General features: G+C 41.9%; 1 protein-coding gene across 3 annotated transcripts; it reads left to right on the forward strand.

The window, feature by feature from the left end:
- Nucleotides 1-1,530: 1,530 nt before the first annotated feature.
- On the forward strand, nt 1,531-44,239 carry LOC114641383 (butyrophilin-like protein 8). Of its 3 annotated transcripts, XM_051926004.1 has the most exons (8): nt 1,541-1,582; nt 1,736-1,867; nt 10,084-10,181; nt 10,361-10,430; nt 23,024-23,371; nt 33,243-33,374; nt 33,872-33,951; nt 42,739-44,239. In XM_051926004.1, the coding sequence occupies exons 4-8, from the start codon at nt 10,367-10,369 to the stop codon at nt 42,781-42,783; spliced, it is 669 nt and encodes a 222-aa protein (XP_051781964.1). In that variant the 5' UTR covers nt 1,541-1,582; nt 1,736-1,867; nt 10,084-10,181; nt 10,361-10,366; the 3' UTR covers nt 42,784-44,239. The 3 variants fall into 3 exon arrangements, with proteins under 3 accessions (XP_028646273.1, XP_051781964.1, XP_051781963.1); XM_028790440.2 differs by lacking the exon at nt 1,736-1,867 and having other exon boundaries at nt 1,531-1,582; nt 10,077-10,181; XM_051926003.1 differs by lacking the exons at nt 1,541-1,582; nt 1,736-1,867 and having other exon boundaries at nt 8,999-10,181.
- Nucleotides 44,240-72,089: the final 27,850 nt, after the last annotated feature.

Genomic DNA, 72,089 nt, shown 5'->3' on the forward strand with positions numbered 1-72,089 from the left:
CTTCTGCTTGGCCAGAGATACCTTGACAACCTTTTTACATTTTTGACAAAGAGATCACAGCTACATTCTCGCTCCTGATAGCAAAACCAAAAATATTATAAATCAAGAGGCCCTAGGATACGAAAGCTATTATTCTCAATAGAAATTATTGTACTGTTTCACATCTGCGGTGGACAGCTAGTAATAAATAAAGAGAAGAGAGGGCAGCAGATACTGACAAGTTCTGGATTTTAAAGGACCCTCGATGCGTAGAGCGACTTGGGCTCAGTTCAGGTTTTCTTGATCTGTTCGTATCCTTCTAAGAAGGCCTTCTATATATTAAAGATTTATGTTCTGTCCTCATATTAGAAACCTTTTCAAAGTACAAACAAACCAACTTCCCATCCAAAGAACTGTTCCTAGAATAGAGTGGAGCTCAGAGGCTAGTGAAGTGCCATTGCAGAGCCAGGCACCCTCATCACACTCACCTGCACCCTGCTACTCTCATTTTGTTTAACACAGCAAGAACACACAAACACACACACACGGGCCATTCACAGACCTCTTTAATAAAGATGAGTGCCACTGAGTGCCAGGGTCAATGTGGAGAATAACAGGTACAATGCAGGACTGCACAGGAGTTCAGTGAGGTGCCAGCTCTCCTCAGAGCCCACTCACACACACAGCGTCGTGGGGCCAATTAGCCTAATGTGAGTGTCTGAGAAGTGGGAAGAGAGCTGAAGTACCTGAGATAAATCACATCCGGACTTGAGGAGAACAAACAGACTCCACACAGATACACGGAGATAAAGCGGAGATTTGAACCTCTGGAGCTGAGAGGCAGCAGTGTTAGCCATCACACAGCCCACATTTCAGTACAGCCATCTATTCTTGTAGCTACACTTATTACTTGAAATTTAACGCTTCTATATCGTGTTTTCTGGTGTGCCGCTTTGATTTTGTTTGTTTGCTGATGATATCGATATCTAAAGCTTTAAACCATGTAACCAACAAAACTGCATGTTTGTGTGGAATCTCGTTTGCTTTGTTTCTTTTAAAAGCCAATAGAGTCGTTAAACAAGTCCAAATCATATTATGTGGCATCATCTCTCTAATGTTAAATTTTGCTCCATACCTGTAATTTTTCTGTTTTTATACTGTATTGAGGATGACTTGTGTTCTGTTCTGTTCTGTGTATTACAGTGTATTGACCACCTTGTCATTTTGACACCCACTGCACGCCCACCCTACCTGGAAAGGGGTCTCTCTCTGAACTGCCTTTCCGGAGGTTTCTTCCATTTTTTCCCTACAAGGGTTTTTTTTTTGGGGAGTTTTTTCTTGTCTTCATAGAGTGTCAAGGCTGGGGGGCTGTCAAGAGGCAGGGCCTGTTAAAGCCCATTGCAGCACTTCTTGTGCATACAAGAATATCACGTTACAACTTTGTCACATTCCACTGTTGATGTCATCGCTCTTTTCTGTATTTAATGCCTCATTGGCTCTCACGGCTGATAAATTGTTTTTTTTTTATAAGTGCTGGCACATTAAAGACATCAACATAAGGAGCTGCTGAGGGTGAACTGGCGGGATCGAATTTCAGAAGCAGGTAAGGAGTTGAGATCTGAGTTTCTGTTTTAAATCAAGTTTTGCAGCAACGATTATTTGAAAGAGACAACTGCAATGAGATATTTTATGCTGCTGCACACAGTACTGCAGTGGAGTTGGCTGTTAGTTTGATGGTGGATTTGTAAATTTACAGAATAAAGAGTGTGCTGGTGTTACTGGTAATCATGTAGGCATTGTGACCAACAAGTGCTGATGGCAGGTCATCTGGTGACCAAGAGGTGCGCGTGTGCAAACTTTACAAAGACAAGAAGAGCAAAGGGAAGTGGTGCTTTTGATTTTAGTCTGTTCAAAAGTGTTTCTGTTCTGTTTTTTTATTATTATTATTATTATCCATCCATCCATTTTCCAACCCGCTGAATCCAAACACAGGGTCACGGGGGTCTGCTGGAGCCAATCCCAGCCAACACAGGGCACAAGGCAGGAACCAATCCTGGGCAGGGTGCCAACCCACCGCAGGACAATTATTATTATTATTATTATCATTATTATTATTATTATTATTATTAATTTCTTTAGCATTTTAGCTCCGAGGTGGCAGGGCTCCTGGGGTGGACGAGGTTCACCCTGGGTTCCTCAAGGCTCTGGATGTTGTGGGGCTGTCCTGGTTGGCACGGCTCTGCAACATCACATGGAATTCGGGGGCAGTGCCTCTGGATTGGCAAACCGGGGTGGTGGTCCCCCTTTTTAAGAAGGGTGACCAGAGGATGTGCTCCAACTATAGGGGGAATCACACTCCTCAGCCTCCCCGGCAAGGTCTATGCAGGGATGCTGGAGAACAGAGTTCAGTCAATGGTCGAATCTCGGATTCAAGAGAAACAATGCGGATTCCGTCCCGGCCATGGAACACTGGACCAGCTCTACACCCTGGCCAGGATCCTGGAGGGGGCATGGGAGTTTGCCCAACCAGTCCACATGTGATTTGTGGATTTTGAGAAGGCATTCGACCGTGTCCCTCGAAGCATCCTGTGGGGTGTGCTCCAAGAGTACGGGGTACAAGGCTCGTTGTTACGAGCCATCCAGTCCCTGTACAAGAGAAGCAGGAGCTTGGTCCGCATTGCTGGTAATAAGTCGGACTCGTTTCCTGTTGAGGTTGGACTCCGCCAGGGCTGCCCTTTGTCACCAATTCTGTTCATAAGTTATATGGACAGAATTTCTAGGCACAGCCAAGGAGTGGAGGGGGTCTGGTTTGGTGACCTCAGAATCTCATCTCTGCTATTTGTGGATGACGTGGTTCTGTTGGCTTCATCGGACAGTGACATCCATCTCTCACTGGAGCGGTTCACAACCGAGTGTGAAGCGGATGAGAGTCAGCACCTCTAAGTCCGAGGCCATAGTTCTCAGCTGGAAAAGGGTGGAATGCTCTCTCCGGGTTGGGAGTTCAAGTATCTCAGGGTCTTGTTCACGAGTGAGGGAAGAATGGAAGAATGGAGCGGGAGGTCGGCAGACGGATCGGTACAACATCCGCAGTAATGTGGGCTCTGCATCTGTCTGTCGTGGTGAAGAGAGAGCTGAGCCAAAAGGTGAGGCTGTTGATTTACCAGTCGATCTACGTTCCTACCCTCACCTATAGCCACGAGCTTTGGGTAGTGACCAAAAGAGCAAGATCGCAGATACAAGCTGCTGAAATGAGTTTGTTCTGCAGGGTGGCTGGACTTTCCCTTAGAGATAGGGCGAGGAGATCAGTTATCAGGGAGAGACTCGGAGTAGAGTCGCTGTTCCTCTGCATTGAGAGGAGCCAGCTGAGGTGGTTGGGGCATCTGGTCAGGATGCTCCCTGGATGCCTCCCTGGGTGGGGTGCTCCAGGCATGCCCCACTGGGAGAAGGCCACGGGGCAGACCCAGGACATGCTGGAAGGATTATATCTCCTGTATGGTCAAGATCTTTGGATAAGATGACTGTCCACAAAAGTCTTTTGAAGTTTGTAATGAGTTTGTCAAAACAATGTGGGTCTGTAGTCGGGTTGTCTGTCATTCTGAGAGATGTAAACAATCCTCATACCTGGCCATAAAACTCTTGTCTTTATTCAAGTCATGTTGTAATGTATTCAGTTTTAGCATGAGTTTAACTTCCCATTCTTTTCTCTCTTGCTGTGTTTTGAAGCTGCCCATAAGCCCTGTAACTTTAAAGTCCTTCTCACAGTGTCCATGGCTGTTGAAGTGGGCCACTACAGGAACATCTGTGTTGCCATGTTTAATGTGGCACCTGTGTAAATTCATTCTCTGGCGGAGTGTTTGTCCAGTTTCTCCCACATAGAGTGCAGTGTCAGGACATTTCATGCAGAGAATTAGGTAGACTACATTAGATGATCTGCAGAAAAATGATCCCTTTATGTGATGTTCAAGTCAGCAGTGTGGTATAACTATACGGTCTGGATCATAAATGTGAGCACATGTTTTGCATCTTTTCTGTAGACATGGAGATGTGCCATTTTCTGTTGGTTCACTTATGGAGCTTCGGACAATTAGTTGCTGAAGGTTTAGTGGTTGTCTGTATGCCAGGAGGGGAGGTTCAGGAAATACATTTTTCAGGGTTTGGTCATTGCTTAGTATTGGCTGAAGTTCTTTTATAATTTTTCGAAGTGTTTCAAGATGTGAGTTGTAGGTGACAACAAGGGGGATACAGTTCCTGTTGTCTTTGCTTTTATATTCCAGAAGGTGTCTCTGGGTATGGCAGTAGCTCTTCTTATTTGAGGGTGTGTTGTTTTGGGGGTGTAACCTTGTCTGATGAAATCTTGTCTGAGCTCCTGCAGTTGTTGATCACGGTCTGTCGGGTCTGAGCAAATACGATTGTACCGTATTGCTTGGCTGAAAATAATGGAGCGCCTTATATGCTTGGGGTGGAAGCTATCACTTTTCAGGTAGGTCTGTCTGTCTGTCGGTTTGTGAATAACAGAAGTTACAAGGGCGTTGTCTTTCCGTTGAACAGTGGTGTCAAGGAAGCTGACTTCTGTTTTTGAGTAATTCAGCTTCAGCTTTATGTTGGGGTGAAAAGAATTCTATTCATTATGAAAATGGAGAGAGGTCCTTCTCACTGGCAGTCCAGATTATGAAGATGTCATCTATGTAACGGAGATACAACATTGGTTTTAAGATGCACATTGACATGCCTCCAATTTTGCCATAAATAGGTTTGCATAGTGAGGTGCAAACCGACATCCCATTGCAGTCCCCATTTGTTGCAAGTAGCAATCCTGTCCAAAAGAGAATAGATTATGTGTCAGAGTGAATTTTATCATTTCTATTACTGACTTTGTGGGTAAATCATGTTGTTTGAGGTACATTTCACATGCCAATATGCCATCATCATGGGGGATGTTAGTGTAAAGGGCCTCAACATCCATTGTGGCCAGTAAGGTTCCCTCAGGTAAGGGGCCTAAAGCAGAAGTCAGTGGTGTCCTGGATGTCACTGGTTGTATTACAGGAGAGGGGTTTAAGGACGTGCTCCAGTCAACCTGAAATATTTTCTGTAAAGGAGCCAGTTTCTGAGATTATAGGCCTTCCCGGGTTCCCTTCTTTGTGAATTTTAGGAAGCATGTAGAAGTAACCCATTTTGGGGTTCTCGGGAATTAAACTGTTTACATAAACAACTGCAGGAGCTCAGACAAGATTTCATCAGACAACGTTACACCCCCAAAACAACAGACACTCAAATAAGAAGAGCTACTGCCATACCCAGAGACACCTTCTGGAATATAAAAACAAAGACAACAAGAACCACATCCCCCTTGTTGTCTCCTACAACCCACATCTTGAAACACTTCGAAAAATTATAAAAGAACTTCAGCCAATACTAAACAATGAGCAAACACTGAAAAATGTATTTCCTGAACCTCCCCTCCTGGCATACAGACAACCACTAAACCTTCAGCAACTAATTGTCCGAAGCTCCATAAGTGAACCAACAGAAAATGGCACATCTCCATGTCTACAGAAAAGATGCAAAACATGTGCTTACATTTATGATCCAGACCGTATAGTTATACCACACTGCCGACTTGAACATCACATAAAGGGATCATTTTCCTGCAGATCATCTAATGTAGTCTACCTAATTCTCTGCATGAAATGTCCTGACACTGCACTCTATGTGGGAGAAACTGGACAAACACTCCGCCAGAGAATGAATTTACACAGGTGCCACATTAAACATGGCAACACAGATGTTCCTGTAGCGGCCCACTTCAACAGCCATGGACACTGTGAGAAGGACTTTAAAGTCACAGGGCTTATGGGCAACTTCAAAACACAGCAAGAGAGAAAAGAATGGGAAGTTAAACTCATGCTAAAATTGAATACATTACAACATGGCTTGAATAAAGACAAGAGTTTAATGGCCAGGTATGAGGATTGTTTACATCTCTCAGAATGACAGACAACCCGACTACAGACCCACATTGTTTTGACAAACTCATTACAAACTTCAAAAGACTTTGGTGGACAGTCATCTTATCCAAAGATCTTGACCATACATTGTTCTTCTCTCTCTGGTTAAATTAACCCTAGCCTGAATGAATCTATTAATTTTTTACATTTCTAATTTCTCATTTAAAGATTTACCAATGTTATTTAATGTCCTAGAGTGTGTATATAAACACAGGGAACTCCAGTTTCTGTGTAACATCTCGCCTGAAGAAGGGGCCTGAGTTGCCTCGAAAGCTTGCATATTGTAATCTTTTTAGTTAGCCAATAAAAGGGGTCATTTTGCTTGGCTTTTCTCTACATTCATAATGGCTAACATGGTACAACACCCAAGTACTACAAGAATCATTAGAAAGTGCAAACATCAAAAGCAATAGAGATGATAAAAACCAAGCAAGAGAGAGTCGCCCTACTACTACAACCATATAATTATACCTGCAACTAGACAACTAGATTGAGACACGCACTTCAGTTTCCTGAATTCGTTGTCAGTACAAGAGCAGCTGTCCCATAGAAGGGAAAGTAAGCCGTGTGATGGTCGCCAGGAATGGGCTGGCGTCCTGCCGGGATGGTTTAAAGTTCCTTACCTGGCCAGGAGGCAAGTATAATGGAAGGACAGTTGGAGACCACTTGCATGGACTATTTGCTCCCCTAACACAATAGGTGTCTGCATGGATACCTGCAGGGCATGCTGGGAATTGTAGCCTAATAACACAGCCCTGTGGTGTTTCATGGGTGCCACCAGGGGGGGCTGCAGGGACAAATCATCCCCTTTTCAAGTGTAGCAATGGTACCATTGGAAGGACTCCATTTCCCAGCAGCCCCAAAGGGGATTGCCCTCATTGGATGTCTGAAACGGGCACAGGGGCTGCTGGGGACAAGAAGGGCCAGCAGAAAACTTGAAAAGGGGCAGGTGAAGCAGCAAGAAGAAGGTCTGTGCTTCTGTGTGTCCTGTGTGTCCCATTCCACGTAACCACTGTGAAGTCATTTGTACCCAGGATCGTGTCTTGCTAGGATGAACAGACTGTCTCATGCCTGCCTGTCGTGTGTATTGTGGTGGAACAGTCGTTGTGTGTCCGCAACTCTCACCCCTCACTGCTCAGAACTACTGGTAGGACTGTTTAATTCATTTATTATGGAAGCTGTTCCCGGGATTATCATGTAACAGTGATAAGGATGTTGCTGTGAGTGTTTATTGTCAGGGTTGATTGTTGTGTGTAATATTTGTATCGCCGAAGGGGAAGGGGAGGTTGTCTGATTTTTATTCTTAATATTTGATTTTACAATTAATATAGTTCAGACATTTGTTTAGTTTGTGTCTCTGTCTGTGAGTGTGTGTGAGTCGGGCCAAGGCTGAGTGCACTCCTGATATCCCCACCGAAAAAATAAATAAATCAGCGTCCTATTGTCGGTGTGAACCTGAGCGGCACCGGACTGCTACACAAGGAACCTTCGCCTGTCCCGGAGGTCCCTCCTACCTGTAGTAGGGTCACACAGGAAGTGCTCCCGGGTCTGGCATCAATGACACCACCCAGCCTCATCCAGGTGAGTGAGAGTCATGTGAGTGTGGATGGAGGAGGAAAAAGAAAGGAAGAAAAGTCGAGAAAGTAAGAGGGATTGTGCCTGCGTGGTAGTAGGACATCACCCATACCTGCAGGTATCTGTTAAAGTCAGTCATTAAGTGAACTGACACTTGGGTTCATGTTGGTCAGTTGAAGGGTTTGGGGGCTTCCTGGCACCCCCTACATCTAAATATGAGAAAATGGGACTCAGTTGAATTAGCCAAAGGGAGCTCCTTCCACAGTTTAAGAGTGAGAAACTATGTCCAGTCGCCTTTTAATTTTAGTAAAGCCATAGAAATCAATGCTGCTGTTGTTTAATGTATTTGTATAGATTTGAAGCCACTAAAGGTTAATCATGAACGTGTGTTGAACAGTCAGAAGTGAACGACTTATTAAAGTGGAGTAAAATCCTCAAAATGAGCGACAACACCAAGTCGTGGCCCTCAGTTTGCATTAAATGGTGGTGATGAGTGTGACGAGGCTGCCTTCATCGTATTTAGTGAAAGTGAGCGTTTGTCTGTTTGCGAGGCGGAGTGCCTGAGGCCTTTAGTTCTAATCACACAGAATCTTCTTTGTGCCCTTTGCTTTGAGTTCACTCTTTTGTCTTTTTATGCCCTAAATTGTTAAGACGACTCTCCCTTAATTGTTTCATTTGCAATCTGCAGTAACGGCTGACTTGTTGCTAATCCTGTTGAAGCTGAAATTGCAAAACAAAGTTGTAGATGTGGCTCCTTTTTATGTTTTGCTTTCAGATTCCCCTCAAGCCACATTTATAGCATTTACTATTACTTGTTTTCTTTTTTGGAAAAAGGATGAAAAGAAAAATTAAACACTGGAAGTAACTGAACTTGAACAGCATGACAGTAACATGTTAGAGCAGGCTGCTTGTTTGACAAAACATGGAAACACGGTGACTGGTTGTCTAAAGGGTTTTGAAGATTCTACTGGTGATCCGCGTGAATTCATCCAACCTCAAATTTAAAGTCTGTTGAGTTGAGTCTTCAGCAGTGCGTAACGCATACAGAACTGCCAACCAATTATATAACTTCTGATTTTTATCCATCCATCCATCCATTATCCAACCCGCTGAATCCGAACACAGGGTCACGGGGGTCTGCTGGAGCCAATCCCAGCCAACACAGGGCACAAGGCAGGAACCAATCACAGGCAGGGTGCCAACCTACTGCAGGACACACACAAACACACCAAGCACACACTAGGGCCAATTTAGAATCACCAATCCACCTAAAATGCATGTCTTTGGACTGTGGGAGGAAACCGGAGCGCCCGGAGGAAACCCACGCAGACATGGGGAGAACATGCAAACTCCACGCAGGGAGGACCCGGGAAGCGAACCTGGGTCTCCTAACTGCGAGGCAGCAGCGCTACCCACTGCACCACTGTGCCGCCCTTCTGATTTTTAATTAAATTTAAATTAAGATAATTGTCACTTATCTATTGCTACCTAAAGTAAAGCAGTTAGTCGATGGTGTAACTGAAGGAGTATCATTTGGCTTAATTCATAAATGTGCCCGAGTGTCATCATCAAACAAGTGGACGTTAATGTTGTGTTTATGAGTCACGTCACATAATGGTGACAATGAAGATAATGAAGTAAAAGATCTGCTCTTAAATAAGTACAAGTATAACTACTGGTGCTGTAGTGCAATCTGTGCTTTGTATTCACTTGAAGTCGCTGCATGTTAGCATTAAACGTGGTCAAGTGCTGCGTGCGGGCGATACAGAAGTGAATTGAAGTGACCTGAGTAAGGGGCCTCCTGAACACTGAAGTGCTGTCGGAGGGGCGCCCTCTTCTTCATCATCTACGTCTTTATCACGTCCACTCTGTTAGCAGACAAAGCTTTGTGTGCCATCAGGAGGGCAGTGGCCACCGTATCCTACAAGTAACACGTGGTGTGGTGGCACTGCGGTACATCCGCTCCATCTGTAGTCTAGGTCATTACTAAAGACATTCATGCAGTATTGACTGCCAGTACTACAGTAGGTGGAATTGTGTCTGCCATTTCAGATTTCTTATCTTTCTTCATAAAACTGATTTTTTATTTGTATCTTCACCTGTTAATCTACAGCTGTCATCAGAATGTGTCTTGTTCTTTTATAAATGTTGGCTCTTTCCATGTAAAGTTGCAGCCATTAACCCTAATGTCCTACTTTACGACTTTGTCATTTGAGACAGACATATGTGATCATTTCCTCGTGACTCTGATTCCTTGGGTTTTGAGAGCAGCAGCTCAGTGCTTGAAGTTTGCTCTTTGGTTGAATTGTCGTGTATCAGATGCTTCATATCACCCCTCGCTCGACTAATATGTCATTGAAAAGTAATAATGTCAGGCAAAGAGGAGAAAGATGCTGACTAAACAGCAATCTGGATGCACTTCCACCACTGGAGAAGCTTAAGCTGAAGGAGTTTTTTCACATGTAATGTATAGTTCTCTACTGTCTCATAAATATTAATATATTTTTCCATGCTCAGGTTTCAGGTTCTATGAATGTCAAATCCTGGAAAGCTGTCCTTTAGGAGCCTGCAGCTTTGGTTCTGAAGTCAGCAATTATCTTATCGTGAAGGAACACATGAACGGTAAATGACTGATCAATATTAAAGTGTGACGTCTGGACAGATACCTGTGACAGTGTCCTCCCTGTACTCTTCCCTGCTCCCCTGCACATGCTCAGTCAGTCTTTTCAGCTGCTTTGGTTTGTCTTCATGTTTTCTAAGCTACTTACATGGCACTTAGTCTTTTCTTTTCTTTTTTTAAGGTACACATGGCGCACATTTGGAGAACACTCTCTTTTTTTGTCTTTTTATTACCAGCAGTTCATGTCCAAGGTGAGTGATGAATGTAATTATATTAAAACGAATCTGCTAAGTGGCTATGGGTATCTGGCGCCTGAGGAGCTCCATAAGCTGCTAACCCAATTCAGGTATTGCAGGTGACCTCAAAACACACGGTAGCGCTGATGATGAATCACAACCTGGACGGCCATTTATGTCATTCCTGACGGTGTCCGCTCTTGTAGGAAGTGGTCATCATATACGGTGTCTGAATGGTCTGCTGGTGATAGACTGGGCTTTATAACCATTGACTGCCATAGATCAGTTTCCAATATCCCAAATTCACATTCAATGTTGAAAAAAGTGTTGCACCATACAGAAATTCTTAAATGTCAGTTGATAAGGCTGATAAGGCATCATGGTAGTCCTTATCATTTATGTCAATGAACCTCTGAGATTAGGAGTGACACTAAGTGGCAGTCACCTTGGCCACGTCCATCTTCAGTAGCCTGGAGCTTGAGCTTCCCCTGTAGGACAGAAGCAGGTCCAGATCTCCTTGTCATTGACTCTTACCTCAAGTGAGATCAGTCGTCATCCATCAGGAAATAACAAATCACAACGTGCCCACGAGTTAATGTTTTTATGAGACGGAAAAATCATCAGCTTTGACAAATGCACTCTTATAAAAATGAAAAGATAAATGTTTAGAAGAGTTGTGAAAAATAATTAATCTGTGTGAACTCTGAAATCTGGAAAAAGTGATCTCACATTACAATTAAAGTGCTAACCTGTTCAACTGGTCCGACTCTGGCACGTTGCTCATTTCCTTGAACTTGTTTAATTCCCAGTCTTTCTCCTTTAGTTGCCTCCTGTCATGTTGTTTTGTCGAATCCACATTGTAGGTTTTAGTTAAGTGAATGTGAAACCAGGTGACAACTTTTAACAGGGTGACACCTGCTGTTGGATAATTTTGTTCATTTAATGACATAAATGTATTTATTCAGGTGCCCTAATGTTAGATTTTTGCTTCAGACCTGAACATCCTTGATATCAAATGTTTGCAATAATAGAAGAAATCTGGAAATGAAACGAATTAATGGCAAGGTCTACTTTACAGTCATAGACTTAGGAGAAGCATTTGATCGAGAGTCAACGTACATCTGGGCAAATTCAGCGGTACAAAGAGAAAGTGGAGAAATGGAGAGTTTGAATTAAATGATGATTGGCATCATCACGCAGAACATGAGATTCTGTACTGGTGATGGAGATACTAAGAAAGAAGCATCAGAAATCAATAGATAAGGATTAGGGTTAGAACAGTTAGCCAATGATTTAACCATAAAGGCAAATTTGGATAATGAACTACAGAGAAGAGTGTAACATTTCCAAAAAGTCTTGAAACCCAAAAGGTTAAAAGTAAATTATGATAGGCTGTGAAGAAGGGGATGAAAGAATAAGAGTCACAAGCAGAAGAAACGTAGACGTAAAAACAAGTGAAACACGACAAATATCTGGACTCAGTGTTCAAGGCTAAAGGGTTTTGTGAGAGTTAGCGTAAAATAGATAAAATAACAGGAAGTGGGAGGAGATAAAAAATAACCAGATATTGTCAGGAACACTCAAGTGTGAGTTGTGAAAGTGAGAAGCCCAACCAGTGTGGCTGTATGACTGAGAAATTTGGGCCACCTAAAAGCAGAAAGACGAGCTCCTCATTCAGCAGAAATACATAGGTGAGATGGCTGCTAGGGGTCTCCTTAAGAAAAAGAAAAGCAAATAAGGAAAGCCACACCATGGCAAGGGTCATGTGTGTTATGGAGAAAGTTATGGAAAGTTATGGCAGGGAGAACAACTCATCTGGAAAAGCAGAATAGCTGTCAGTAGAAATAAAGGGGGTCAAGAGGAAGGCAGAGGCTTAGGTGGCGAGACATTGGTGGCAAAAGATTGGGAGGTGAAGGATCTGAGGGCAGAGGTCTCTGCAGGGAGGGTTAATTGGAGACAAAGAATCTGGATGATCTGTCAGTAACAGAAGGGAAAGTGGCATCAAGTGAGGAGGAAATACTTTCTGCACATCAGGGTGTAAACTCAACAATTAACTGAAATGGAGCCACGTTGGACATCTGCATTTAATTCTTCCATATTATATTGTTGGATAAGTTGCAGATAATACAGTTGTGGCCAAAAGTTTTGAGAATGACACAAGTATTGGTTTGCTGCTTCAGTGTTTTTAGATCTTTGTGTCAGATATTTCTGTGGTCTACTGAAGTAGAATTACAAGCAGTTCAGAAGTTTCAAAGGCTTTTATTGACAATGACATGAAGTTTATGCACAGAGTCCATATTTGCAGTGTTGGCCCTTCTTTCTTGTTCAAGACCTCTTCATTTCGCCCTGGCAAGCTGTCCATCAACTTCTGGCCCAAATCCCGACTGATGGCAGCCGCCCCTTCTTCCATAATCAGAATTGGTGGGTTGTTGTTTGTCCACCTGCCTCTTGAGGAATGACCACAACTTCTAAATGGGATGAAGGACTGGGGAGTTTCCTGGCCATGGACCCCAAATTTTTTGTTCTCTGAGCCACTTAGTTCTCACTTTTGCCTTATGGCCCAGTGCTCCATCATGTTCACCACCAAACTATTCTTGGATGGTTGGCAGAAGTTGTTCTCAGAGGATGTTTTGGTCCCATTCTTTATTCATAGCTGAGTTCTTAGGCCAAATTGTGAGTGAGCCCTGCACTCCCTTGGCTGAGAAGCAACACCTCATGACATGAATGGTCTCAGGATGCTTTACTGTTGGCACAGTGACACAGAACTGATGATAGTGCTGCTCACCTTTTCTTTTTTTCGGATGCCCCAAACAATCAGAAAGGGGATTCATCAGAGAAAAAGACTTTAGCCCAGCAGTCCTCAGCAGTCCAATCCCAGAATATCAGTCTCCCTGATGTTTTTCTTGCTGGCTTCTTTGCTGCCCTTCTTGACACCCACCAGGCCGTCCTCCAAAAGTCTTCGCCTCACTCACACCTGCCTGCTGCCCTGCCATTCCTGAGCAAGCTCTGCCCTGGTGGTGCCCACAGCTGAGTCCACTTTAGGAGATGGTCCTGGTGCTTGCTGGACTTTCTTGGGCGCCCTGAAGCCTTCTTCACAACAATTGCACCTCTCTATTCTAACTCTATTAGCATAATAGAATGATTATCTTGCATTGTCCCATTTGACACTCTCACATGTGTTAACGAGAGGATCACTGAAATGATGTCAGCAGGTCCTTTACTAGCACGACTGATATGCAGTGGAAATGGTTTTTTTGGGATGAAGTTCATTTTCATGGCAAAGAAGGACTTTGAAATGAATTGCCATTCATCTGATGACTCCTCAGAACATTCTGGAGTAGATGCCAATTACCATCATAAAAACTGAGGCAGCAAACTTTGTGAAAATTAATATTTGTGTCATTCTCAAAACTTTTGGCCACGGCTGTATATACAAAATGCTAACTGACATAATTTAAATGTTTAGTTCAGATGTCATAGACCCTAATGTGTCGGCCCTGACAAGAACAAAATCCCAGCTGCTTTACCCAGTTAAATGAAAGAAACCTGCACTTAACAGACAGGACGACTATCGGTCAACATTTGTGCTTGAAAAATATAAAACTAAAGGGCAGAGTGGCATATTAATATTAATTTAGCAGAAATTATGATCACAGAACTGGTAAACATATTAGGAGTAACATATCAAGGCTTGTTGTGTTTATTAGAAAATGCTTCTGTCTTTTGGCTTTATATATATTGAAAACATAACTCCACATACACCCACACACATGTGTTTATATAATATATATAAATATATATATATATATAGTCACAGATGGCTGGGGTTCTGACCTGGCCGGGACACCTAGAAGGACCGGAAGGTGACCTTTATGTATTCCGGGTCATGAGGGTGCAACCGCCCTGGACTATGAAAAGACCACGGGAGAAGCGTAAAAAAGTTTTAACTCATTGGGACCCGTGGCCACCACCAGGGGGCGCCTTAAGCCTCATTGAACCTGGAAATAGCTACTTCCGCCACACTCGGCAAGATGGCAGAAGAGCCCTCCAGAGACGCCTGGAGTGCTTCTGGTGCAAAGGGCAGCATTTCCGCCACACCAGGAAGTGCTGCCGGAAGGATGTCATCAGACACCTGGAGCACATTCGGGTGGGAATAAAAGGGGTCTCCTTCCTACAATCGAACAGCTTGAGTCGGAAGTTGGAGCAGGACAAAGCTCCCGGGAGGAGATGAAAGGTGGCCAAGGACTGGGAGAGAGAAGTCTGAGCAAGGGGTGATTAGTGCTGAGTGCATTGTGTTTGTGTTTGGAACTGTATTCCTCTGTTTATTTATATTTAATAGACGTGTGTGATTTATAAAGATGTGGTTTCCGACTGGTGGTGTCCGGGCAAGTCTCACTATATATATATATATATATATATATATATATATATATATATATATATAGTGGCCACCAGAGGGCACCCCAGCCGCCCAGCCCCGACACAGACAGATGCAGACACAAGCCTTTCCACACAACACACCTTTATTATAATGGGGAAGTGCTTTTCTTTCGCTCAAACACCAAAGTACAATGTAACACAGTCCTTTCTTTTCTTCCTTTTCTCTTCCTCATTCCACTTCCACTCCTCCTCTGGCAAGCTTCGTCCTCCTCCTCCCGACTCTGGGTCTCATTACTCCTCCAGGTGGCTCATTAGCTGGCTCTGGACTCATTGCCTGGTGTGGTGAAAGTTTACTGTAGCACAGCTCCCTCTGGTGGCATCCATGGGACCCAGCAGGGCTGCAGTGAACTCCCATGAAACCCTGCGGGAATCTGAGGTGCCAATGCAACCCAGGGGGACTGCCATCTAGCGTTCCAGGGGAAGTAGTGTCTTGGGCATATCTGCTCCCCAGGGCCTTCCAATGTATCGGCCTCCTGGCCTGCAAAGGGTCACGCCTGTCTGTCACAATCTATATATATATATATACTTAGTCTTGTAGTTAGCATGCGGGTAGACTTTGCATTAAAGTTTACTTTTAATTCAATAATTTGTTTGTCTTCTATGGGAAGGTCTGTTTTAATGAGCCACTCTTGTAGCTTTGCCTTTTGAAGAAGCCTTCACTGTTTCAGCATTTCTTTGAGACTGATGTTTCAATTTCAAATCTTAGAAGTAAAGAAGTAAACAAGAAAAGCCATCTACGGGATGGTTAAATCCATTGTCCTCTGACTCGTGTTGTTTTTCAGGACTGATGGTTGCACTGATTTATTCCGGTTTGTGATTTATGTCGTCTATTGCATTAAACTTATTTCAGCAGCTCCCTCTTTTAGATCCCATGGCTCCACTTGCAAGCTGTGAACCCCTAACTGTTGTCCCTTCCTGGAATACTCTGCCTTCCCTTTGAGCATAGGCGGCCCTAAAAAATCTGACTTTGACCAGCTAGACTTCAAATACTTGACAATATGTGTAGGTAGTAAATAATGAGAATTACAAATACAATCCAGTCTTGATGACTGATGTACATTAGACTTGTGTTAATCTCACACATCACCACAGATTTGCTTTTTGGGTAAGAGGTGACTCTGAACTGACATGGAGTGAGTGAGTGAGTGGTCCTACATTGGTCCGTGCCCCATCCTTTTATCTGATGCTAATTCGGCTGATGTTGTCGGCTTGGTACCCTAAATCATTTTAATTGGGTCTGATAACATTTGAATTTATTTATTGCACCTGTCATGCACCTCACAACACACATTTGAGGGACTTTGACTTACCTGAACAATTCACTGTGTAAAATAAACATAGGGACACTGTCAAAGGGTTGGGGGAATTCCCCATACAGTGGAACCTCGGTTCATGACCATAATTCGTTCCAAAACTCGTTTTAAGCAGAGGGAAAAAATGAACATTTGCAAAATCCGTAACGCTGCTTTCAGTAAGTACAATGCACACGCGTTTAATTTGTCAGCCACTTTTTGCCAGCCGTCTTTTCTGGTTTGGGCTGCTTTTGCAGTGTTACCGCTTGTGCATATTAAATCTTGAAATCCTTTGAGTAACTAATTAACTAACTAACACCCACCCAGCTTGTGAGAAAAAAATGTGCCCGTTCTGTCATCATTTTGTTGCAGCCTATCAAAGACTTGCTGATCATGTTTTCTAGACTCAATATACAGTGGAACCTCGGTTCACAACCATAATTCGTTCCAAACCTCTGGTCGTAAACCGATTTGGTCGTGAACCGAAGTAATTTCCCCCATAGGATTGTATGTCAATACAATTAATCCGTTCCAGACTGTACGAACTGTATGTAAATATATATTTTTTTAGTTTTTAAGCACAAATATAGTTAATTAGACCATAGAATGCACAGCGTAATAGTAAACTAAATGTAAAAACATTGAATAACACTGAGAAAACCTTGAACAACAGAGAAAACTAACACTGCAATAGTTCGCGCTATAGTGCTATGAACTCCATCCATCCATTTTCCAACCCGCTGAATCCGAACACAGGGTCATGGGGGTCTGCTGGAGCCAATCCCAGCCAACACAGGGCACAAGGCAGGGAACCAATCCCGGGCAGGGTGCCAACCCACCGCAGGACACACACAAACACACCCATACACCAAGCACACACTAGGACCAATTTAGAATCGCCAATCCACCTAACCTGCATGTCTCTGGACTGTGGGAGGAAACCGGAGCGCCCGGAGGAAACCCACGCAGACACGGGGAGAACATGCAAACTCCACGCAGGGAGGACCCGGGAAGCGAACCCAGGTCCCCTGGTCTCCCAACGCTACCCACTGTGCCACCGTGCCGCCCAGTGCTATGAACTGCTCGCTAAAAACACTTTTTTTTTTAATGAGTTTTAAGCACAGGGAAAAAATGAACATTTGAAAAATCCGTAATTTAATAAACCACCAAGAAAAATAGCATTGCAACAATCGCTGTAAACAGAACTGAAAACAAAAACAAGCCTTCTCTACCTTATTGGTCCAGCCCTCCCTCTCTCCCTCGCTCGCTCGCTCTTTTATGTGTGTGTGTGTCTCTCTCGCGCGCCTGTGTGTGTGTGTGTGGAGCCTGGAGTGCCTGTGTGTGTGTGTGTGCGTGTGTCTCTCTCTCTCGCTCGCCTGTGTGTGTCGCACTCTCTCTCTCGCTCGCTCGCTGCACAGGAAATGCACATGAAGACACTGTACACGTACAAACCAAAAGGGAAACTGGCTTGTTCGTATACCGAGTGTGTGGTCGTGAACCGAGGCAAAAGTTTGGCGAACTTTTTGGTCGTAAACCGATTTGTACGTGTACTGAGAAGTTCGTGAACCGAGGTTCCACTGTATACTGTTGCACACAAAAAACAATGACGTCTTTACAGACAGAGTTCAAGAAAAAAACGAACCGTCACAGAAAGAACTGAGGGTAGTATATAGAGGTGGGTCTGCAGGAAGTGATGTGCAGGAAGAGGCGTGATCTTGAGGGTTGGAACCAGAAGTCATGTTATTGGGTGGTTTCTTCAATGCTGCCGGGAGAAAGGAAAGAAGAGTTAGAGGGCAGTGCCAGCACCCGGTTCAGCGGGTAACTGCATCTCTTTGAGCCTGTAAACCGTCTCCCAAGCGCACGTGTGTGACAACTGTCATATCAACATCTGCGACAAAATTCTGAGCTGGCAAAAATTATGATAGGTGTTAATTTCCATTTTTGTTATCCACAATTACATATTTTACCTTTCCAAATCCTATTTAGATATACCTCTAAGTTCGTCATTTATAGTACACTGTATATTTAATTCAAACAGATCAACGCTCTTTGCAATTCAAATTTTGATAGTAAAACTGTAACTAAAAATTCTTTAACTGAAGACTACGACGTTTCACTGGTCAGAATACACAATTTTAAAATGAAAACAGTAATTAGCATGAATACAACAAGAATGAGGGGTGTTTTTTCATGTGTGCCATGTGGCCTTCATTTTTTGATGTTAATTTATTGAGCTGAATAGTCTTCTCGTAATACAAGCTGTGTCTTAATTTAGGACTTCATGTTTCAGTACACTGAGCTTGAATGTCAAATGAAAACAAATTGTAGAGATATTCATGCAAGCAGCTCCAAAATTCCGGCACCACAGTGCTGCTGGTCATCTGCTGTGGAATGCACATTGAAGAGCATGTGAACATGGACTTGGCCGACCTGTCCACTGGTACTGTGAGTGCTGTGCAGAGTGGAGGCAGGACCTCTGTGTTTTTCCCAGTTGATTCTGGGGTTCGTCAGGGGTGTGTTCTTGTTCCTATTCTGTTCAATGCTTGTATGGACTGGGTGTTCGGCAAGGTCATGGGGTCCAGTGGATGTGTGGCATCTGTTGGTGAAGAAAGATTCACGGATCTTGACTTTGCTGACGATGCTGTGATCTTCGTGGAGTCAATGGAGGCTCTGATTGGGTCGCTCGAGAGACTAAGTGAGGAGTCCGAGTGTCTGGGCTTGCGAGTGTCCTGATAAAAACCAACATCCAGGCCTTTAATGACCTCTTGGGCACGGCCATCAGCAGTGTGTCTGTTTTGCGGAGAGAGTTTACTTACCTTGGCAGTGACATTCATGTCTCTGGTGACTCTTCCTATGAAGTCAGTAGATGGACTGTCAGAGCATGGGGGGTCATGAGGTCCCTGGAAAGGGGTGTGTGGCGCTCCCGATATCTATGCAAAAGGACGAAGGTCCAAATCTTTAGAGTCCTGGTGCTTCCAGTTTGTGAGACATGGACACTATCCATTGACCTGAAACTGGAGACTGGACTCCTTTGGTACTGTGTCTCTTCGGAGAATCCTTGGGTACCATTGGTTTGACTTTGTGTTGCTCATGGAGTCCTGAATGAGGCACATGACCTGCATTGTGAGGGAGCGTCAGTTACGGCACTACGGCCATGTGGTGCAATTTCCAGAGGGTGACCCCAGCTTGCAGGACCTTCATTGTTGAGGACCCAAGCAGCTGGTAAAGGCCAAGGGGGCACCCACATAAAGCCTAGATAGAGGTCATTTTCGGAGGTTAGGACTGGACCACGTGTTTGCTTGGGGGGCTGCCAACCGGGATCCTGAGCTGTTTCATTGTATGGTGGGTGCGGCAACGTGCTGTACCAGTGCAGGCTCCCCAACTTGACCTGACCTGACCTGAACATGGACTTGAACATCTCATTCAAGTCCCATAATCCTCCAATGACCAGGCATGTTATGCTATGCTTGGCAACTGATGGTCAGAGGTCACATGGAAAAACAATGAGAATTTCTACCTATGTGAAAAGCCAGCACTTTACTTCATCAGCATCCACCATTAGCACAGCAGTCAACTGGAAAGGCAAATCAGAAATTAATTTTAAAAACTAGGGGGCTCCCCCCCCCGTTTGCTTTGCTCGCCCACCCCCAGGTTTGGTTTACCGGATATACAATTTAAAGAGATTGTTATTTTCATGGGAATTGTTACATATGCATTATTTTCATCTTTTACTTTTGTAAAAACAATACTTCTCCTTTATTTCCGGCCCCACGCGTGGTTTCATCTTTCTTGCAGGACGTATAACGCTGCTCGTGTTGTAAGGGATGGGCAGCTGAACACACGCTAAGGAGAAGCAGTTGGATCATCTTCTGTTTTGCTGCTGCTGGTGAGCTGTGTGTTCTGCTTGTCGCATCTCGTTGTTTTAAGAACCCGGAGCACAAGATGTCTGTCTGCAAAAAGCATTTCCAGCAACTGCTTGGTTAGATGTCTGTGAAGTTGTTTTAAATGTTGTCTCACTGCCTTGTCTTGTGTGATGTTAAATTGAGAAGATCACGTCTCATCTCCCTAGTCTCCCTCCCAGGGTTTTTTTTATAATAGAGAGATACAAACAACTAAGTGGCACAAAAAACATAACAACATGCCAACTTCACACAAAGTGTTACCAAATCAGAGTTCTTTGATGTGACTCTGGTTCAAAGTGAACGGAGTCTGCAGAAACATCACGTCAGCTTGACACAGAGGAGAATGAATGGGACCAGGGAGTCAGGTCAGTCGTGTCCAGCAAGTCCAGCAGGGCTGCACTGACACTTGGTTAAACTCTGAAGGTCAGCAGTGATGAGGACAGCAGCAGAGGGAGAGATCAGCCATCAGTGGTATGGAGGAGGTCATTCACAGAAGAACTGGGTCATCACTCACAAAAGCCCTGCAACCTCTGTAATCTGCGGTCAACTTTCATCCCCAGTTGCTGTTGGTGTGGGGTCTGCATGTTTTTTCATGTGAGTGGCCTGTAGGACGGATTGACACTGCATCTTGGGTTGCTATGGGCCTTCCCCCATATAATACTGTTATAGCTTTCCACAACCTCTTAATTGGATCTGACAGGTTTATGTCGTGTTAGTTTGATGGGCCACTTGTGCAGGAATGTCCAGCTGGCATGAGGTTACCTGGACCAAGGGTACAACCAGCTTGACAAAAGGCAAAGCATGGTCCTCAGAAAAAGACAGACCTACACTTGTGGCAGAAGAAGTCCGACATATGCATATGTGGAAAAACTGTGGCCAATAGGGGGGATGAGAGACACAAGTGTGCTGAGAGTTCTGGAAGGTCTAAAGATGGGGGGGCACCAAAGTATGTGGGACGGAAAAGGAGCCCGGATGAAGGATGGAAGTGTTAATGAAGATGTTAGATAGATAGATAGATAGATAGATAGATAGATAGATAGATAGATAGATAGATAGATAGATAGATAGATAGATAGATAGATAGATAGATAGATAGATAGATAGATAGATGTGAAAGGCACTATATGATAGATAGATAGATAGATAGATAGATAGATAGATAGATAGATAGATAGATAGATAGATAGATAGATAGATAGATAGATAGATAGATAGATAGATAGATGTGAAAGGCACTATATGATAGATAGATAGATAGATAGATAGATAGATAGATAGATAGATAGATAGATAGATAGATAGATAGATAGATAGATAGATAAGGCACTATATAATAGATAGATAGATAGATAGATAGATAGATAGATAGATAGATAGATAGATAGATAGATAGATAGATAGATAGATAGATAAGGCACTATATAATAGATAGATAGATAGATAGATAGATAGATAGATAGATAGATAGATAGATAGATAGATAGATAGATAGATAGATAGATAGATAGATAGATAGATAGATAGATGTGAAAGGCACTATATGATAGATAGATAGATAGATAGATAGATAGATAGATAGATAGATAGATAGATAGATAGATAGATAGATAGATAGATAGATAGATAGATAGATGTGAAAGGCACTATATGATAGATAGATAGATAGATAGATAGATAGATAGATAGATAGATAGATAGATAGATAGATAGATAGATAGATAGATAGATAGATAGATAGATAGATAGATAGATAGATAGATAGATAGATAGATAGATAGATAGATAGATAGATCTTTGGTCTTTCCATCTGAGATGAGGTACAGCAGGCGGTGGTGATCGCAGTGCTGCACGCTGAGTACAGGATCGTTTCATGTTCCCTCTTTACATTCTCAGAGTCTCTTCTCTTCTCTGATGTTGTACTTGACGGTAGGCATAGAGTTAGCAGATGTATTCTTCTGATTGTCTTCACTCATCCTACGACAGCCTTCAAGTTCCCAGCTCATTCAGACGGCAGTTGAAACAGGTTGATCAATTAGATCTGGTTCTGCAATGAGTGCAGCATATCTTTGATTTAAAAATTAATTCAAAATTAAGAGTGACAAACCAGAGGCTACATTTTAATATTAATGTCAGTAATACTTAAATTAATTGGTTAATACTTATAAAAATACAAAAATTAAAGGAAGAGTGAAGGAGCATCTGTAGAAGGCACCTGGAAGTGGTGACCTGTCAGTTTACAGGGTTTTCTGATTTTTGGCCAAGAAAGCCTGCAAGGCCAAGAAAGGAATGGTGGAGGCAAAAACATCACCTTGCCACTAGAGGGCACACCGTGCAAGAAGTGATCATAATAAGACTACAACAGAGCAGACCGCGGGGGAGCCATGAGACCTCTGTTTATGAGAGGAAACTGAAGATGAGCATTTCAGCGAGACAAAGGGGGCATTGAAGTTTACAACATGTCTAGAAGAGACCCCTGGATGGGTTTTAAACTTGTCTCAGTAGAATAGGCGAGAAGAGCCAGGAGGTCAGAATGACAAATAGTCAACTAGCTGGACATAAAGAAAAAGAGACGAGCAGACTTGGAGGGGAGGGCTGAGCTACCTTATAGATAGACACGGGTTCAAATCTGTAAAGCTGGATCCAGAGCAGCAGTACACTTTTTTTATTCTAGCTTCATTTACATTTCGAGTTCTGCTCACCAACCCCTTGAATATTTTCAGTTAACAAAATTTACTCTTTTTTTCAATTTTGGTGTATTTAAGGGTTCAATGATACTATGAGAGCGCTCTCTGTCATTTCCACTATGTAAGAATGTCTGTAGTGTATTTGGAATTCGTGCCACACACCGTCCATTTTTTTTTATTTGGTTTGCCCGTCATATGGTTGCCTTCAAATGCAGTTTTTATATCAATTGTTTTCAATCTAAGACGCTTCATCTCCTATCGCTGACTTGAGTTTCTTTCTTTAATTTCAGCTAACGACTGCCCTCCTTTAACAGCCATCATTGGGGAAACGGTGCAGATTCCCTGCTCTTTGAACACTGAAGTGTCCTTAAAGACAGAAGACATTTCAGTTGAGTGGACAGCAAATGAAAGTCTCATGGTTTATGCCTTTGTCAAAGGGAAGGATAAACTGATAAATCAGGAACCCCAGTTCAAAGGCCGAACACAGCTCTTCACATCTGAACTGTTACGTGGTAACTTCTCACTGAGGTTGTCAAACGTGTCAGTCCGTGATGATAAAGGGGAGTTTAAGTGCATTTACAGCGGAGCTGGGGATACAAACAGGACTGATCTGTCTAAGCACTGCCTTCTAGTCACAGGTGAGCAGACTGAGCATTTAAACACATCCTGTGTGCTGCAAGGTTTGTGAACTTTGATGGAGCACCACATATCTGTGTGCAATACTTAAAGGTTAAAATGGTCTTAAGAGGGAGGATTTATGGAGTGGAAGGTGAGATAAAAGAACAAGATGAGCTCCTGTGTAGTGATGTTGCACAGTAGGTCTCTATTAAAAAAAGGCCATGTCAAAGGTTTCAAAGAGTGCCACACAAGAATTATACAAATGTAGTTAATGTCACTACATGAACATGTGACTTGATTTGCTTTCCGCTGCTCTTATTGAATGAAGGTAAGTGCTGTGTCTTTAACAAAGTCATGCAAGGCGTGGAGCTGCGGCTGACTCCATCGATGCAAAAAAGCAAACAATGTGAGATGAGCGGTGAGTTCATTCCGTGTCTACAAAGAGCCAATAAGACTCGTCGTTGCAGTTTGTCAATAAGCAGTACAGTCGAAGTGAGATATGATTATAATTTCCTTATGAGGCAAATACAAAAGGGTGAACCGGATCAGATTCGAGCTCCTGTTAGCAAACAGCTCGTCTCACCACACATGGAGTCCTGCCAGTCTGATCCCTCTGCTCATCCCTGTGTCTTCTAGGAGTTGAGAACTTGACAGGCGTGAATTGAGATTTACAGTAAAAACGAGATGAGCTCAGATGAAAGCATGTTGTGCAGCTCACATTTCCCCACACACTCATTGGATGAGATGTTCACCTCTTTAAGTTTGTTCCGCTGACCCAAGAGCTAAGTAAATCCAACAATAATATTTAATAGAACATCGAGATTTGAGTTGAGGAAACATAGACATGGAATATTCATCTGTTTAATTAAGTAACTTCTATTTGAAAGTTTTACTCTTTAAAGCTGAAACATTTTTTTATGCAAATATTCATAAATGGTTTACGTTTCGAGTGCAATCAATTGACATATTTTTCCAGTTAGCATAATTTGATATTCTTATGTGTTCAAACATAAAAGTTGCACAAGTGGAAAAAAACACAATTAGCACAACATTATTGGTTTTTTCATATTATTTTTAATGTACAGTATAAAACATTATCACAACCTCTTTCTGCATGAATAACAGTAATACAAGTGTACCTTGTTATTTTAACTTTATTTTCCCTTCAGAAGAGTCTTTCACAGTTCACTGACCCTGCACTTTATTTCTCCAGGGTTATTTTTTGTATTCTTATTGCCTACTGCTGCAAAGACCTCCTTTCTATTGTTGTGAGCTTCTAAAACATCAAGCAGTTGTCAACATTAACTCCTGTAAGATCAAAAGCTACGAATTTCACCTTATAAATGTGCCCTTTTATACTTCAGCTATTCCAACAAGCACAATAGAAATATTTCAATACAAATTAAAATCTATTTGGCTATAAGAAATGTCAGCACTGGCAAAAAAAGAACAACTATAAGTCTATACAGTGGACGCTTTCAGTTGACATTTCCATAAATATTAAAGATATCAAAATGTAAGTAAAGATAGTCTCGTTAGTGATGGTGAAATGTTTCTGATGTCCTGTAACACAACATCATTTAAATGTCTGCACGTTACAGTATTTCATCGCAATTAGCTTAACAAAATCATTTCTAAAATATTTTTATTAACACTTGGCTGAATGGCTGAAATAAAAACATAAGCAAAAAAAAACAGTAAGCAATACTTTTTTGAAAGATTTATCACACACACACAAAACAAGACACTCTTCTGATATTTCAGTTAATAAAAGAGTGGATGAACAAAATTCACTACTTTTCATTGGCACATTAACCAGTTTGAAAAAGAAAGAACTTCTCAGCTGCAAAAGTTTGAGACCATCATCCACCTCCAAAAACATTTTCTGGAATTCTTCAAAATTATACGAGGGTTCTTTGGGACACCTTTGATTCGATGGTAACGCGGCATATTCTCTTCTAAGTTACCGAGATCATCTACAGCTTCAACTCCCTCACCCACATCTACCACACATATTTTAAGAGCAAACCGATGCCAATCAGCACCCTAACCTGTACAAGTTTGGGTCTGAAGGCTGTGGCAGTGTCATTGTGACTTTTTAAAATTATTTATTAAAGAATTTGAAAGTTTTTGGTAACATTAAACATAAGACAGATCTAACTATTATAAAAAGAAATCCTGTCCCCTGTCCTGATAGTCTACAATACGTGATCTTTCGGAAGATAATTTAAAGACCCGTGAGACAAAAGAGACCTGCCACGGTGCGTCTCACGGGAACAAAGAACGAGAGTCTTGCAAGACACACCCTACTCATAAGCAATATCAAAAAAAAAAAACAAATCAGTAGTGTAAAGGCAGTCACGCAGCACACACAGCTCCAGGGCTGTCAGTGCATAGAAAGTGTATAAGGTCAATACGGTAGAAATGAATAGGGTAGAAATGAAACGTCAATGATTAAACGAAGGAAAAGAACGGAGAAAAGAGACTCAAATGCATTGGACAGAAAAAAGAGCAAAAAAGAATAATCAAGGTGCAAATTCAGAAAATAAGAAAAGTAATTATCAGCCCGGAACAAATGGAATTGAAAAGAAAGCAGGTCCAATCCGGCTCAGAATTCAAAGACAAAGTAGAACTTCATAAAGACGTTTACAAATGTTGGCACTAAACACATGCAGAGCAGGTTAGAGACGATGAAACCAGGGAAATTAGAAAGGCTCAAAAAAAAAAAAAAGTTGGCGGTATACACATGTAGAGAAAGTTAAAGGATATGAAAGTAGGACAATTAGAAAATATAAAAAAAGAAAGTAAAGATTGCAGTAGCGCAAACAAACAAACTGCCTCATTTAACTCTGCACCAGTCTAACTTTGGTTTTGCACAATAATTACTACACTATTGCACCTTAACACTTAATTCTACTTTATTCACATAATTTTACTTATTTATTATGTTCTACTATACTGTTATCTTTCAATCTATGACTTTTTGTTAATCTAACTGATATTCTTCTAACTTTGTACAGTTTTTGATAAGCGGATCAGGGTGCATTTCACTGTGTGTTGTCCTGTATAACTATACATGTGACAAATAAAGAATCTTGAGAATTTCAAAAACGGAGTTTACCGCACATGCATTTATTGGTTACTTTGTTAATGTATATATATTTATCTGTCTGCTTATTTAAAAACATAAATTTACCCCTTGAGTCAAAAACGTTCTGTCTAGCCCTTGTACAAAAACCTAGACAAAAGCTGGGTATCACCTCAGTAAACCCATGTACTTTTGGAACTGTGAGAGGAAAATAGCAGGACTTTACAGACAGGAGTCCAATGCAGAACTCTACTTACTTTGTTACTTTGTAAAAAAAAATTATTAACTGCTGATGATGTCGATCGTTTTGTCTGTGCTGAAATTCCAAACAGAGAAACCTGTCCTGACCTCATTAAAAAGATTCAGCATATTGGGACTTGCAGGATTACAAATATTGTTTTTACAGAAGTTCTGAAATAAAAGTGAAACTAATGAAATAGCAACAATTCAAAGAAAAAAAAATCTTAAAAGTGTGTATCAGGAAAACCAAACACGGGGGTTGGCGAGCGAGGCGAGCAGGGGGCAAAGCCCCCTAGTCTTACAAAATTAAAAAAGAGACTCTATTCTTATCAAAAGGCCAAAAGAAAAAGTAGTGAATCAGTATTTGAGCTGCTTGACTGATAATCTAATGTAATTGAAATGAATTTGAAAGAGGTTGTATTTAACAGCAAAAGCTGATGTTTGATGGTACAATAATGGATGTTGGTTTTAGCTCTCACTGATTTTGCCATTGTGCTACTCCAGACACGCTGTGGTATTTTGCAGATCTGGTTTTGCACATCAGACTTTTTGTTATTTTAAACTGTTAGCTTGCTGTCTCTTAGTAGTAAAACTTACAATTTACATGAGGCTCCACAGTGCAGTTTAATTAACAGAGAAGTTTTTGTAAACATGCCTTCTGTACCTTAAAAGTATCATTTTGTTTCTTATCCTGTTCAGATTTACCCTTAAACCTGCGGTCCCTGACTTATATTTAATGCTAACACATTCTAATTAATGCAAATTAAACATAACAGCCATAATTGTGTTTTTCCTTTCATTATTATGACAATTGAAAAACTTCACTGTAATGTGGAACTACCTCCACCAACAGGCATGTTTCTGTTTTGTTTGGCTGCTGGCTTGACATATAGCGCCTAAAACAATTCAATTGTCACTAACAATATTCAGTCTGCCTTTATTATGGTCTTACTGAATCTGTAAAGGAGAAAAAAAGACCCCATTTAATTTAAGCCCACCTATTAATCACTGAACGCTGGCTTCTGTTTACAGCACTCATCTGGTGTTCAATGCTAACAGTAATAATAATAATAAGATATTGTATTTATATAGCGCCTTTCCCATGCTCAAGGCGCTTCTCATAAAGAAACAGCAGGGTGTAGGTAACATTGCTTACAGACGTTTCCTGAACAGAGCACTAGGATATACAAAGACATTAAACAGAATAAAAGACGATAAACCAGAGTAAAATGATAAATTCAATATTAAAAGAGAGCCTGAACAATCACATCATTAGTGATATAACACACACACACACACACACACACACACACACAAGTTATCCTGAGCATCCGGACAGAGAGGTCACCTGAAAGAGAAGGCAGAATGTCGGGTTGAGTTCAAAGCCTTCCTGAACAGTCGAGTTTTCAGTTGTCTTTTAATGGAGTCAGCTGATCTCCTTAATTTCAGGAAGTCATTCCCAAGTCAGGGCACTATACAGCTGAAGGCCCTGCTGTCACCCACAGAGTGCAGGTTAGTGTGGGGCACAACAAGATGGCCAGAATCAGAGGACCTTAGTGGGTGAACAGGAGCAGAGTGATGGAGAAGGTCACTGATGTAGTCCGATGTGAGGCCATTCAACGCTTTGTAGATTATAAATAAAATTTTATATTCAGTCCTGTAAGACACAGGGAGCCAGTGAAGGCGAAGCAGGATGGTGTGATGTGCTCGCTGTTGCTGGTTCATGTCAGGTCTCTTGCAGCCGAGTTTTGAATCAGCTGGAGCTGTGATGTCAGATTAGAAGGGACACCTGCCAGTAGGGAATTACAATAATCAATGTGTGAGACTTTGAGATTGCTAAAATATAAAGTGCAATACAAATAAAATTTATTATTATTATTATTATTATTATTATTATTATTATTACATGATCAAAGCAGGGACCAGTGTCTCAGCATTAGAAAAGGAGAGGAATGAGCAAACACAGAAAATGTGACAGAGGTGAAGTTTCTTAATGTGGTTAAGTCGGGGTCCACTGTCAAACAAATTTACCGACACTCCTACCGGGTGTCCTGTTCTCCCCGTATAACTATGGCAATGAATGCAGGCAGGAGAAAGCATCAGTCGGTCTTCTTTATTTTCTAAGTCTCGCAAGACGTAACCCTTACAAGAAGTGCAAGCACCTCATTAGCAAGTGTTACAAAGAAGGAGTCAGCACTGCGCTTTTATTTACACACTTCATTGAGAAGCTCACAATTCCAAGGAATTTGTTACATAAATCGGAAATCCTTTAACACAGGAGTTCTCAAGGTCAGTCCTGGGGGCCCACTGTGGCTTCAGGTTTTTGCTTCAACCGGATATAAAATTAGAGACAACTAATAACACTGATCTCAATTAATTAGCTGGTATGTTTTCTCTTATCTTATTCTACATTATGAAAGCACAGCAGCATCCATCCATTTTCCAACCCACTGAATCCAAACACAGGGTCACGGGGGTCTGCTGGAGCCAGTCCCAGCCAACACAGGGCATAAGGCAGGAATCAATCCCGGGCAGGGTGCCAACCCACCGCAGGACACACACAAACACACCCACACACCAAGCACACACTAGGGCCAATTTAGAATCGCCAATCCACCTAACCTGCATGTCTTTGGATTGTGGGAGGAAACCCACGCAGACACGGGGAGAACATGCAAACTCCACGCAGGGAGGACCCGGGAAGCAAACCCAGGTCCCCAGGTCTACCAAATGCGAGTCAGCAGCGCTACCCACTGCGCCACCGTGCTGCCCGCACAGCAGCATGATTTTTTTATTTATAAGACATTTAGAAATATTTCTGCTTTTGCTATAGATTTAAATGCTTAATTCCCTTTTGTTGTTTTCATTATATTTTGCTCCCTTCATTGTGTCTTAATAATGACAATTAAAAACGAGCAGAGCAGACACCCAGGCAAACAACCCTGAATCGTGAAAGGCTGCAACTACTTTATCATTAGAGCCACTAATTAGAAAACAATGGATTCATTAAACAATTAGAACACCCAGAAAAACAATGAACATCAAGATGAAAATACTGTTAAAAAGAAAAAAAAAATACATCATTCCTATATAACTGCTTAGTACATTTTAATTTTTTTTTTTCATTTTAGCAAACTTAGTTTTCTAATTTCTATATTGTTCCCAAAACACAGAATCTGGGAAATAACCATTCACTTAATTAGCCCAGGATTCCCATTAAAAACAGAAGCTGGTTGGAACAAAAACCCGCAGCCACAGTGGGCCCCAGGACCGAGGTTGAGAACCCCTGCTTTAACATCACCGGTCACATCCCGTTGTTAACAGGACATGGCAGAACCGTAAATGGTCACAACTGACCCTGTCCACTAGGCTGACTGACAGTCCGTTAGCTCAGGAGATCGTGAATTTTTAGATGTTTAAGAGTTCACTGCTGCATGGCATCTCAACCCATCCACCCCATCTTGAACCCTTAATGTGACCAAATGTTTCCTCTTTTTGTCCAGCCAGTCTAGCAACAGGAAACAGCCTAAGTATAGCAATAGAAGCAACAAGCGTGCTTTAATAGATGACTTTTTTCTTAACCAAAGGCTTGTTTTTTCTTTATTCTACTTTAGATAATAAAGTCATTTAAATGGCTTTTCTTAATAACTCAAACCTTTGTCACAGTGAATACCAAAATGACACCTCAGCCTTCAAGCATAAGCTCAGAAGAGGAGACTGTGGAAGATTGTGGGTTCACTTCCCGGTTCCTCCCTGTGTGGATAGCACTTTGAGTACTGAGAAAAGCGCTATATAAATGTAATGAATTATTATTATTATTAAAAGTCGCTGGCTGATTTCCTTCAGTAGTTCACCTACATCACATGCTGGGTGCATCCTTAACCAGATTCAAATTCAACTTTCACGCCATACACTCAACTTTACACCATCAGCATTTTATTATTTTTAACTACAGTAACTACTGTAAAAGCAAGGGTGCCAGAGAGCCCCAAACTCCAACATGAACACACCAAGGCAGTCCAAGACAGTCCCAGGTTCAAATAAATGGGTGTTTATTATAAAAAATACCTCCCAAAATGTACCTGTCCTACAGTTGAGTGTTGCCCGTCCTCCTCCCAGCTCTGACTCTCCTGGACAAGGGAGTGCAGTGGACCTGAGAGTACTTCCGACACCAGGGCTGTTGCCGTTTGTAAGTACTTCCAGGTCACACAGAAGTCCCACATAACATGGAGTACATCTCCATGCACCCACGGACCCCAGCAGGGCTGTGCTGCCAGACTACAACTTCAGGCATTCCCTGATTGATCCAAAATGGGCGCAGATATCGAAGGTCGTTGCCATCTAGCAACCAAGGAGAATAAATGCCCCCCAGAGACAGTCCTTCCCTGTCCTCTTTTATCCTAACCAGGGAAGGTGCTATGCACATGTCCAGTTTGGATACCTGCCCATTTCTCTAGGGCTTTCCACCCAGGCAAGGAACCACCTTCATCTCTGGTTAGGATGTCCATCTATCAATTAGTGAAGCCTTGTCCAGGTGTGACATCCTCCCCTCTCTCGGCTGGGATGCCTTTCTGTCCACTCAGGCAGCCCGTCTGGGTAAGGTATCTTCCCGACTCCTTGCTGGGGTGCCCCTCCATGCCATGTGCCGCCTACACTACATCACACATGTGTTTTGATTTTCTTCAAAAATTTTCTGTAAATTATTTGTTAATGTAATAGTCTCCCATTAAATATTCAAACTCACTTTATATACTTAAAGTTTCTTTGAAAATGCCTGCTAAATAAAAAATACGAGATTAAGCACTAAAGTATCATTATGGTGCAACATTTAATACATTCAGCTACTTCTTTTGTGAGACACCAATAGAGTAACAATGCTTCTGTTTATCCAAAAGAGAGAACCAATGAGTCACTTAGCCAGGCAAAGATTGAATAACGACCGTGCTTAGCGTGTTTAAGAAGTTATGTGTGATTTTGTGTGGACATCAGATGAGTAGCCCAGGCAGTGCTGGTGTGTGCAGCTCTATTCTCTTCTTAAATCACAACACTTTGTACACACTGGCAATCTCCTTTTGGGGAAAGGCTGTGTTTTCAGACATTCTTTCATGCTGAAGTTTCCATCCATCCATCCATTATCCAACCCGCCGTATCCTAACAGGGGTCATGGGAGTCTACTGGAGCCAATCCCAGACAACACAGGGTGCAAGGCAGGAAACAAACCCCTAGCAGGACGCCAGCCCACTGCAGCATTTTGAAGATTTCATGTTTATATTCTTAATTCGCTGTGGCAACTCCTAATGGGAGTAGCCGAAAGAAAAGAAGAAGATTCTGTGTGTATGTAGATTGTATATAATAACCTAGCAAAGCCTGGTGATAGTGTGTGCGGCCAGTAAGGATTTAAACTTCTTTTTGTGGCTGATTCTATGGCTCTCCATTGTAACAAGTCACTCCTAGAATGAAGAGAAGATCTCTTTAATTGGTTGCACCAGTGTGGGTGCGTTCTCTCATTTATTTTCTTATTTTTTTATGATGCTCTTCACTCAGCCTCGTCCTACTATAACATTTCACCACTGCAATTAATGTTTTTGTAAAAAAGCTGTTGTGAAGTGTGATCTTTCAGTACATTACCTTTGGCAAGGTGAGTGCTGTAGGTTTACCCAGGCATTGATTTTTTGATAGGCTTCTTCACTTTCATGACCGCAGGACTTCTTTTCTGTTGCTAAATGCTGCTGTACTCACACAAGAGGCGACTGAACGTTGAGGACCCTCATATCTCCACCTGTTGATTTTTGGAAAGCGTAGGTGAACAGGGATAAGTGAACTATGGAGGCCTGTTTTTGGTAAAACATTTTCTTTCTGTTTTGGTTTGTACAGTTGCTTCATGAAATGCTCACGCTATGAAATTAACAAAACCCACCCTAGTGAGGGGAAAACCCTTGGCAGCCAAGTGGTTGAGTTAAACTTGAGGCCTCCTTATCCCATGTCCTGTTGCCCAGTCTGGTGTGTTTAATGAGGTAAATTGTGGTCACGGACTGTAAGGGGATATAGCAGCAGATAACGGATGTGTCTCATTATACATTCAGTTCTTGTTAATGTGTTTCTGTCTCTGCAACTTCCCGGTTCCTCCCTGTGTGGATAGCGCTTTGAGTACTGAGAAAAGCGCTATATAAATGTAATGAATTATTATTATTATTATTAAGTCAAATTCATCTGTATGTCTGATGGAGGATATCCCGAGCCAAAGGTCCACTGGGCAGTGAACGAGGTGCCAGTGGTGGACTCGAGCCGAGTAAACACAACGCTGAGCAAAGACAGCAGGGGACGCTACAGTGTGACCAGCGTCCTGACTGTGAATGTGACAGTAAATGAGTCTGTGACCTGCACCATCGAGAATGAGAAACTCGGGGAAAATAAGAGCATAAATGTTATGTTCTTAAAAGGTTTACGGACACAAGTTGAGCAAAAAAGATATCTTTAAGCCACTGATTTGGCTGATTATATATTTCAAATGTTCAAGTATTCATCTTTTCACTAAATGTGTATTTCCTGTGTTTGATTTACAGGCCAGAATACAAGTAATGAAGAAGTAGTCCTGGAGATAGTGATGTCAGTGCTGGGGACTGTGGTGCTTATTGCACTGATTATAACATTTGTGAAGATTCAGAGAAACAAAAGGAACAAGGACACACAAGCTGGTAGGTAAAACCTAACACAAGTCAGCAGATAGCCTACCGTTTTCAACGTATTCATTAGACATCCATCATGTGTTTGCCAAAGGTGCCCTGAATCATAAAAATTCCTCTTTTGTGAGATGAAGTTAACACACGTCTGTGGTGTCAGTCCATTTATGGGCCTTTCTCCCAGATTTATCCACAATGCTTACTGGCAATACAGTCCACAAGTGCCTTGACCATGGGAAAGGCACTATATAAATAAAATGTATTATTATTGTTATTATTGTTGAACAGTTTATTATTAAGTTACGCATTCACCTGCAGCCCCTAGAGGGCGTTACAGAGTCTGTAATGAGGCTGTTTTGCTGACGTTCTAAATGTTCTCAGTAATCCTGCACTCAGTCTTAGGTCTGCTGCAGCACCTCAACGTTACACCATACTGTTAAAATATCCTTAACTCATCACATTGCAACAGTTTCCCACCTATTTACAATGCATTTCCATTCCTTTTCTTTTAGTTGCAAGAGAAGACAATGATATTCAAGTGCCACTGCAACAAAGCCCAGCAATGTGTGTGTCAGAAACTCTTCTGGAACAGGTAAAAGATGAAGGTCACGCTAAAGCAATTGTTCTGAGGCAAACTTTCTGTCATTACAGATTCACAGTTGTTGGAGTTTTCATCATATTCTATCAAATTTGTCTTTATTGGTGTTGCACATTTGATACTCCTCTCTACTGTCTCATTTCTAGCAAAAGCTGAGTGGTAATTGAATCCATTAATATTCATAAATACTATTGAAATATTCATTATGTTGGATTTTGTTGTATTTGTTTTAGCTAGCAATAATGTACTGTGATAGTGGACATTAATCAGCTGAGGGGAGTTGTCGTCCTCTTTTTGACTTCCGACACACTTTATTCCAATGAGGTTTTAGACGTTTTAGCAGTGATGTTGTGTACACGAGTGATCAGCTCTTAGCCCTGTCACAGTGCACTTCGTTTGCCCTGCAGAATTCAATGCAGATACTGTGGCAACAGAGCTGTCGTTAAAAGAAGAAACAAGAAATGGTGATAGATCCCATATCTTCAGGCAATTGTTATAGGTGATGTAAGATCACTGGAGATTAAGATGGCAGAATTCACTGTACTAGCAAGATCACAGATGGAATATCTCAAGACTAGCTTTATGTGTTTCATGTACACGTGGCTGCAGGAACATGTTTTGCATTCGCACATCGCTATACAGTGTGGCATCAGTAAAAGAGTGGGGCTTAGCTGTGCTTGTAAACAACAAATGGTGTAACCCTGGACGTATGTAGTCAGTGTAAGTGTGCTCAGAGCTGGAGATGGTCACGTGCTGCTCTGCCCTCAGTGCTTATTTACCGTAACAAGACTAACTCAGTGGGTTAGCGCCATTGCAGTGCACTTCAGGGCTGCAGACTGGCAGTGGACTAAGACTAAGTGCTGTTGTTGTGGGCATTTTGGAGTCGGAGAAGGGGAACAAAGTTGGATACTAACTTAGATCACCTCATGAGCAGGTTTAACATGAGAATTACCAGAGCCTACGAAGAAACTGGTAAATCCGGCCCACCTTAAATCCTTTCTCACCTCTCCATTGGCGTCTTTTGTCCTGTAAATGTGTCGATAAGCAGCAAGCAGCCTGATATCACATCCCCCCCGCCCACCGCTGCAGTTCAATTCACAAAGAAGTTTGTTGGTGTTCAGTGTTTATCTTGGAGTGAAGTGCAGGAGCTTTATAGGGCAATGAAGTACATCGTCATTTAGAATACATGCATTTCATGTGTGTTCAGTGTCATCAACAATCTGTGTTAAAACGTTGTTAAAACAGAAATGTTTTTCATATTTTAGTAGTAATTCACAAAATGTAGACATGAAATGTAAAAGGTGTGAAGCCTGAAATACAAATATGAAATAAACACTTTCACAAAAGGTACAAGTATAACAAAACAAGTGTACTTTAATTTAAGGATATAACCGAAGAAAAAAGAAAGCAGGTTACGGTAGGCTCTGCTGTGCTCTGCTGTGAAGTTTGTACAGTGATGAGATATTCTTTGTGACTACAGTCTCACCTCTAACTAGATAATTAATATGGTTTGGTGAATGTTGGATTAATTCAGTTATTTTGAAAAGATGGGCACTTAATGACTGAAAGTATGGACTCTTCTGTATTATCTGCATGATTAAGGACATCAGTTATAGCATTACCAGATTAAGACCTCCACGAGCTTCATGTTGTCACACGCATATGTGTACACTTTATGAACATCACATATAAAAATCAAACAAATCAGGGAGTGGACTCCCTTGGAGATGTAGGCCATCAGTTATTTGTACATTAGATTGAGGATTGGCCTTCTAATGAATGAGTAACAGCACATGTGTATTGTGTGGAAGAGCACAAGGTTCCTCTGAAGCAGAAATATGCTGGTGCTATTGAGAGAGGGTCGAGACATTAGAAATTTCTTGACTGTGCCTGCAACACGGCTACTTGGAGGTAGGAGTGAAATTTCCAAGGCATAATCTACAGGTCACATGGTGACAGCAGATGACATCTGAGGTGATTCTGACCTTCTAACCTGGAGTTAGGCAGGGAGGAGATCATTTCAGAAGGGGTGACATCAACAGTTGAAGCTACAGTCACGTAATATCACCTAACGCTCAATGAAGTAATATGCAAAATACAAATAAATGTGATCTTAAAATCGCTATGGGCTCTTCTAACAGTATGTCAGAATTAATCAATAGCACTTGGGTGACGTGCATTCACACAACGGTCGGGGTGTATGATTTGCTCTGGGGGTGAATTTGGTACAACGCCTGCATTACTTTTTTTTTTTTACATATACCATGGCACACACCCAGGTCACCATGAGGGTAGATCATCATCCACCCAAGAGTTACAGAGAGACAATTATGCTTCAAATATGATTCTACTTACCGTTATTACTTTTTCTATACTTTCCATTAATTTCATAGTCTTTTTGATTAGATGTAGCTTAAAGATTGTATTTATTTTGTAATAAGTTTGCACAAGGATGTACTTTTTCCCTGTGCTCTTTCCCTTTAAATTGAGAGAAATGTGCAGCTACAAGTCGTTAATGGAGAAGGGACGAGATGTTCATTGCCAGTGCACCGCCATTAATAGGCAATCAGATGGCCAGCTGAGAAAACCGAGGAGAAACACAAAACAACAACATGAGCTGAGGATCAGTTAAACTTTGTGCACATGTTGTTCTGCCATTCACTGAAACAACACTTGACCTGAGGATCATCTTCTCTTAGTACCATAGTAAGTGGTCTGGTCCTGATGCTCAGCGAGTACGAGACCATGTCAGAAACACTAACAGTGACCCATTATGGTTAAAGAGACAATATGCAATCCGAACATTAAGCTGCTTGCCATCAGTATGCTCCCTTACTATCTCATGTGTGAGTTTTCCCACACCATTTTGCTGGTGGTTTACATTCTGCCCCCTGCTGCTCAAGGTGTAGCCTGTAATAGCATAGACACAACTGTTGTTAAATTTCAGTGCATTTATTGTAATCTCTGGAGATGTCAATCAGGCGTCTCTCTCAACAACTTTCCGTACTTTAGATCAGTTTCTCAAGTGCTGGCAGGAGATAACAGAACACTCAACATCTTGTATGCAAATGTTGAGGATGCGTACAGCTCTAAAACTCTCCCCTCTTCCTGGTGAATCAGGCCACAATGTGGTTAATGTCATACCACATACCACTGCTCTGTGGCAGTCATTTACCATCAAGGTCAGTAAGGAAGTGGTCACCTGAGACAATGGACTCTTTGAAAGGCTACTAGGAAGCTACAGACTCGGAGCAGTTCTATCAACAGTATGCTGAGGACATTGATGGACATGCTGACTGCTCTACCGCGCACATTATTATTTGTGTTGACACTGTTATTCCAGCAAGGACTCTCTGCTGTTACCCCAACAACAAACATGAGGTCACAAGCGAACCGAAGGCTCCTCCTAACTAAAAAACGACAGCATTTAGGGCTGGAGATTGGGAGGAAATGAAGAAGGTGCAGAGAGGGTTCAAGAAAAAGATCAAGGAGCTTAAAGAGAACTACAGGAGGGAACTCGAGTCAAAGCTGGAGCACAATAACATACGGGACGTGTGGAGAAGCATTCAAAAATATCGCCGGCTTGAAACAGTTCAACGGTTGCTCAGTTCTGGGCAGCAGGGAGAGACGTAACAAGATAAATCAATTCTTTAACTGCTCACAGATTCCCACCCAGATGTCTAGGTAACACTTGTGCCCCCACTCCAGATTATTCTGAATGACCCCATGCCACTGTCCACACACCCTGCATCCCGCCCTCTCACTTTTCATTCACACCTCTGCAAACCAACTGCCAGCACCTCTGTCCTCACGCACCAGCGACAATGACTTTCACCCACCATTACGCCAGTCTCCCTGCTACACAGGACTGACCTTCACAGTGAATGAGGTGAAGAAAGAGCTACAGATGCTCAGTCAACACAAAGCTGCTGGACCTGATGATGCTAACCCTAAAGTACTGAGAGAGTGTGCCGGGTAACTGTCTTTATTTTTCCAGCATATCTTCAATCCAAGTCTCATCCTACAAATGTTCCAGCTGTATGGAAAACATCGGGGTTACATAGTGTAGCTCGAAGTCTTAAATGACTACCATCTGGTGGCTCTGACCTCACACGTTATGAAGACCTTGAAAAGGCTAATATTGGCTCACTTGCAAGCCCTACTCAGAACAGCACTGGACCCTCTGCAGTTCCCCTACCAGGACCACATAGGTGTGGATAATGCTGTCATCTTTCTGCTGAATAAAGCCTACTACCATCTGCAGAAACAGGAGAAAGGAGGAGGATATTGTTTTATTGGATTTCTCAAGTGCATTCAATTCTATACAAGAAAAACTGAAGCTCTGGTCAGTGCAGACTGATGCTACCACGGTGCCCCGGTGGACCTCAGTGTATTGGACACGGCCACGAGTAGCACACGGCCTCCTCAGAGAACTGTACCAGCTCCCTTTCTGCTTCTCCTGTACTGTACATCTCAGACTTTAGATGCAACAAAGAGTGACACAGCCATAGTTGGATGTATCAATGGTGGACAGGAGAAAGAATACAGGACACTAGTGAAGGACTTTGTCAAATGCTTCAGATTGAAACACCTACAGCTCAGCTTCAAGTGCTCAAACCATTCTGCCTACGGTTCTCAGGCTCTATAATGAGTCACCCCATGGCTGTGGTGGTCTGAATGGTACTGACCCGGTCAAGCAGACATCTTAATAGACAATGACAACCATGCACAACAGACTGCGCCAATGACTGACATCCTGTACTGTGAAATTGTAACTGATGAGTAAAGTGCAAATCTAATACAACAACATTTATTTCATATGTAGGGTGGAGCTCAAAGTGCTTTACAAGATGTTAAAGAATATATTAAAGCAAAGAAAAAACAAACTAAAATTAGATTAAAAAATAAAGAAATAACATTAAAAAATATAATGCATATCAACATATGATAGGCATATAATTAATAAAGAAGGCGAGTCCATATACAATTTATAGAATCAGTCTCTAAAGAAGAGTCTGATCATAAGGTCAGATGGCTGGGAGGACACTTTACATTTAGTAAACACTTAACACATTCATATACTTAGAGATAATTATTTTTATATGTGTATTTGTACCTTGTTAATATACTTAAGATTTTTATAATCCTTCTTATATATATATTACTAGGGGGGCCTTTGGTGCCCAATCCCCAGTGGCGGCATCCCAAAATCACGAAATTCTATAAATATGTAAAAGAAAAATTAATTATTATTTAACGGAGTAAAAATCATGATATGAGAATATGTACTCTCTTACAGATTGGAGTATTCCTGTTAAACTGAGGTCCACTATGCTCGATGAGTATTTATAAGAGACTAAATAAACGATCCATTCATTTTAACTGACATTCTTATACATAAAAAAACATTTTTTAGAAAATGACTCATTTAAATAACAGGAAAAATCACTAAAGTGGTATGCTGTGGGTCATCATAACTCGACCTTCAGCTAACTAAATCACCTAAATACAAACATTGGTGTTAGGAATAGATCATTTTTGTTTTAATAGTTTCTTCCTGTGAAAGAAAGTGTACTTGATGAAAAATAATGTAATTTGTTAAATTAAATTATTAAAATAATAATGATTTATTGAAATTTAAAAACACGACTTTCTTGATATTTTAGTTTATAATTTAAAAATGGAATAAGAATCTGAAAATCTAACAACATCACATTAAAGTTTGATAAATTCTGAAAAGAATGATACCAAATATATATACAGGCAGCCCCTGGGTTATGTACGAGATAGGGACTGTAGGTTTGTACTTAAGTTGAATTTTTATGTAAGTCAGAACAGGTCCATTACTTTAATAAATGCTGTTGTTGAATGTAAGCAAGTGCTGTGCCAATGAATGATGGAGTGTCACCTCTCTCTGACCTTTTTATTATTTCTACTTTATTTTCCATGGTGATGGTTTTTCTCTTCTTTTCTGTATCACCAGCACTTACATCAGATTTGTGTTTCAGAGACATTGTTGAAGGGTGAAGACAAAAGGTTAAGATGAGCTCTTCTGCACAGCACTGTCCACGCTATCACAGCATGAAGGCACCAGTCGTCAACACGTCTGATGTACTAACAAGAGACAACTTCTTACTACGTGTGTGACGGTACAAGCAGGCTTACTATGGAGAATGACTGGGGGCGGCGAGGGGCAGTTCACCACCCGTCCACCATACAGTCACCTCCACTACAGTATACTGCCTGCAGCGTCCGCCCACTGAGAACGAACATGGTGCGGCCAAAGGCATGTAGTGAATCACCCCCATTCAACAGGCAGCCACCCGAGGCACACTACAATGTTACCCCCTGCTGCCCTATTCACCCTCAATTGCCTCCGTTCAGCCACAACCGGGTCACCGCTTGCAGCATTACCATCCGCCCACCGAGAATGACTTGGTGGGAGCCATGTGTAGTGGGCGGGCAGTGAAACGCCCCCCACCGCTCCATCCAGGCTGCATTCAGTCAAGAGCAGGAGCTGCGGTAGTGTAGTGGGTGGGCAGCGAACTGCCCCATTAAGCCTCCATCCTGCACACGAGTGAAAGCTGTGGCCCCAGTGACTATGGATCATGGGTCACCGCTTGCTTGCCACAGGGAGCCGCCCGAGGGACACAGGGACACTACACTGCACGAGCAGTGAAATCGCACCCCTCCAGCCACAACTTGCAGCGTCCTCCGGCCAAAGATGACAGAGCGGCAGTTAATGAGGCGCATGTGTCACAGCTGCGGCCTCGTTCGTAAGTCGTAGGTCGAGTGTCCATAACCTGGGGACTACCTGTATGTAGGTTTTAAAATAAGCCTGATTTAAAGCGTGACTAAAAACGTGACACAAAAATGTCACATATAATCGTTGCACAAAATTGTCACACTTTTAGGCTTAGGACTTTATATATACTGTATACAGTAGAGTTTTGCCTTTTATATCTGCTGGTTTAACCCTACAATTTCTTCTATCTATCTATCTATCTATCTATCTATCTATCTATCTATCTATCTATCTATCTATCTATCTATCTATCTATCTATGATGCAGCACATTCCTGAGTTTTTAATGTCTATTTCCTAAATTCCATTCAGGTTGAATTATCCTTAGCTCATCATCGCTCCAAAACTCAGACTTCATTTTTCCCTTATGGAGTTTGTTCTGTACAGTTGTAATAATGCTAAGATGTTGGTCTCTCAAACAGGAATGTATTTACTTCACTAAACACTGTAAATCCCCCAAAGTACCCAAGAAACCTACAGCACAAGAAGTCTATATCGATAGATAGATAGATAGATAGATAGATAGATAGATAGATAGATAGATAGATAGATAGATAGATAGATAGATAGATAGATAGATAGATAGATAGATAGATAGATAGATAGATAGATAGATAGATACTTTATTAATCTTTATTAAGGGGAAATTTACATATTCCAGCAGCAGCATACTGATACAAACAATATTATTATTTAAACAATATTTGCTCCCAACTTGAACAAATGTGCTACCAACTATTGACCAGAAGGATGTTTGACTTCCTGCCAAACCTTTGTGTTGTCACTCTGTCTTGTTCCTTGTAAACCACCATTTGAGGAATTCAATAATGCCCCACCATAATATCTTAGGTATGTTCTTCCTCTTCTTCATTTGTCCTCCTTTTGTAGGCAGAGTGGTGACTCTTAGGCTTGGGGTCTGCGCTGGCAATCAGAAGGTTCGAATCCCATAAATGCCAGAAATGAGTTCACTCTGTTGGGCCCCTGAGTAAGACCCTTAAATTGCGATTTCTCTGTCCTGGTATGACGTTAACCTGCAATCAGGGGTTGGCGGCAGGACTGGCACTCCAGCCACTGTAAAAAAACCTCCCAACATTCCATTTGAAGTAGTGTGGTGGTGCTGAGGTGGCACAGCTGTGCTCAGGTCCTAATGGGGATCCTGAGGTGGTCTGTCGTGTGGAGTGTGCGTCAGTGCAGGCTCCCAGCCTCTGATCTGAATCATCATTGTGTCATCTCTATATATATAAAATCCAATGTCTGTCTGTATGTATGTCAGTTGGTCTGTAAGTCTGTCCACTTTTCATGAGAGAACTACTTCACAGATTTAGATCAGGTTTTTTTTCTAGTATTTGCTTGAACATTCTGCCTGATTTTGTGACTTCTCTCATCCCTCTAAGTATCAGAGTTCGCTTGTGGCAGCAATTTATTCATGCTAATCCAAGACAGAGGCTGCAGGTCAAGGGGAGGGGAAAGCGTGATATCAGGAGTGGGGAGCCGGGCGGGACCCCCCTCACTCACATGCCACACTCCATTCAAGTCGGTCTACCTCTGGCCACATTTTGGAGGGTACCTCGCCTCTGCTTTGCTAGAGAATCTTGTTTGTTAATTGATTTTTGTCCTGTTCCACTACTACGCGGGCAGAGCCACGGGGGTCAGCTAGTTTGTCATAAAGGGGTCTTCATCTATATTATACCACCCTGATGCCACTGGCACCAATAACAGCCACTTGTACACATGGCATCTCTTCATAGCCTACTTACTTGGGAACAGCGGTGGCAATGGAGGAGAAGTGCATTTAAGTGAGGAGCTAGGAAGCTGAGTTATGGCAACCTGAATTTTATCTGTTGTGTTTCAATTAGGGTCATAAAACGGGGCTTCCATTGTGCATCCTCTTTATAAAATCGTCATTTTTTATTTTGTAAAATATAAAGATTTTCAATTAAAAGCTAATTGTTTTTTCTCTTACTCTTCTCTGTCCAGGCTAAATCGTGTCACTCTGTGCTCAGACTGGAGTGTTTGAACTGAGGATATTAAAAGAGAAGCTGATGTGCACACAGGAGAACCTGAAGCACTTTGGCGTGAGTTTGGACCAATCTGAAGTCCCCCCATGTAGCCAGAGGACGTTGCCTGGTCTACTCGTCTCCATTCCAGACAGTTTCGTTTCCATTCTGCATGTTGTGTCTTTAGAAGTGCATCTGAAAAAAAATGTAAAAAATAAGTTCATGAACCGTCAACACCTTCACCTGCTTTAGCTGCAGATGCAGTGCTGAACAAAAGAATAGACTGCCATCTCCATTTCCACGAAAATTGACAGCCTGTAATGGAGTCTGGTGGAGTGCAGCATTAGCAGATCACTAACGTTCTACTGGATATTTCACACTGCCAAGAGATGTTCGTCTTAAGAATTCTCACAAATATTCAGCCAAAGACTAACAGTAAGCAATGGAAGATGGAAGGGCCATCCAATCTCAAGTGTGAAGTCCAACAAAAACTGTCTGAGAGACCAACACAAATTACCTGCAGTCCTGGAATGACGGCTTCGTCCCCTCAGTTGTGTCATTTCTCTGCTGCCTCTTTTCCTGGCCTCAGCGATGTCACTGTCGCTAAGCAACAGAGGAAGGAGGGGCTGGGGCGGAGCCTAAACAACATCCCAACAGCAAGCACTCACTCAGAAATTCAGAAACCAAAGATACAAACGAGCAGAATGGAAATCCTGAGACAGACTGGGAAACGCCTGAGCGCGATTTGGACAAAGGGTGAAAGTCTATGAGTAACAATAATCAGGGAAGGGTGACGTCTTTATTCTTGTGTTTGTGTTCATATTATGTGGCTATGGTGGGGCACTCAAGCATTTAAACAAGCATTTAAATAAGCATATAAATGTACTGAGCGGTTCTTTGAGTTTTAGAAAATAGGAAGATTTCTTCCAAGAAGATTTAATAAAAAAAAATCAATATTCTCAATATTCTGACTTTATAAGCTGACCTAGGAGCTCTCTAGAGGCCTCCTAGAGGTTTAAAGGCCGGGGTCTGTCATAAGAGCTCCTCCTTACGTTCTCAGTTCTTGCCCATGCATGCCAGTCCTTCAGTGGCATTCTTAAATATCAGACTCAGGGTCTCGTCTCTGGCTCATTACTCCTGTCGCTGTGTGCGGACTCTTTACATGTACTGAGGTCCTGTGTGTTGTGTGTGTGGCACCAGGAAGGCAGGGCCACCTGACACCACCATTTGTGAGACCTCCCTCTGGCTATCTAAGGCCCAGAGAACAGGACTTGAGGCGGAGGTGCGTTGCTGTTTCTGAAGTCTATTGTGAATTTTATTATTTTCATTTGGAATTTCTGGGGGGTTTTTTTTGCCTGCTTTCTGCTCCGGTCTTTGGATATTTCTGTTGGATTGTGTATGAGGACTTGGTTACCAAGGGTTTTGAACCCCTTATGTCATTTTTTTCTTTCTTTGTGAATAAATATACTCATTTATAGAGATTTATTGTTTTGGTATTTCCTTACAAGGCAGAGTTTCACCGTTTCTCCTCCTTGAGGCTGTTTTTGACAGGGCAGTGGGTACTGGTTTGCTTTTGTGCCTCTTTTTTGAGACCCTGATGCCTTGTTTGTCAAGTCTTTGACTGCTGATTACAACTCCTCCATGTATCTGTGTAACATCTCCTTGATCTGCCCACCAGCACACTGGCTCATCAGCTCCTTCCATCCTGTCTCTCCCGCCTATTGTCAGATTATCAGGACTGCTTGTTAATGGTGGCACTGCTATTTAATACCCCAGGATTGGTCCAAACCCATTAAAAGGCCTTGCTGATTCCATAGAAATAACGGGCATCCTCTGGAATATGGAAGTCCAGTACTTTGGTCTGCTAATTTCTATGTTATTCACATACGTCAATCATCTGCAGCTCTTTTCTTATTAGTTACAGTGGACCCTTGACTTATGAACTCAATTTGTTCACGAGGGCTGGTTGTAACTCAAGTTGGTTGTAAGTCAAAACTATTTTTCCCATAAGAAATAATGGAAATGCCCATAATGTGTTCCGAACTGCCCACAGCAACACTTACTTAACTTTTTTTAATAGAAAAGGGTTGTATAATGTGCATAATTTACCAAAAACACCAATACTTTTTCTAATGCACTAACCAAAAAGTTATAAAAAGTGCCTAGCCTACCAGAAACAACAATTTCATACTGTACTCGCCATTGACATCTTTGACTTGCAGGAAGGGAGGAGGAGGAGAATGAAATGGAAGGTGGTTATTGTTTGGAAGGAGCCTCCTTATACAAATCTTTTCTTTGTAAAATTGTTGAGATGGTGGATTTCGACATGCTGTACATGTCACAGGTGTCTGGTCACACTTATAGGTAATCTAACTTAGACACCATTAAAATATCCGACTACGCCACCCAGTTTTATTAAGAGACTGGGAACTCCTGAAATTTACCAATAATAGCACACAGGTTTCTTTAAATTGGGCGGTGAGTAAACACACAATGAAAGACACAACAGTAATTTCAGGAAAAGGCAACAGTAATTCTATTGTACAGGACAATATAAGGTACATTAAACAGATAAACAAACATAACAGAACCTAAACATATCAAGAATTAATTTCCTTTTTTTGTAAAAGGAAAATACGCAGTCCACACTCTAAAAGTCCGTAAAAACAGGAATTGGAGGATACAACCTTTAGTGGTGCAGAGTCCAGTTTGGGCACTGTGTTACCCCAACACTAAATTGTTCACAGAAGTTGTGTGAAATTGTTGACTCCCTGTCAGCGTCTCTTCGTTGTCCCTTTTTCTTCCACTCTGGGCTCCTTGTGTTGCTGGGACCTAGGCACGCCTCATTCCTCGTCTGTCAGCTTTACTGGGTCCTTTCATGCAGATTCCCTCTCTCACTGAACCCACATCCGGCGTCACCTTGTGCAGCTGTCTCTTCCTCCCTGGAAGTGTTGCCGCCCTTGTGCCTCACGTTGTGCCAGCCAGGTACCCTTGTCTGCCTGCGAGCCCCTGTGCCCTGTCCGAGTGTCTTGGCAGCGTTTCCTGTGGACTCTCCCTCCTGCCTTCTGCTGGCCAGCAGTTTATATTTACTTCACCCCTCTGTTGTCAGTCCTGGACAAACAGTCTAATCAATGGCACATCTAAATTGCCTGGGTTTAACAATTAATAAAAACATAAGTTAACAAAATGTATGGTTACCAAACATTAATAAGTTCAGATATGCTGATTAGAAACCAATATTTCCAAGCCAGGTAAATACAAACATTCTCTAAGGTCAGACTTCAAAGCAGTGATTCCCTTGCAGGATAGCAAATACCATTAATAGGTACAGATAGCCTTTTAACTTCTCACCCCCCAGTCCCCAACAGTGGGTGCCTAATGGAACCACCCAGTGCACAAAAAAAATGTAAAAGTGTCCCCCTCTGACATACATATTAGCGAGATCGGTCACACAAACGCCACTCTCATATTTCCACACAATTTCCTTCTTCGTTTTGATTGTGATTGCTTTCTTTACCTTCGTTACCTTTGCTTCCTTCCATAGCAATTATCGAAATAAATTATATAAATCACTGCACTGACCGAAATTACGTCCACAAACACAAGTACCTGGGCTCTGAATGACGCTTACAACACTCTCGGCTGTTTGTTTACAATCGTACAAGCGGATACATGTGACCGCATTCAGGTCGTAACACAAGATGTTGGTCGTAATTCAAAACAAAAATTTTGGTCATAAAGCAAGTTGTTCACATGTCAGGCCGGTCGTATATCAAGGGTCAACTGTAATTCTATTGTCCTATTTATTAAAATGAGTGTGTTTGGGTGAATTTGTGAAAGAATGTTAAAAGCCCAACAGCCCATAAAAACAAAAGAGAAAGAGATAAGGTCACTGCACAGAGAGGTCTCAGGTGAATTCAGGAATGACATACCATATCATCCACCCATCCATCCATTATCCAACCCGCTATATCCTAACTACAGGGTCACAGGGGTCTGCTGGAGCCAATCCCAGCCAACACAGGGCACAAGGCAGGAAACAAACCCCGGGCAGGGCGCCAGCCCACCACAACATACCATATCACATGGTGGCAATTCTTACTATTATTTATATGTTTAACTAAGTTATCACAAAAGGATAAAAAGTGAACATCATTTTGACAATGAAAAGAATAGTAAAAGTGTTGAGGACACAGCAGAGCGGAGTGTGTCCTGGTGATGTCAGCTGAGTTCTTTCTCTCTGTCTCTCTCATTTTTATTCATTTTCATTTTTCTCTCTCAGTTCATGGGAGTTTAGACTCGACAAGTGTGACACTCAGCTTTGAACCAGCGTCACATCAATGAACTCTGATTTGGTAACACTCTGTGTGCTGTTTTATTGGTGCCACTTAGCTTTTCATATTTTTACAAGTGTCTCCACTCCAAAGATTGACTCCGTCTAAATATCAAGGCTGAGTTTGTATAGTCCTCACAGGTGCGCAGTAGTAGTGCTGCTGCTTTGCAGTAAAGAGACTGTGGAAGATTGTGGGTTCGCTTCCCGGTTCCTCCCTGTGTGGATAGCGCTTTGGGTACTGAGAAAAGCTCTATATAAATGTAATGAATTATTATTATATTCAACAGTGACTCCATACATGTCAATGTACTGCTGATTTCACGCCCTGACGTGTAAAAAGTATTTCCTCCTCACTCAATGCCGCTTTCCCTACTGTTAGAGACGCGTCATACAGATTCTCTCATTCTCATACTCATTTTTATTCATTTTCAACTCTCTTATTTTTCCTTCCTAGCTGTCATACAAATTTCCAGTTTGCGTCCAAAGTACTGTAGGTGGTCCAGAGGTAGCGGAGCCAATGTGGCGGGTCTCTTTGGTTTGTTTCTTCTTTTTCAGCGAGCTCATTGAGTCTCCTCTCTGTTCTTCTAACCAAAGATATCGTATGCAAGGACTAATAAGCAGATACACGGGCATGATGAGCGCATAAAGCAACTTTTGATGAAATGTGTCAAATGTTCATATAGAGTAAGAAAAGACAAAACACAGTGTGGATGTCGGCTTCAGCAGAATTCACGAAGGCTTCTCAGTCGAGCCTGGAGGTGCACTTTAAACACGATTGGTTTTGCATGTCTGTAAAAATAAACCAATGAATAATTACAATGGGATCAGATCTACAGTATTTATGTTAAAGTACAGTTTTCTTTTTTCCATTTTATATTAACATATTGAATTATTTTTATATTATAATTCAGAACAGTTAACAAAAGTAAATAAATATATAACCAGATAAAAGCATACTTAGCATGCCACATACTGTATATAGAATATATAATTGCAAGGATTATCTACAGACGCCTCTGCTTGTTTTTTTAATCTAAACTACTGAGATTGCAGGAGATGTTTTAGTTTTATCCACAGAGGGACAGCCTTGGGATGAAATGGCACCGCATTTACGTGGGGTCAGCTACATCATGGCAGCGGCTGTAGAGTCACATGATCTCAAACCCTGCTGCATAATAACACAATGTTATTTTTAATTAACTAGAATAAAAATAATCCAAAGGACCAAGTTGTAACGACCGGCAACTACACCATCAAGACCTATGGCCTGGCAACCTGAGGGCCGTTAGACTTAGACAAGCCGTACTTCTTCCAATTACTTCCCCAATCGGCGATCAAATAGACAAACAGTAGGTACGTTACTAAGGGGAATATATATATATATATATTGATGAAAAGAAGTGAAACAAAACACCAAATAGTACAAATATCTCACATCCCCTAACAGACAGAACTCCACGAGTGAATATTATAATAAACGGTGCAGCAATAAATATACAGAGCAAACCCTCCCTTGACCCCACACTGAACATAAAACAGATTTGACGCACACGAAACACATAACACACGTAAAGTCCAGGAAATCGTCCAGAGAGTGACTAATGAACTTGAACCGGTTAGAAACTGTCCAGCGGTAACTGTGATATGGTAGCACTTGATCCTTCTCTCCCGAATTTAAAAAAAAAAACGTTCTCACCATAAGGTCCTCGGCATGTCCCGTGATTACTGAACCCCGGGGTTTTGTGAGAATGGCGAGATCGTTACAGGTCCGGCATTGAGAGCAGCAAGCTGTGGAAAGGTGTGTGATGACCTGGGTCTGCGTTTCTCTGTCTCTTGTGATGCGTTTTTGTGTTGTGTTCTCTCCTGTCCCCTTCAATCTCGCTTCCTTCTCTCTCTCCTCTCGTTTAAATAAGAAAAAACGGATGGACTTGATGGGTGGACAGGCAAATTACCTTGAGGGGTCACGGTCCTGCAGTGTTCTCCTTTCCCCCTTTGTTTCCAGGGGACAACATTTACACAGACGCACCATAGACTACATAAACGGGACAACGCTATGAAAGACGTGACTTGGCACAAAACACAATAACACATCCCCATTCACGTAGCTCCGCTACAAAGTATACAATAGAAACAAATCCTTCATTAAAAAAAATCCATCCATCCATCCATTTTCCAACCCGCTGAATCCGAACACAGGGTCACGGGGGTCCGCTGGAGCCAATCCCAGCCAACACAGGGCACAAAAATAAATAAGAAAAAAAAAAACAACAAATTATGGCCTTGGAAAAATGTTGTTTCTTTTTCTTAACATATGTGAACTTTCAAGATTTCTTCTTCATGTAACCAGCATCTTTAGATAAAGGTGATGTAGATTGGAAAAAAAATGAAAAGTGGACTTCGCAATTGTTTAATAAAAAATGAAGCCAACTGCCCTTTCCTTCTTCACTCCACCCTTGGCTCTCATAGCTGAAATTGCCCCTCAAGTCAGTCACCTGGCAGAAGGTCTTCCCCGAGTCCTCCACGTGGAGTTTGAGAGGTGTCCTGTGTGCACAGCCCATTTCCAAAATGACGGCATTTCAGTGGGATTCAGATCTGGGCTTTGACTTGGACTATTTTAGGACCCTCCATTTCTTTCTTTTCAGCCATTTCTGTTGACTCGTATGTGAATTTAGCAAACTTAGCATAGGGTGGAGAGCTGATGAAAATTCAACTGGCAGGTGGAGCGAGGAGTGGGGCGAGAAGGTGTGGACATGCAGAGGTTTGAAACGTCTTTGTGTTCTGCTTTAGTGCCTCCTTGGTCATGGTATCAGAGTCCTGGACTCTTCTTTCTTATCACCTTTGGTTGTAATAAAACATTTATTTTTCTTACGTTTTTCGTTTCTTAGGCATTTATCAGGTTTGGGAATTTCAAACCATAACATACACATATTAGCAGTCATGTAAAAAAATAAATACGCCTTAAGGAAATGGTTGACTTGTTCAACATATTTGAACAAGCAAACATCAGATCTTCACGCAGACAGTGCCTACATCTCACGGTGATCGACTTCAACGAATGACACATATGGAGTATTCATTCTCATAATCTAAATGAACCTACAGATTTGTCACATGGACAAAGTAAGCCCACCCCTCCATTTATTACCACTTCACATCCATCAGATTAGAATCAGGCATTCCAGATGAAGTGCCAATGACGAGAACCTCTTCAGGGAGTTGGCAGGTGGTCCTGAGTATCTTATTTAAAGATATCGAGGGTCTGCTGTTCTTTTTGTTATTGACGTGTGTGGTGTCATTAGACTAAAATCAAAGGAGCTCTCCAAGGCCCTCAGAATGAAGGTTGTGGATGCCTGGGAGTCTGGCAATGGATTTAAAAAGATCACCAGTGGCACACATGTGCGCACGGCTGGCAGCTGAAAGGATCACAACAGGATAATTCCATGCCAGACCAGGGGGTGGCAGGGTGCACTAATTCTCCCTCTTTTCATCGTCAGACCAACCATGGGAAATTTTCGCCTGGCCTGGAGGATGCCACTTCCGGTTCTGGGCCCGACGATGTCACTTCCAGTTCCGGGGCCGTTGACACCACTTCCAGTTCCGGGTCCGATGATGTCACTTCCGGTTCTGGGCCTGACGATGTCACTTCTGGTTCCTGCCCTGATCACTTCACTTCCCCTGGCCGGGTTTAAAACCAACATCTTTACCTGTTATGATTATTGTATTGTTGGACTGAAGTCTGTTAAGATCTGCTCTATGGAACCAACTTTTCAATTTTGACAGCCTAATTCAAGTATGTGAATGGCTGCCCCCAAAACCTCTTCCTGTATCTGTCCAATCTTTTCACAACAAATAATTTGAAATCGATCATTCCACTGTCAGCAAAATCATCTACAAGTGGTTTGGACTTCAAACAACTGCTAATTTGTCCAGGACTGGCCAGCTCAGAACATTCAACTGACTGTTTCATACTCAAAGGAGTCTCCAAGAACACCAAAATTGCATGATGGGATCTGCAGGTAACAGTCGATGTCAAAGTGCATGTACCTACAATCTGAAAGAGATGTCACAAATTTCATTTGCAGTTCAAAATGCTCTCCAAAATGAACATCAGAGCAAGATGACAGTTTGCCATTGAACATCGAGGCAAAGAGCAGACATTCTGTGGTAAAGTGTTAAGACAGCTGAATCAAAGATAGAGTTGTTAGGCCACATTAACAGTAGACATGTCTGGTGCAAACCAAAAAGAACGTTTCAGGAGAAGTACCTCATACCAGCTGTGAAATATGGTGGTGGAACTGTTCTGGCCTGGGGCTGTCTGATGACCACCGAGTTAAGTATGAACACTGAATCCCATCAAATTGTGCTTGACAAGAATGTCCAAAAGTTAAAGCTGAATTGGAAACAAACCTTTCAACGTGCTAATGATCTGAAACACACCAGCAAATCCAACAATAAATGGGTCAAAAATGAAGAAATGGAGAGGGTTGTGGAGTGGCCTTGTCAAAGCCTGGATTTGAACCCCATTGTGGGGGGATTTTAAATGGGCAGGACATGCAACCTCACAAACATCTTGCAATTGAAGTGAATGTTGAATAGAGAAATGTCAAAGACTGGTGGGTAGCAGCTGTGCCAAACATTGACATGAAGTCCTTTCTGCTAAAGCGAGTAGTACCAGCTTCTGGGACCAAGGGTGGACATAGTTTTTCCCCAGTAGACCATTACATTGATTGATATTTTTGTTGAATAAATGATCACTTCACCTTTTCCGTAGGCACTGTTTGCATGAAGATCTACTGTTTGCCTGTTGAAGTATGCTGACAAAAATTAGCACTTTCCATGGGGTGTGTTTACTATTTCACATTTCACTGTCAGTTGTTTATTATCTGGCGTGTGAAAAGGAAGAGAGTGAAGTCACTAACCTGGGGTCCACTTACTTTCCTAGAGAAGCAAAAGGAAAAGAGACATTTAACAAATATCACGATTTAATGAATTTGACAAATTAAAGCAGTAGTGTGAGGTGGGCAGACATACATAAACGTTTAAGGAAGAATTAGAACAAAACAGATCAGAGGCATTTGTAATGTGAATGCAGAAGTCATGGAAGGGGTGAAAGCAACGGACAATGGCAGAAATATTCTGAAACAAAAGTAGAAATGGAGCGGATGTGCTCTAAAAGTCGAGACCAAGAGAACCAACAAAAAGCAGGAGACGTGACATGAGCACTTGTGGGCAGAGAGGGAGCAAAGGATGGGACTCTAATAACGTCGACGGAGGACAACATGGGGAGGCGATAGCTGAACGGTGCAGGAGTCAGCAATGGAACATCACAACACTGCAGTTTATGTTCAAATGAAAATAAAGACGTAGAATAAATACTGTACCTTAGTTTGAATACAGAGCATCATGCACAGTCCAAGGAGCAAAGCGATGACAACTAACAGCCCGCCCACACCATATTTCCAGGAGGTTACATCTGAAAATAAGAAACAAACGTTAATATTTAGTTTAGTTAGCTTGGCTCACAGAGAGAACAGAATTCTTAGTCAGCTATGTCCATGATTACAGTGCAATCCTTTATTCCACATAGTCATTGTGCAGGGAATCACTTTGCGGCCCACCAATGACTCAGTTGGACGTGCCATCCTGGAGAGCCTGAGCTGGTGCAGGTATTGCCTCATGTTACCAGTAGTGACAAGGACACTAGCAAAACAACAAGCTAAAGAAGGACAAGGAGAGAGTGATAGTCTGTGGCCACCATTCCCTCATTGGGGGTGTCTTGCTGTGTCCTCTCCATGCCTCTTGTCACTTTCCTCATTTGCACCAAAGCAGGTGAAATTGATTCACAGTCGCTTCTGCTTCCTAACTGGACAGACTGATATCCCTGAAGCTTCACTGATTTGTTGTTCTACTGGGATGATTAAGTGATCCCATCATCTTTTTGAGCAGTGTACACGTACTGTACATGTTCACCCTCCACACAATGGACTTCCAGTACAATACCAGCACTTGCTGCCTACAGAGATTTTCAGTTGACTTGTCCATCATAGGCTGCATTAATAATGGAAATGAGTAAGAGTGCAGAAAGGTTGTGGAGGACTTGTGGTGCAGGGACAACAACCTGTAACTCAGAATCAGCAAGACAAATGATCTGTTGGTGGACTTCTGGCCTGCCAATGGACCCTCTGAGACCTGTCACCATTCAGGAGGAAGACATGGAAGTGATGCAGAGCTACCAGTTCATAAACAACAAACTGGACTGGTATGACAACACAGTGGCACTGGACAAGAAGGACCAGAGCAGACTGGATTTGTTAAGGAGACTCCCATCTTTTGATGTGAGACATGATCTTTCAGTGTGGTGTTCTACGCTGTGGGCCTCCTGGGAAAGCAACCTGAGCACAAAAGAAGCGGAACGACCTGAGCAAACGTATCAGGAAAGCCTGCTCCACCAGTGGATGAACCCTGGACACAATGGAAGCTGTTGTTGAAAAGAGGATGGACAGGCCATCATGAAAAATCTCCATTCCCTCATGGAGAGCTTTCAGCCACAGGCTCATTCCACCTAACAAGCACCCCTGGGGTTCTTTTCTGCCCAGTGCTTTAAGGAAACTCAAACCTTCCTCCCTAAACACTCTAAGTTCAGTTTGAATTTTCTGCACAATGTAAAGTTAAGTATTTATCAATTGATTGTATTATTTGTCCTGTATCTTTTTTATGTTTCTGATGCTGTGTACATCTGAATTTCCCCTTTGGATTAATAAAGTTTATCTAATCTAATCTAATCTAATATATTTAATTTTATATGATATTTGAGGGGAGACTCAAAAATTCCTGTAATTGTAAAAAACAACTGTATTGACTTACAGGAATTTCATTTGAGTCTCATTAAGGGTTATCTTTTTCGGCTGTAATCCACTTGCCATCTTTTGTCACTATGTTTAGAGTCCACTGGGACTTTTCCTGGATTTCTAACATGGTAGCAAATCTTTTTCCCTTCAGTCTCAATTTTAATTTCAAGAACAAAGAGAAGTCACAGGGAGTGAGATCTGGAGAATTTGTGAAGTGAGGAGAAACAAGCGCAATATTTTTGGTCAGACCCTCCTTGACTGACACTGTGATGTATGCAGGTGGGCTGTCGCAGTGCAAAATGCAACTTTGTGTAGCACACTCCTCGGGACGTCTTTGTACTGATGCTTTTCTGTCGACGCTTCAGCAGTTTAGTGTCATGTCACTGATGAACAGTCTCTTCTGTACTTTAATGCAGGAAAACACAATCGCCATTGTCTTGACATGCCTGGGAAAAAAATAAATTGCCAGAGTCACAAGCGCGATTGTAGAACAAATGTTAGAAATCCGTGTCACGATCAAGTCAGCGCAATGCCAACCAGATGTAGGCGTGCGATACCTGGCGGCATAGTCGATAACTACACCCTACTCCCGGCCATTCAGTGCTTTAGGCAATGTTTGGGTCTTCCCCGATATGAGCAGCAGATCTCTCACTAATTTTGTACTGTACTAGCAGGGAGACTTGGCTGTTGCTCAGACTGGCAAAAAGTGAAACAGTTTCCATTTATTATTTGGCAAATTAATTTAATATTTGAATATTGCTCAAAAGTCACACTGCCATTATTAACAAATAACCGATTATAGTTGCTACAAATCATTTTTAGTGCCTTATGGTGCACAACGTTTTTCGTTTTGTCATTAAGATCAAGAAGGTCTAAATTGTTTCCTGATCCTTCTCTGGAACAGGCAACATATAGCTGGCCGTGTGAAAGTACGGTTCTTTGAGGTAAACTCCAGTAACTTTAAATGATTGCCCTTGCACTTTCTTTATGGACATCGCAAATGTAAGAGGCACTGGAAATTGAAGTTGCTTGAATTTGAAAGGGACTTCATTGGAAATCATAGATGGAATGAAAACGTCCTCTCTCTCCCTTTCTGATTCACATGTGGATGACGTGACTGTATTGCCACATTTTTCACAGCTTTGCTATATCATTTTTTCCAAATGAACGTAGTGTAGAAAGGCGCTATACAGGCGCCCGACCCGGCACAGAAGGACACAGAGGCACGTATAAAACAAGGCCTTTTGATTTTCTTCTTCACCTGTGGGCACACGTCTTCCCCGTGACCCACAGGCAATACACAGTCCCACAAGCACTCTTTCCACACAACAACAATCCTTTCTCCTCACCCACCACTCCTCCGCAAGTGTAGTCCTCCTCCTCCCGACCCTGGCTTCCTGAGTGGTGGTGGCTGGCCCTTTTTTAATCCCACCCGGAAGCGTTCCAGGTGCTTGATCACCTGGTCCTAATTGCATTTCCGGATGGGGCTGAAGATTCGACCAGCCAGGCTGCAGACTCCATGCAGCTCCCTCTAGTGGCCATCCGAGCCCCCAACCAGGCTGTGGAGGACTCCATCTCCCATGGAGCCATGCGCCAGATTGGGGAATCATCGTCCGCCAGGGAGGCTGCCACCAAGCATCCCGGGGGAGGTATTGAAGTGTCCATGGCTGCTCCCCCGGAAGAGATGCAGCAGGGATGTCCCTGCCGGGCATGGGACCCGGCTGTCCTTCACAGTAGAATGTACCGATTTAGGGTTTTCCTTAATTTTTTTAGTCATGTTCATGCATTTAGATTTTTCTAGTAATCACCGAAATGGTAGCTTTTGGATATGTACTCTTCCTCTCACTTCATGATTGTGTTGTGATGAACATCACGACAGACAAACTTTCTTGCTTATTTATTAGATGTCTGCTTATTGTGGCCCCCCATGAACTGTAATTATAGTCCACTGTGAAAAACTGGTGACTACTAATACTGACTACTACTGCTTAGTGTGAATGAAGACTTCATGACAATAAATGAATTCATCTGAATAATGTATGCCTCGTGTTCTTAATGAATAACTGGTGTCCACCTCACGAATTTCCTTCAGTGTTTCATTATTAATGGTGTCTCATTGTTTGGTAGCTCATCCTTATACTTTCTCTAATGTCTTATAAGTGCACACGCTTATTGGGCTTTAATCCGTGGGACTCTCGAGCTTCCACTGTTCACAAGCTAACAATATCTGGAGCAGCACAATTTACAGAGTATAGAAATCCTCCATATTCTACTTTGAGTCATTATAGAGCTGCATAAGTGCGCCACAAGGGATAACCTTCTGTTGAAATACGTCATTATGCATCCTCAGTCCTAAATTGTAACCTCCTACACAGTTCTAACAAAGCTAGTTGAAATCTCAGTTGCTGTTCTGGTGTCACTCATCTTAAACGTGATCAACTGATGATCTGTAAGAGTACGCTCTCAGACACACTGTTAAAAACAAACTGAGTCTGACCCAATTATGCCTAAAATTGATAAAACTATTGCAAACTTAGCACTTCTTTAAAAAATACATAAAATACTAAAAAGTCAAATATGGTGTCCTGCAGGGCTCAGTACTGGGATTGCTCTGTTTCCACGTTACATGCTGCCCCTCTGAGATATCATTAGAAGCCATAACATTCACTTTCTCTAGTATGATGTTGATACCCAGCTGTACATTTCTTTAAGATCAAATGCTGTTTCTCCTACAGTGTCCTTAATGAATTACTTTTTTTAATACAGAAAAAAAAATATTGTGGAACACAGCAGGTCTACACATCAGTTACCCTGAATTAGCAAGCAACCTAGGTGTTATCTTTGACACCAGTATGTCTCTTAAAACACACATTAAAACTCTATCTAAAAACCCAATTTTTGAAGATTAAAAATTAGTACCAGGGTGTTGGACCGTGTCAGCCGTGATGGATGTAGTGAGAATTCAAGCAAAATGACCCCTTTAATTGGGTTACTAGAAAGATTACAATATAGAAGCTTTTGGGGAAACTCAGGCCCCTTCTTCAGACAAGATGCCATCTAGAGACTGCAATTCCCTGTGTTTATATGGACATCAGGACAAATACAGAATTGGAAAACCTTTACGTGAGTCACCTTAAATGCAAAAAATGAAAAGACCTCTTCAGGCTAACATTCACTTAACGAGAAAGGAGAACAATGTATATTCCAAATCTTTTGATAAGATAACTGTCCTACAAAGTCTTTTGAAGTTCTTAATGGATTTTTCCATACAATGTGGATCTGTAGTCAGGTGTTCTTTGAAATCCCCGGTGTAATCAGCCCAGCTCTGTAACTCAAAGGCAGCAGAGGCGTTTAACTGCGAGTAATGTTCTGTTTATCCATTTACAAGTGAGCTGGGGTGAATGCTTCCTCCAAATTCATATTAACTACAAAGCACCTTTCCACCAGTAGATGGGGCAAAGAGGCTGAGCACAGCACACGCTCACTTTCATTCTGCGGACAGATCGCCACAGCAAAGTGTGAGGTGAACACAAGCTGAACATGGTGACATGCTGGATGGTATACAAGAGGTCCATAATCAGCCATTTACAATAGATGAATAAATGTGATTTTCTGCAGGGTTCCTTCACAGTGGAATCAACATTGTAAATGTTTTTATAACTTTTACATAAAGACGCACTTCCCACATATGTCCAATTAAACCTTTACAACATCAGAACATTAGAAAAGCTTTAATGAGAACAACCATTCAGACAAACCTAACTTGTCAGCTTCTATTCACTTAACTCTTTAAGAATTCAGAAATGAAGACATGATGGTTAACAAACAGCACTAGCTACGCCACTTCCATTTGTCTATAATTCTCTGTTGGAGACTTTAACAGTAATTAGGTGTCCGATTTTAACATCAGTTTGAAATTTGCCCATAATCAACTTCCATTTGGGGAGTTGCAGTTTCCTCTCTTGCAGGTTAAGTGGATTGGCCCTAGTGAGTGAGTCCTGTCCGCATGCTGTTCCTGCCTCATGTTTAATGCTTGCTGAGATAGACCTCATCTTCACCTCAACCCTACTCTGCATAAACAGGTGTGGAAATGAACGGATAAGTTCAAGGTTCTTTTATGTGCCATTTGTGCATAAAACCAACAGTCAAAGCACATTGGAATTGTTGTGCAGAGCTCTGTCCGAGTCATAGTAAAACATTAAAAAACATTTAAAAACAATATAATAAATAATATAGATTATACCAGCACTAAACAGAAAGGTGGTAATATCTACACCACAAAATACAATATATTGTAGGTATTGCACAGTTAAGACATTGCACAGTTATCACTCGTCATTTACATGACAAGTGAAGTGAGGTAGTGTGAGGTTATTACACATATTCTATCATTTTGTTTTGCCATCACTCTGGCTGTGGCGGTGAAGAAGCCATTGAGAAACCTTGTTGTGTGAGTGATGATGCTGTCCGCTCTGCTGTGTCTACGTACAGTTTTTGTGTCTGAGCAGAGAGTGAGCTGGATGGAGTGAGTCCCTGATAATTCCCTCTGCTCTTCTCCAACAACGATGTGCGTACGTAAAGTCCAGAGAAGGAAGTTTGGTCCCTATGATCCACTCCGCAGTCTTTTCGACTCATTGCAAAGCCTTTCTCTCTGCCTGTGTGGTGTTCCCATACCAGACAGTGATGAATGCTCTCTATCAGTCCTCTGTAGGCCTGGGTGAGAGGGCGATGGTTCAGGCCGGCTTTCCTGAGCCTTTGCTGGGCTTTTTTCACAGTGGCTGTGTCCAGCTCAGGTCTGATGTAACCTGCAATCCCAGGAATCTGTGGCAAAACTGGTTTGCACGCACATCAACCATATGGTCCCGGACACTGTTGATCCCCTCCAGTTTGCCTACTGCCCCAATCGATCAGAGGATGACGCGGTAGCAATAGTCCTACATCACATTCTGCAGCACCTGGAAAGTAGCAGAACGTATGCCAGGATGCTTTTCCTGGACTACAGTTCTGCTTTCAATACGATCCGCCCTGGAAAACTGATCAAGAAGCTGACAGACCTCGGCGTCCCAACTTCCACCTGCAACTGGATCCTGGACTTCTTGACAGATAGACCACCGGTGGTGAAAATGGGAGGACGGGTGTCTGCTGAGCTCACAGTCAGCACAGGATCCCAACAGGGCTTATAACTGTGTCTCCACCCAGGACAACACCATCGTCATTAAATACGCTGATGATACCACCATCCTGGGGCTCATCAAGGGGGGACGAGTCAGGGTACAGGACCCTGGTAAACAACATCCTTGTCTACGGAGAGGAGAATGACCTCATCCTCAACACAGACAAGACCAAAGAAATAATATTGGACTTCAGGAAGAATCCTCCCCCTCTACAGCCTCTTCTCATCAAAGGGAATAATAATAATTATAATAATACATTTTATTTGAAGCGCCTTTCAAAAAACTCAAGGTCACTGTACAATCAGGTTAAAAAATAAACATTCAATAACTAGAAAATTTAAAATCCAAATAAAACATCAGATAAAACACCAATAAAAGTTACAATGAATAAGCAATTTTGAACAGATAAGTTTTAAGATTAGCCTGAAATTGGTGAAGGGTAGTCATATTCCTAAGATAAGCAGGTAATGAGTTCCATAAGGAAGGTGCCGATCTGCTAAATGCGCGATATCCCATCGTAACAACACATGTTGGTGGATTATTTAAGTTAATGGAAAAAGAGGATCTGAGCATACGAGAGGGTTTAGTGACTTGTAGAAGCTGTGAGAGATATGTGGGGGCAAGATTATGAATGGCCTTATATGTAAGGACTAAAATTTTGTAGTTGACCCTAAACTTTATTGGCAGCCAATGAAGCTGCTGAATAACGGGTGTAATGTGATCAGAATAGGGTGTTTTAGTAATTATACGAGCAGCCGAATTTTGAACAAGTTGAAGTTTATGTAGTAACTTTTGAGGCAGACCAAATAGAAGTGAATTGCAATAGTCCAGGCGGGAGGTGACCAAACTGTTGACTAAAATGGCAGTAGAGTGATTTGACAAAAATGGACGCAAGCGATTAATGTTTCGCAGGTGAAAGTAAGCTGCTCGAGTAACAGAACTGATGTGAGACTGGAAAGACAACGTGCTGTCCAGAATTACACCAAGGCTTTTTATCTGATCAGTACAGGTAACAGAAGTATTGGACTGAGGTGGAGGGTAACTTCAATCTGTGCACCCGGTGTTCTTGTATGAGAATTTATTTTAAAGTAACTGAATTTGAATTGAATTGTCTTTCCTTTTAATTTTTGATTACTTTTGAACTTGATTTTCCCTCCAAGATAAGACACCATATCCCTGGAATCCTTAACTCCTCATCTCTAGACATCCTAAAGCATTCTTGTACCTTTTTTTGTATTACACAGACAAAGCTGCACCTGACAGGCCTGGTAAGGTCACACTGGCGTGTTTTACAGGTTAAACCAAATCTCCTCCTACTTGTACTTGTACTCCACACATCAGGGTTGCCATGTAACCTAACATCTTATTGTCTTTCTTAGTGACCACTGTCTGGATGTACTGTAGGTACAGACCAGACGATTACAACTCAAAGGTCCTTCTCATATGAGTTACTTTCAAGTTTCTGGGTATTTATTTTTACTTCCCATGTCTAACACTGGCTATGGATGGACTACAGGATGGGCCTCACTCGACACTCTCCATGGTGTGTTTGTTCATCCCAGGCTGTGTTGGAGTAGATGGATCGACAGACATAGTTATATCTTCAGTCTGCTTGTATGTTCCAACAAAAACTTTAATTGAAAAAAATTAACTGCACAACACTTTACTCAAGAGCTAAAAAGGTGCTGCACAGCAGAAAGGGAAGCTTAAATACTGAAAAGGGCAAAAATGACAAAATGCCAACACAAGAACAGGCTTGAGCAGCGGTTTTCTACCAATGAATATCCTCCTCTTCTGCAAATAATCTGCGTTTACCAGTGGAAAGTGCCCCAGGCCGATACAAGCAGAGAAACAACTTCTAGTGCCAATTTGAGGAGCGGCGCTCCACCACACAACTCCACTCTTGGCTGACTCGTCTCTCTTTTATTCTAAATACACCTGTGTTTAATGACATTCTGACCCGTCTTTGTCTCAATGCAGAATTTCTGACTGTTAAAAAGAATCCACAATCATCCCAGTGCCCAAAGCCGAAACATTCCCTGTCTTAATGTAATGAGTCCACACCAGTGGCACTGACCTCACTTATCATGAAACCCTTTTAAATATATACAGTTACAATACAATACAATTTATTTTTGTATTGCCCAAAATCACACTAGAAGTGCCGCAGTGGGCTTTAACAGGCCCTGCCTCTTGACAGCCCCCCAGCCTTGACTCTCGAAGAAGACAAAGAAAAACTTCCAAAAACCCTTGTAGGGAAAAAATGGAAGAAACCTCAGGAATAGCAGTTCAAAGAGAGACCCCTGTCCAGGTAGGTTGGGCGTGCAGTGGGTGTCAAAAGAAGGGGGTCAATACAATACAATACAATACACAGAACAGAACAAATCCTCACTACAGTATAAAAATAAAAAGTTTAGAAGTATGGAGTAGAATTTAACAGTAGATGATATCACATAATATGATTTGGATTTGTTTAGAGTCCTGGAGACCTCATTCATCAAGCTGCCTCCCCCATTTTGCCATTCCACAGCTGAAATAGCGCTAATCCGATGAAAGGACCCGTCTTTCCCATGATTCCTGCGATCCTTCATCAAGGATGACTTCACCTTAGGCAGGCAAAACAACCTGGCAGGTGGGCCGTGGCACCAAGTGCCACATTTGAGTACCGAGAAGAAGTCTGGCAGATCCTCATCTTGGCCTCTTCAGTTTGCTAACCATATCAGTAGGTCAGTTGAGGATGCAGTAAACATGGCTGCTCCCCACTACATCTTACAGCATTTGGACATTCCAGGTATTTATTTCAGGATTTTATTTCAGCATTTTGGTCAATCAGATCAGTGCTTCTCCCTCAGTATGAACATGGACTGTGTGGAGGTTCCTAAAACCAGTCGCCAAGTAGAGAGTAGATTGTTAATATATTCAGAGACACTGGGTATCAATGAAGGAGCAGAAGACAAATCTAACAGACGAGGTTCAAAAACGTATAAACATTCAAAACGTGACATCTTAAGTGCTGAGTGACACTGGATATGTCTGACAAATTCAGCTAAGGGTAAAGCCGCATCAATTATTATAATCTGAGTTAACTCTGCAGCAAAGATGTTTCTCCAAGTTACGATTCATCCTGTCCAACTGGCCATTGGTCTCCAGATCATATGCAGAAGGGAGGTCTACAAAACAGCCCATAAGTTCACAAAAAGTCCTCCAAAAAGGAGACACAAAGTTGTGGCCCACAGTCTGAAATTATTGAATTATTGACAAACAATATATGTAAGAAAACAGCAACTGGTTCTTTAGACAAGGGAACTTTCTCGAGGGGAATGAAATGGGTGTATTTTGAAAAACAATCCACTTCTACAAAAATTGTGGTAGAACCATTAGAGCAGGGGTGGCGAACTCCAGGCCTGGAGGGCCGCAGTGGCTGCAGGTTTTCATTCTCACTCTTTTCCTAATCAGCGACCAGTTTTCACTGCTAATTCACGTTTTCCCCATCACTTTAAAAGCCCTGTTAGAAGAGTTCAGCCCTCTGAATTGATTCCTTTCTTCATTAAATGACAACCAAGCAGAAATGAGATGTGAAATAGATGACCAGCTAAACTGGGGCTTCAAACTCCAACCAATTTCACTCCAACCAGTTTCTTAATGAAAAGCCAATTCTTGTTGTTAATTAAACCCGTTGCTGCTAATGCTCTCATTCTGCCACAGCACACATTTTGAAAACTGTTGTTTTTCTGTTCTGTTCAAAATGTTTTGGTGACCTGAGAGATCAACCTTACTAAGACCATCACCTCTCTTTAATTTCAGATATTGTGTGATAGGCACAGGGGAGCTGGTCATGCGGTGGCTTGTTTTGTGTCTCATTATTGTTTGGCTGGTAATTAAAGAAAAAGAAACAACTATGGGGCCTGAGTCAAGTTAATTAAAAGAAGTAATCAGCAGCAAAAACTGGTCACTTATTAAGAAAATGGTAAGAATGAAAACCTGCAGCCACTGCGGCACTCGAGGCCTGGAGTTTGCCATCCCTCTACTAGAGAGTGGTAGATATGCAATGAAACCCATGGTGACCACTTCCCAGAGACAAGAGGGACATGGAATATGTTGTAATAACCCAATGGGTGATCCTTAACAGGATTCTCAAGCCAAAATGTAATTCTACTCCACTTTTGCATATTTTCCCCTTTTACAATTTGAAGTATGTACAATGTCTGCAAGACTCCTAGATTACCAAACATGTTACTGCTATGAGTCCAATCCAGTACTTTGTTGTGCAAGTGTGCAGGAACATAATATGGTCAGGTTGGGGAGCCTGCACTGGTACAGTGTGTTGTCATACCCATCATGCAACACAACAACTCAGGATCCAGGTTGGCAACCCCCCAGGCAGAAGCATGGTCCAGTCCCACCCTCCGGAAATGACCCTCTATCTGCCGAACCCAGGTGTTACGTGGGCGTCCATATAGCAGAGTATCAATGGATATTCTGTCTTTGATCAATACATATTCTGTTAAGTATGTTATAAAGTAATGGTGACAAAATTAGGGACATCCTCCAGAACCCCTGTGTCTCCTGCCTGTCTGTTGGAGAGTGTAGGAAAAATAAAGGATTAGAAAATATGTGCGAGTGAAAAAAGTAGAGAAGCACCGGCGAGTTGATAAATACGCTTGGACAACCTTAGTTGGCACCGGACAACTTGTCATCTCATCATCTGTAGCTCCTTCTCATGGTGACGGTCACAGTGGCAGCGATCCAACCGGCTTAGCCCAGACTTCTCTGTCTACAGATTTCTCTTAATGCACAGAAGCAATGTCTCTACTCAGAGGCTCTCCTGAATGTCCGAGTTTCTCATCCTATCACAGACTGTCAGCCCGGCAGCCCTGAGAAGAAACCTCAGTTTTGCTGGGTGTACTCACAATCGCATTCTTTCAGTCATTACCCATGGCTTGTGACCACAGGTGAGGACGGTGATTTAGATGGACCTGTGAGCTTTGTCTTCAGGCTCAGCTCCCACTTCACCACCAGAGACCGGATCACAGCAGTGGCAGAACACCTGCCACCACTCTGTTACTGCTTGTCTCCCTCACGTTAGCTTCTTCCTTCACTCGTGAACAAGATCTCGAGATACCTGAACTCTCACCCAAAGGGAAGTTGTCCCTTCCTTACCTAGAGAGACTCATTTCTGAGAGAGAACCATGACCTCAGACTTTGAGGTGTCGATTCTCATCCCAACCTCTTCTGAGTTAATTGCTTGAGTGTGCGCTGAGGGTCACAGTCAGGTGGGTACGACGTCATCTGCATAAACCAATGAAGCTAACCCTAACCTCTCCAACTATACAACCTCACATCTTTGGATAGCACTTGATATTCGGATCATTTAAACCAAAAAACAGCAACGATAAGACACGGCCCTGAAGGAGCCCAACACTCACAGTAAACGAATCTGACTTAACGCCACGTCTTTCCTAAGCCTACAAAGGAGATGGCCTCCTAGGGGAATAGGTATCACTATGACAAGAATTGAAATACACACAACCCACACACACGCCTGGAAGATGTGAGCCAACTGCATCACAGCAGAGCAAAGCATTTCACTAACCTGAACGCACAAAGTAAATTGAGATATGACAGATAAGAAAGAAAAGGGACACCAACCAGTACACACATCATGCACCAGTCTTACATTAGACTCGAGAGAAAACTGTTAAAAATTGAAGGAAATGATACACCATTGGCACACACACAATAACTGTTCTCTCGTTCTGACTGCATGTGATTTTACAGTGTAGATCTGTTGATTATAACATTAATGATAAATAGTGATAGCAGCATTTATTATGTATAATTTATTTGTCAAGAATTTTCTCCATTTATCAGTGCTCTGACCGCCTGCTCAGCACCAGAGTAATAAAGCCAACTCAGCCGTGTCTGCCCACCACTATCACAATTCTGTCCCATACAGCACAAATTTGAAGTGTAGGCCTTTCAGGGGTAGTGAGTTGGGCATTCGGACAGGAGAGCAGCTCACAAGTGGAGTATTGGCGCTGAGGTGGCTAGAATCGGCCATGGCTGTCTGTGATGAGAATGAGTGACAAGTCAATGTATAGGAGTAGAGGAGTATTGTGGGGTGTCCGTACAAATCAAGGATGATAATTGACGTATTTGCAGAATTAACCTGTACATCAGTTTAAAAGGACCTTAGATAAATGATAAAACACCAAGTGTTGTGTTATGGATGCACTTCAGTCTGTTGTGCATGGTAAACCAATCAGGAGTGACAGAAAGAGCTCAGGAAGCGACAGAAAAGTCTGAATAATAATTTAGTGCAATAATGGAGGGAAAAATAATCAAGGCAACAGGAGAATCATCTTACCTTCTTCACATGATAGTGTCATGTCACTCATAGGTGTCTGTGTTCCTAAAGAAATGAAAAGAGAAAAGAGTGAAATAAATCTGTGAGATCTCATTGTTTCAATCTACAGTGCCATGAAAGAGCTGTCTGCTTGACTGCATTATCACGTATTACTGTAATGGAGTTAGTTGGAGAGTTTTGTGGAATATAACAGCTTATGGAAAAATGACAGAGAAAACAAATTACACCAGAGTTTACAGTTACTATCTAAATGTGCAGTCCTCAAGGATGAAATAGATGCCCATCGGCCCGTCTCACCCCCTTAAAGATGTGCAGCTGTTTAAATCACTCTCAAAAGAGGTAAGAGTATCAAGACCAGCCTGGCCAGTACAAACCAAACTTTAACCTATCTGCCAGAACGACAATGTCCATGGGCTGACTCAGGACGCACATCCTGCTACAAACAAAAGAAATTCCCCATGGAAAACCGCACTCGGTCAAGAGAAGGTCACAGAGTCCTTAACACAGCTTAGAAACTTCACTAAGTCAGAGCAGGAGCTGAGTTATGAAAGATTAGTTGACGTTTCAGGGCATGTCCATCCTATCCAAACCTCTAACAGCAAAGCGTAGAATTGAGCAAAAATGTATGAGGAATTCTGATGTGCAGCTAAAGTCACAGTTCATGACCTTCAGAAAGACCCTCTACAAAGTTCAAAGTGTATCGCATATGGGAAAGTGTTTGCTAAATGGTGACTAGAAATTGAGTGACCAGAAGTGTCCCTTAAAAGCACAATAAAAAATTACAAATCCTCCTTTAATGAACTAATCCCCAATGTTCTGCTTTTTTGAAAATAGAGAAATCAATCAATCAGTCAATCAATCTAACAATAAATCAATCTATCTATCTATCTATCTATCTATCTATCTATCTATCTATCTATCTATCTATCTATCTATCTATCTATCTATCTATCTATCTATCTATCTATCTATTATATAGTGCCTTTCACAGGGACAGTGCCAGAATCACAACCTTTGTCACAAATAGGCTCCACCCATTCCACAAGCTCCACCCATTGCACTCTGCTACTCTGTAGCCGTTTAAGAGCGCTCCACCCACCCCACAGACAGCCCCTTACTGTTTAATTATGTTCTAGGGTACGCTTTAGGCACAAGTGGCAGGCCACCCTTGCTTACTGACCCAGTCCTTTCAGGGCTCTCATTTTCCCAGTGCCTCTTCCCTGTTGTGTCTCTTCCCAGTGCAGTTCCTAGCCATTCTTTCAACTGTCAGACTAACTGCTGACCTCAGCCATGTCATGTACTGTAGATGTTGCCTGTCAGTCACTTAAGGACGTTTGAGACAAAAGCATTCAGAAAGGAGGAGATGCCAGCAATGCTATGAAAAGAGTAAGGACAGGATAACAACAAAGCAGGGCTCACTGTCAGGGAGTTTCATTATGTAACTCCATCGATGTCCATCACTGGTTTAGAACTGGGCCATGGAAACCACAGAGATTCATGGTGGGGTTAAATTAGTCACTGAGTGTAAACTAGTAGTGGGCCAGAATCAGCGCTAAATCACATAGAGAGAAGACAATGTACATAGCCAAAACATAATAAGGACGTATGTATTTAATATAATTTGGTGAAAAAAAACAAAAATATCAAAAATGGAAGCACCTCATTCAGAGCTTTTCCGTAAGAAATTAAATTTCTAAGCTATAACAAAAAACATAAACAGAATGACAAAGTAAATATGCATACGATCAAAGTGTAAAAACTTAAAAAGTGTGATTTAAATAATGAAAATCCTTAACACTTATCTTTAACCTCCTTGGCGTTAACCCTGAGTGTGACGCGGGCTCAGAACTCTGTCTAAATACAGTGACGGTTCAGTTTTAATGATCTGCTTTACAGTTGTTAGCCCACATAACGCTCACGACAGTATTCTGCTGCCATCTAATGAATAAATTCAGGCTTCAGTATATCAAGAATATTTCTATGCATTTTGCCACTCTAAGGTAACTGACCAATAGTCATGGTGGAGGGTTGAGCCTTCAACCAAAACTCATTGGAGTGGTAAAGCCAATTTTAGGACAAACTGAAAGTGAACTGTTAGTTGAATCAAGCGATAGTGACGACAATGTGAATGGCTCATCAGATGTTGACACCGATAGTGAAACTGATGCATACTGCAGTGTGCGACTGAACCGGTGAGTGGAAAAAAGGCAAAATGATTGTGATCAAGTAGAAAGACAAGAAAGACGTTATACCCCAAGCACTGTTTACAATGCAGCAATTGTTGATGTTCGTTTCAAGGGAAGTGTGGAAGTCACTAAGCGCTGTGGTAGCCAACAAATAACACAAGGGGCACGTTGATGGTGCAGATCAGACACTGATATTAAACCATCTCATGAGCAAGAAACAGAAACAAATAAGAAAAAGAGACCAGCGTCTACTGTCCCAGTTGTGACATCGAGCTATGCATTGGTGACCGTCTCAAAACAGATCACATGAAGGATGTTTGCTGAATCTGCCTCAGCACCACAGTGGACCCCAGACAGACCTTTACCACTGTATTTATCGTGATGGTTTGGTATTTCCATGTTTCTGTTACACATAATAACATATTTTGCTCTTGAAAAAAAATTCAGTGTGTCCCCCTTGTTTTTCTGGGTGTAAACATAACAGTAAGGAGATTAAAACACAAATGATTCAAACTTCTAAAGTCAGTGGCTGTGCACGTACTGTATGTATTTTTAAACAATTTACATACCATTGCTGTATACCATTATAGCACTGGTATCATCACATGTAAGACTGTTTGGCTCTCCAAACTCAAAATGATCGTCCACTTTTTTTGCGCAGTAATATGTCCCGCAGTCGTTTTCAGTGACCTCTTCAATGGTTAACGTTAACTTTGATGCCTCACTGGAGGTGTTCATTTTCTTACTGGTGAATCCATTGAGGTATTTTGGTGGTAGAAATGATTTACGGTTGTAAACCAGAATTGCTATGGGCTGCTCCTTGGGGACTTGTTGATACCAGGTGACGACAGTGACATCCTTGAGACTGCATATGAACTGGGCTTTCGATCCTGGGGTCATTTTGATTGAGTAGACACCTTAAGGAAAACAAATCACATTAAAATGTCATTATGGTGGTCTTCATACATACTGTAAATGAGTTTACCATTGACATAGTAGTATTTCCTAATTCCTCTTAATGAGGGGTGTTCTGTTGATAAGTTATGATGAGCGTACAAAAAGTTAGAATCCGGACCCCAAAAGACAACAGTAAGAGCTTCTGCTTCTTGCCTGGCACACTTATGAGAGGTCTGCGTGAAGCCTTGTGTAGCTAGGATGTGTAGTTAGGATGTGTAGCTAAGATGTGTAGCTTTCTCCCTTGGAGTTGGGCCTTAGCACAGCAATCAGCCTTGTAGTAACTTTTGAAGCATTCAGCTCTGACTCCTGCAGTTTTGTACCACTGGCCAAGTCTCCCTAGGCGAGCAGACATCGATCAGACACCTACGGTCCATGGGGTTATGTTACAGGTGGGCTTATTCTTTGTTATGTTTCAGCCAGGAGTCTCACCGTGGACTGCGTTCAGATTCTTGTCCGGTGTCTTCTTTGTTCATTTTTGTTTTTTTTATTATTATTATTATTATTTGTATTATTGTTTGTGTTTGATTTTTCTATGCATTTGAGCCTTTGTTAAGTCCCCTGCAGGGATCTGCCCCATAAAGGCAAAGAGTATCCCCTTGTGGTGAATACGACTGCAGTACTGGCAGTACTGGTGTGATGAGCTCCCCCTGTTCTGATTTCTTGAATGAATTACTGGGTTTTTGTTCCCTTTTTTGTTTTTTTTTTTGACTGTTTTTTGGATTTCTACTGTATATTAGGACTTGTTTGGTTTGGATTGTCTTTATTGTTACAGGCAACTCCTGTTACTCTTTATGATCTATGAAGTTTTCTTTTGTGCCACTGAGTAATTTTATAAATAAGCCTTTTTTTACATATAAATATTTTTGTTGCCCTCTATAACACTAGCCAGGTTTTTGATGTTATTTCGCCCTCTAGTCCTGATTTTTGGAAACTGTTCAGGACTTAAGTGCTTAGGAACTCATGAGCTTCATAACACGTTTGCTATCTTTACTTTTTTTGAAATGCCATTGCATCAAGTGGATGTTGTACATTGGTGGTGATTAAAAAGCACTGTGGGTAGTGAGAAAAGAGCTACATAAATGTAAAGAATTATCATTATTATTATTAAGAAGAATGGCTAAATGTACTATATGCTGCTCACTGTTTTCCTGTTTCTTATTTTATGTAATATAACTATGTCCTTGCATCGCTTGTCTCTTTCGATGGCATTGAGTTAAATGTTCTTGATTCAGTGCCACGCTACAGTTCAGTCCAAATATAAACAGAAGTATGGTTTCCATATTGTATCGATGGCATATTAGTGCTCTTTCATGTCTGCTACAGTCTTTGAAATGTTACCTACTATACCAAGTCCATTAAATCTGCTCACGAAGTGGCCTCAGTTAGTTAGTACACAACTTTGTTCTCTTTCTCTCTCTCCAAGAAGCCCACCATAACTGCGCTTAGTCTTAGTCTTGGTCCGCTGTTTGTTTGCAGCTCTGGGGCGCAACTCAACAGTGCTAATCTCCAGAGTTTGTCTCGTTATTGTAAATATGCACTAAAACCTCATCAGCACTAACAGGCTGGAATTCTATGAGGAGGCAACAAAAGGATACGACAGAGTGGAGCAGATGAGATTATTTATCTGGACTTTCAGAAAGCATTTGATAAGGTGCCACATGAGAGGGTGGGCATCAAATTAAAAGATGTGGCAGTTCAGGGTGATGTTTGTAGATGGGTGCAGAATTGGCTCAGACACAGGAAGCAGAGGGTGATGGTGAGAGGAACCTCATCAGAACTGGCCGATGTTAAGAGTGGTGACCAGCAGGGGGCAGTGCTGGGGCCGCTGCTATTTTTAATATATATTTAAATGATTTAGATAGGAATATAAGTAACAAGCTGGTTAAGTTTGCAGATGATACCAAGATAGGTGGATTAGCAGATCATTTGGAATCCATTATATTATCACAGAAGGACGTGGATAGCAGAAAGGCTTGGGCAAATTTGTGGAGATGAAATTTAATGTCAGTAAATGTAAAGAATTACACATTTGAAATAAAAATGTGAGGTCTGAATACATAATGGGCGGTCAGAAAATCCACCTTATGAGAAGGATTAGGAGTCATAGTGTACTCTAAGCTATCGACTTCCCGACAGAGTTGAGAAGCCTTTAAGAAGGCAAACAGAATGTCAGGTTATATAGCGCCTTGATGTGTGGAGTACAAGACATAGGAGGTTCTGCTCAACCTTTATAACACACTGGTGAGGCCTCATCTGGAATACAGGGGGCAGTTTTGGTCTCCAGGCTACAAAAAGGACATAGCAGCACAAGAGAAGGTCCATAGAAGAGCGACTAAGCTGATTCAGGGCTACAGGGGTTGAATTATGAGGAAAGATGAAAAAAGCTGAGCCTTTACATTTTAACAAAAAGAAGATTAAGAGGTGACATGATTGAAGTGTTTAAAATGATGAAGAGAATTAGTGCAGTGGATCGAGTCTGTGATTTTAATATGAGCTCATCAAGAACATGGGGACACAGCTGGAAACTCGTGAAGGGGAGATTTTGCACACATATTACGAAGTTTTTCTTTACACAAAGAACAATAGACATTTGGAATAAGTGGCCAAGTAGTGTGGTAGACAGGAGGACTTTATTGTCAGGCTTAAGGTTAGTCTTGATGGTATTTTATAATTAGGAATTAACTGAATAGGACAAATGAGATTAGTGGGCTGAATGGCCTGTTGTCGTCCAGATTGTTCTAATGTCCTAATTCCCAGTGGACATCACACTGCAACTGACCTTCTGCAGGCAAGGTCTAAATAAAGAACAACATTAAAAATGACTAGTGGGTCATTTACGTACTACTTTAGTTACGGAGGGTTTCATGAAACACTAATTAACGAACAATCTTAAGTACAAGCGAATGCCTTCAGGAAACACACCCCCGGACTGCTACTGTTTCCCTGCTTACCCTCTAAGACTGATAAGCTTATAGAGCTGCTCTACACAAAGACCATCTCTCCTCCATTGTGACCTGAAGACTTCATCTACCAAAACTTTCTACAGGGCAATCCTACACAACCTTCGGACAGTCTGTGGTTTGAGGACTCGACTCTTCAGCCATCTGATATGACATCACTATTTGTGATGGATGTCGTTTTTGCTTCAAGTGACCAAATATTTTAGGACAACATCAGTGAATGTCTGAATGTGCATATCGATAGGAGAGGCACCTTGAAAATAAAGGTCAGATTATGGCTGCTCATAATACATAAGTCTTCATGTATTACTTCACTCATATGCTGCAGATCAGTTATTGTCTTGTCTTTTATAGTACGATGTTTTCATAAGTCAAAATTATATTTAAAATATTACAATTATAGAAAACAAAAAACAAACAGGTGAAAGGAATAAATGCTTTAATGCACTTACATGAGACAGAGAGAAGCACAATTAGTCTGCACGTGGTATGCATTGGGGCTTCAA

Source organism: Erpetoichthys calabaricus, chromosome 4 (genome assembly GCF_900747795.2).
Source record: "Erpetoichthys calabaricus chromosome 4, fErpCal1.3, whole genome shotgun sequence".
Taxonomy (NCBI): domain Eukaryota; kingdom Metazoa; phylum Chordata; class Cladistia; order Polypteriformes; family Polypteridae; genus Erpetoichthys; species Erpetoichthys calabaricus.

What these genes read in the sequence shown, in the direction of transcription:
- LOC114641383 (XM_028790440.2), top strand. Translation starts at nt 10,367, where the DNA reads ATGGCGCACATTTGGAGAACACTCTCTTTTTTTGTCTTTTTATTACCA. An exon ending in ACCAGCAGTTCATGTCCAAG is followed by an intron (nt 10,431 to 23,023) that starts GTGAGTGATGAA and finishes CTTTAATTTCAG; the next exon opens with CTAACGACTGCCCTCCTTTA. An exon ending in GCACTGCCTTCTAGTCACAG is followed by an intron (nt 23,372 to 33,242) that starts GTGAGCAGACTG and finishes TTTGATTTACAG; the next exon opens with GCCAGAATACAAGTAATGAA.